The 64,771-nt window shown below is 38.1% G+C and overlaps 1 non-coding gene across 1 annotated transcript; it reads right to left on the reverse strand.

Annotated features, from left to right (window-relative positions):
• Positions 1-42,706: 42,706 nt before the first annotated feature.
• Positions 42,707-42,813, reverse strand: LOC136221048 (small nucleolar RNA R71). The gene has a single exon (XR_010684839.1). It is a non-coding gene; the product is annotated as a small nucleolar RNA R71 (small nucleolar RNA).
• Between the last annotated feature and the right edge of the window lie 21,958 nt (positions 42,814-64,771).

Consider the following 64,771-nt stretch of genomic DNA (forward strand, 5'->3'; position numbering starts at 1 on the left):
TGTATATCAACTACCTTTTCCTCAAAAGTTAGAAAAGTTTGGATTTACTCCTTGTTCAGAAGTTTTCATTCTCTTCGACCTACCAAGAGAATCCAAAAGGGAGCAAACCAAACGTTTTCATAATCTGTTTAAATTTGGCCTCTTGTTTTTATTTAACTCATTTGAGGCTCCTAATCCGTTTTGTAGGTACGGATTATTTGTTAAGGAATTCGAGTTCCTAACGCGGATAGAAGCTTATACTTAGGAAGGAACTCTATGTCGAGCTAACCGACTATAAAAGTAGCGCTTCTTGGGAGGCAACCCAAGTTTGAATACAACTTTTCAGGTTTTTTTTTTTTACTTTTTAATAAATTTTATAGATATACTTTTAGGTTGGTTTAGTTCTTTTAGGTTTTTATTTTCAGTGCTCGGGTTAAATTAAAATTAAAAAAAAAGGGCGTAATTTTGCCCCAGGCGGCCCAGCTCAGCGAGCTGGGCACCCCAGCTCGGGCGAGCTGGGCACTGCCGCCTAGCTCGGTAAGCTGGGCATCCCAGCTCGGGCGAGCTGGGCACTGCCGCGCAGCCCGCCAGGCACCCCAACTCGGGCGACATAAGCAACAGTTCGGGATTTTTTTTTCCGAACGGAGGTGAAAAAAAAATAAATAGATAAATAAATAAAAAAAAATGGCACCGCAAATCGTCAAGTTTTTGGCGATTGCGATAAAATCAGTAAGTTGTCTTCTCCACCCTAACTTCTTGCACATGTGTTTTATGGTTTTAGATGCAATGTTGGAACTTATTGCATATTTTAAGTGTGAGGAGGAGGGGTAGACAAACTTAAAAAAATTTGTATAATTTTTAAATTTTTGTTGCGTCGTGTCTAGCTTAGTTAAACGCTTTCGGGTTTTATTTATGTTTCTGCATGCTTAGAACCTAAAACCGTGAACCTCCTTCGAATCTAAACTTCGTTATTTGTCCTTGAGGGCTGAGAACCGAATCTAAGATTGCATGACAACTAGTTTAGGTGTAGGACACAATCCTTGTATCTGTAAAAGCATGAGCTAAAGTTTGCATTTAGACCCTACTTTTGAAGAAATGCTAAAATCATTACTTAGGTAGATAACTTAAGAATTGAAGGCATGTGATATTAAACTTGAGTTTGGGGAAAACTAGTAAGCACAAATTTGAAACCCAAGAACTGTGAGTTGAATTTGAGCCTAAGAGCGAACATCAAAAAGCTCTTTTTCTTGACATTTTTGTGTGAACGCTTTGACTTGTGGAAGATTACAGATTTTGCACCTAATACTGAATTGAACCTACATGCAATGATTTGAGATGGTAAACGATGAATCAGCCTCACTAGAATTAACCCTTTTCTTTACCTTATTTTCTCTTTTTCATCCACTCTAGGAAGCCCCTTTGAGCCTGTATTTTTGTAGTTTGTAGATTTTTCTTTCGTTCTAACCCAATTTTTACAAACCATCACTTGGTTTGTTATCTAACCCGAGTTTTTGCAAAGCTCACATTGAGCCTTTGCTTTCTTCTAGCGCTTTATCTTTGTTTATGGAATTATAGTAGCAAGCCAAAAGGCTAAGAAGTGAATGAGCATTACTATCCAAAAAGAAAAAAAAAAGAGAAAAAGAAAAGAAAAAGAGACGAACAAAAAAGGGGAGAACTCTATTCCCCAATTCTAAAATTAGAACGTCTCAGAAAAAAAAAAGAAATATATGTGAATAAAAAGCTCAATCACTTCGCAATTTGCTAAAGCCATTTTTAACTTTGTTTTTCTAGCGCTAGAACTCCTAACCTTTGTTGTACCTTTAACCCTCTAACCACATTACTGTTGGTCCCTTATAACGTAACAAGTTAGTTCCAAGGGGGGGGGGGGGATAGGAACTATTTTAAATTTTAGTACGTTAAGGCTGACTTCTTTTTCTTTGAAGAAGGATTACACAGCGCGCTGAGTAAATTAAGACACTAGCTTAGTCAACTAGTGACTAAGTCAGCTTCTTTCTTTGAGTCAGGAGATAGCACTTGAGTCTATTCCTGAACTCAGATACTCAATACACACAACTCAGCGTGACCTCTTTACTTGGTCAGTTTTGTTTAAGCAAGCAATATATATATATATATATATATATATATATATATATATATATATATATATATATATTAAGGAGTTTAAGGTTAGAAAGATATTACTCAGCAGATTTATCCAGGTTCGGCCTCTAAGCCTACGTCATGTCCCCGGAACACGTTCCGAGCTTTCGAATTCTCTACTGAGCTCTTTAACGGTAGAGCATCAAACCTTTTACAGCTTAGAAGCTGAGTATAATGATAGGGGTCAAAAACCCCTATCTTTGGGTACGGTTTTAGGACGGGTTTTAGAGTTATTTGGTTAATAAGCGAGCAATTCTCGCATTTAAATGCTTTTGTGTGAGTTAGTTAGGAATTGGAAACGTTCTATTTACTTTTCATCGTTTAGGCTCGTTTTATGATCAATTTAGGCAAATACAGCCGAAATAGCATGCATAGTAGAATTCCGTTATCTTTTGAAGCTAATTGGTCCGTCAAAAGTCGCACCAAATGAAGCGTTTGCTCAAAATAGGCGATTGACGGATCAATTTGGCTTTTGGACTAATGTTTTCTGGAGTTTTTATGCGTATGCAGGTGTAAGTTCGGACGAAAAAGGGCATAGAAGTCACTCGGCATGAATCGAGCACGCTTTGGGCGAAAACGCTCGGCGAGCAGGGCCCTACGGGCCATTTCTGCTCGCCGAGCAGGCCCCTGGAGGCCTGCTCGCCGAGCAGGCCGCCAGAGGCCTGCTCGCCGAGCAGGCCACCAGGCGCCTGCTCGCCGAGCAGGGGGCTACTCGGCGCGAGCAGCCCTGCTCGCCGAGCAGCCCTGCGGGAATTGGTCAAAAAGACCAATTCCGCCCCCACGAAGCCACGTTCGGCCCCACGTCTTCCTACACCAACTAGGACACGAAAATAGGTCAAAACGAGGCCCGAGATGCGTCTATAAATAGGATTTTTCCATTGTAATTAGATATCTTTCGTTTTTGTAAATTATTTTAGCTTTCCCCTTGTAATTCCTCTCCATCTTCTCCATCTTCCTCAACCTCCATTGAAGCTCCTTCAAAGCTTTTTCTCGAGGAATTATCAAGGTCCGTCCTTAAGATCAAGTCGCCGGCTGCAGAGTAAACAGGTTCCCTGAAAGGGATTTTTGTATCTCCTTTTATCTTTCCATGTTTGTACTCTTTGATACAGTTGCCGAACTTGACTTATTGTATCTTGTGACAATTATCTTCGCCTTTAATAATAATTTAGCTCTTGTTTTGTTCTATGATTATTTGTCTAATCTCTGTCTTACGCTTTATTCAATTGGTTTAACTCATTCAAAAGCCCCAAAATCTAGTAGGCATATATTGCGAGCTGAATCTGACCTAGTCAGAGCCTAGGAGATTGACGACCTCTTAGTTGATTAAGCACCAATTTACTGAGCCTTAGACCTAGTTTCGGCCTTAGGGAATCACGCGCTAGGAACCTCAGGAGGGTAAGTAGGGTTAATCGCCTTGAATACAAGTGAATCAGATTAGGTTTTTATTCAATAGACTTGATAATCTATCTTTATTATTATCGTTCATACCATGTTCCTTCGAATAGTTTCATTAATGAAAGATCAATTAGGGGTAGAGTAACTTAGTTAGGCATAGAATAACTTAGTTAGAATTAGATTAATTAGCTAGGATTAGCATAATTCAACCTAGGAGTAGATTAATTAAAACAAACAAACTCAAAACCCCCTAAGCCTAGATAACATCCGAGATCGAGTAGCTCGGTACTTGCAGAAATAAATCCTGTGGACGATAACCTGGACTTAGACCAGAAATTTATTACTTGATAACGACGGGGTACACTTATCCCTTAGTGAGTTCTCATCTCGAGTTAGGTGAGGGCACATCAAGTTTTTGGCGCCGTTGCCGGGGATTTATTTCTTCTGCAATATCGAACCAAAGGTCGACTTGTTAGTTTAGGCATTCATTGTGAATATCCTTTGTTAATATCATATATACTTGTTTATAATCATGATTCTTTTTATTACGTATCTATACCGTTTATACTTGTTTATATACACATATTTATATATACTCATTTATGATAACCATCCTTGTTAATACTTACGCTTGTTTATATTCGTTTGTACGAACATATAGTTATTAATTTCATCTATACATGTCTGTATGTGTTTATTTATACTGTTCTTATACTTGTACAAAACTGTATGATTTGTATGATTTCCCTTCAGCTTTCATTTATTTCTGTATTTATCTTTTCTCAGCGTATGCCTACGAGATCAGCGAAAATACCGGTTGTCCCTCTTAACCCTGAACTTGAACGTACTCTTCGCAGGAGCAAACAGATCGGAAAGCTAAAGCAAGACGAGATCATCGAGCCTATCAAGCCTATCAAGATGACTGATAATGAACGGAACAATGAGCGGAACCCTGAGAACACCGGACCAGAAAACGACACTCGTCTGATGAGTGAGATCCTGGCACCGCACCGACATCAGCATCTGTCAGGCATTGCTGCTCCAAACATTCCGGTAAACACATACGAAATCAAGTCTGGTATAATTCACTTGATCCAACAGACCAGACTGTTTGGAGGAGAAGCACACGAGAGCCCGAATGATCATCTGGATCGCTTCCTAATGTGCGCAGACACTGCAAGGACCAATGGGGTCCCCCAAGATGCTGCTAGACTGAAACTGTTCCCGTTCTCTCTGACGGGGCAAGCTTTGGAATGGCTGAGAACACTGGAGCCCGGTTCAATCACGACATGGGCAGGGTTGGAGAAGGAATTCTTGTCCTACTACTTTCCTCCCTCGAAGACAGCAATGCTCAGGGGTGAGATCACATCCTTCCACCAACCCGAGCATGAGGCGCTCCACACATCTTGGACTCGATTCAGGAAAATGCTGCGCATGTGCCCTCATCATGACATACCCAAGCATCAGTTAGTGAGCGTCTTCTATCACGGACTAACACCCACCAACAGAGCCATTGTGGACTCCGCAGCGGGTGGAGATTTGTTTAGAAAGACAGCAACAGAGGCATATGACATGATTAACGAGCTGGCCAGGAAGAGTGTGCAGTGGCAAGAACAGAAGCTCGCCGGCCCCACAAGGTAGCGGGTATTTGCTGTGGAAGAACAGGAACAGAATCCGGTTGTTGCGGATTTGAGTAGGAAAATGGACGTACTGTTGGCTACGCTCAGCCGACCTCCCACCTGCGTGCACTGTGGCGGCGACCACAATGGAAAGGATTGTCAAGCAGGTAGCCCTTTCGCTGGAGATGGGGGTGGAGATGGTCAACTATGTTGGGGGGCAGCCAAGATACAATCAGAACTATAACAACTCCAACCCCAACAACTACAACTCCTACAACAACAACAACAATGGCAACTACAGGAGGCCTCAGCACCCGAACCTCTCTTACGGGAATTCAAATCAAAATGTGCTCCGACCTCCTAGCGGATTTGTTCAAGAGCATAGAGATCAGGGGCTTGGCATGCCCCCATACTAACAGTAAAATCAAGGGCCAGTGCAACACCCTAAGGAATCTGACGAAGTGATCACTCTTTTGAAGGAGATCTCGGCTAGGCTTGCCAACAACGAAGCCTTCTGCAAGGATTTGAGCAATCAGGTAGCTCAGATTAATAGGGACATGCAGGAAAGGCCACAGGGTTCTCTCCCGAGCACAACGGAGAAGAATCCAAAGATCCTGAGAAAGGATTGAGTACGGGGGAGAAATCGGGTTCTCCTCGGTTTTTAATTCAAAGTTTGAACAATTCCATTATGCATTCCCTTTTCTTTTTGTTTTTATTTTCCTTTATTGATTATTGAATTTTAATCTCGTTGTTTATTTGCACTGTCAAACTTTGTTCCCCCGCACTCTAAAAAAAAAAAAAAAAAATCGCCCAACTCGAGCGAGTTAGGCACTGCCCAGCTCGCCGGGCTGGCCGGCCGACACGGGCTGTTCGGGATTTTGAAATCCCGAACCAAAAAAAAAAGAGAAAAAGAAAGGAAGAAGAAATATAAAATAAAAGAAAAAAGGAAGAAAGAATAAGAAAAAGGGGGGGTGACTCATCATCCCCTTCCCCACCTTCTTCTTCCCTTCTCTCTTCTTTCTTTTATTCTATTCTTTTCTTCTTCCCTTCTTCTTCTCCTTTTGCTTCTCCAAAACCTAACCCCCCAAATCCACCATTCTAACCCGAATTCAAGATTTAAGGTATGAATCTTTACCTATTTTTGATTTCTAACATGTTTCTAGGCTTAGATTTTAGCTTAGGGTGATAATTTTTGAGTTTTAAGAAAAACCTAAGTTTTAGGTTTCTCTCTCTTTTCTTAAATTAATCTCTTGTTTGCTTTTAAATTCTTGATTTCCTTGCAATTTGTGTTGACATGATGATTAATTTATAGTTTGGGTGTGATTTCCATTCTCAATTTGTGGATATTTGGAGAAATTGCTCAATTTGGGTAAAATCCCCATTTTAGCTCAAAGTTCAACTATTCAAATTATAGTTAGAAACGTATCAATGGAGTTGTGAATTGCATTGTTTCTATGTTTTAGTCATTGGGTATCTCCAATTTTGCATGAATTTGTGAATTTCGGGTGAAACACTTAGGGACCAAATACTTATGGTTTAGTCCCTAAGTTCCTAAAGCTATGATTTTTACCTATGAATGGTTGTTTGGGGGTTTATGTTGAAACTTGTAAATATGTTTGATAACATTAGGATATTATCATGAGGACCAAAAGAGATAATTACCTTAAGATATGCCACGTAGCAAAGGAAGCCGTCTGGCGGATCACCCTAGATCAGCTCTAAGAGATCCGCTGGCGGATCTCTTAGGCGAATCTCTCCATTTACCTAGATAACGGCTGGCCGCCGTCTCGACCATAAATGATTATTAAATGAATCATTAATAATCTCAAACCGCCAAATTAAGAGTAACTTGTAACCGCCATTAAATGAGCATTAATGGAGGCTTTCTAGTTACCTAGGGGTTACGAATTCCTCAACTATATATAGCCTACCTTTCTAGGCTATCAAGGTACACTTACTTTTACATTCACTAAGCTTTGTCAATACGATTTACTCTCCATATATTCTACTGACTTTGGCATCGGAGTGTCCCCAGCCGATCCCAGCGGCGCCTCACAGGGACGGGATCCGATCAAGAAGTTTCTCCAGTGTTATCAATGTTCTAAGTCTTCCATTTTTGGTCCATTCCTCAGGAACTATGGGACGGAAAGGCAAAGCTAAGGTCGTCGTCGAGAATGAAGCCGAATCTGAGGTCGAGTTCGACGAAAGCCTCCAAGCTAAGTATGATCCACCCTTTGGTCTTATTGATGAACGTGAGGGAATATTGTATGATAGGTTTTCCAAGCAAGACCTTGCCACACACATAGTTGTTGATCAAACTTATTTATCGAGTATAGGTTTAAAGAAGGATTTCAATGAAATCCTCAAATTCCACGGCTGGTATAGACTAGCCACCAAACAGACTCCAGTTTATCACAACTTTACCATGGAATTCTTGACCACTTGGAAAAAAGAACTACCCTTGGGCGGTGGGAAACACTCTTTTAGACTAAACGGTAAACCCTACCGTCTCGATGGCACCACACTAGCAGCCCTAATGGGAGTTTATAACGACCTAGAGGCAATCTCAGACTTTGAGAAGCCTATAACAAAAGATATAGCTTGGGAACAACTCACAAGCATATCAGACTTTAACTCCCAGACTGCTAGCCCAGTCGCTCTCCTAGACCCACTTCTCAATCTTGTTCACAAATTTGTGGCCCATAACTTATTGGGCAAAAACGAGAGCAATAAAGTCTCAAAGACGGAATTGCTCATACTATGGTGCGTGGCCAACCACAAACACGTGGACAATATCAAGACCATATTTGAAGGCTTCTCAAGCCAAACAAGTAGAAAACGCGGTTCCCTAGGCCTTGGGCACTTAGTTACCAACCTACTTGAGAGCCAATTCAAAAATTTGGACAATCCCGAAATTGCTATTTACCCCACTTTGCTCAACTCCAAGTTTTTAGGGAAATCTACTTTTCAAGAAGTCTTAAACAGGAACCCAACCGGAGGAGCAAGCTCTAACGCAGGGGGAAGAAAAAGAGCACGAGTTCCACAACAGCAAAGGGACGAAGAACCTGAGGAAGAAGAACCTGCGACAGCAGGAGACCAAAGGGAACACCAAGCGTCGGGGACGGAGGCCCAGTTCCAAGCCATCAACACTATGATGGCAGAAATGCGAGATCTTAATCTACGGACCTTTAACACTGTTCAGCAGATGGACCAACGGTTCACCAACTTTGAGCAGAACATGGACCGAAGGCTTTCGGGTCTTGAATACGTAGTAGCAGACTACTGCGAGCGCTACAACATGCCTTGGCCATACCCCCCGGCCGATCAGTAAGTTGTCTTCTCCACCCTAACTCTTTACACTCGTACTTCATGATTTGTGATGCAATGTTGGAACTTATTGCATGTTTTAGTGTGAGGAGGAGGGGTAGACAAACTTACAAAAATTGTATAAATTTTAAATTTTTATTGCGTCGTGTCTAGTTTAGTTTAGCGTTTTTTAGGTTTTGTTTATGTTTTTGCATGTTTAGGACCTAAAACCGTGAACCTCCTTCGAATCTAAACTTCGTTATTTGTCTTTGAGGGCTGAGAACCGAATCTAAAATTGCATGACAACTAGTTTAGGCGTAGGACACAACTCTTGTATCTGTAAAAGCATGAGCTACTGTTGCATTTAGACCCTACTTTTGAAGAAATGCTAAAATCATTACTTAGGTAGATAACTTAAGAATTGAAGGCATGTAATATTAAACTTGAGTTTGGGGAAAACTAGTAAACACAAAATTGAAACCCAAAGAACTGTGAGCTGAATTTGAGCCTAAGAGTGAACATCAAAAAGCTCTTTTTCTTGACATTTTTGTGTGAATGCTTTGACTTGTGGAAGATTACAGATTTTGCACCTAATACTGTGTTGAACCTATATGCAATGATTTGAGATGATAAACGATGAATCAGCCTCATTAGAATTAACCCTTTTTCTTTACCTTATTTTTTTTCTTTTTCATCCACTCTAGGAAGCCCCTTTGAGCCGACATTTTTGTAGTTGTAGATTTTTCTTTCGTTCTAACCTGTTTTTGCAAACCACAACTTGGTTCGCTATTTAACCTTTGTTTTTGCAAAGCTCGAATTGAGCCTTTGTTTTCTTCTAGCGCTCTATCTTTGTTTATGGCATTACAGTAGCAAGCCAAAAGGCTAAGAAGTGAATGAGCATCACTATCTCAAAAAAAAAAAAGAGAAAAAGAAAAGAGACGAACAAAAGGGAAAAACTTCATTCCCCAGTTCCTAAAAATCAAAAACGTCTCAAGAAAACATCCCAAAAGAAAAAATAAGGGATGAATAAAAAGCTCAGTCACTTCGTATTTGCTAAAGCCATTTTAACTTTGTTTTTGTAGCGCTAGAACTTTTAACCCTTGTTGTACCTTTAACCCTCTAACCACATTACAACCCCAATTAGAGGCTATTTTTGATATCATCGGAGTCATATAGAATAGTAGAGGAACTCAGATGAACGTGCAAAATCAACGTAATCCTAAGCAAGAACATAAGCCGAGAGTAAACACTTTAGCCACCAAAATTGTGTGAATGAGTGAACTACCTATGGTGAGGTGTTTTACTTAGCGATCCCCTTAAACTCGTTTAATTGAACATGTGTCCATTTGCTTAAAACTATGACCCATGATAATTGAAATACGGCTTTTGGATATCGTGTCTCTACTTTGTATTTCCGAATGCATGTAATTACAGATGCTCGAAGTTGTGTCAAGCACCTAGTCAAACCGGGAGGTTTTCTAGCTTGCTTGTGATGGCGGGTTTAGTTTTTAGTTTACTTGGGGACAAGTAAAGTTTTAAGCACGAGGAGGTGTGATAGGGGTCAAAAACCCCTATCTTTGGGTACGGTTTTAGGACGGGTTTTAGAGTTATTTGGTTAATAAGCGAGCAATTCTCGCATTTAAATGCTTTTGTGTGAGTTAGTTAGGAATTGGAAACGTTCTATTTACTTTTCGTCGTTTAGGCTCGTTTTATGATCAATTTAGGCAAATACGGCCGAAATAGCATGCATAGTAGAATTCCGTTATCTTTTGAAGCTAATTGGTCCGTCAAAAGTCGCACCAAACGAAGCGTTTGCGCAAAATAGGCGATTGACGGATCAATTTGGCTTTTGGACTAATGTTTTCTGGAGTTTTTATGCGTATGCAGGTGTAAGTTCGGACGAAAAAGGGCATAGAAGTCACTCGGCATGAATCGAGCACGCTTTGGGCGAAAACGCTCGGTGAGCAGGGCCCCACGGGCCATTTCTGCTCGCCGAGCAGGCCCCTGGAGGCCTGCTCGGCGAGCAGGCCACCAGGCGCCTGCTCGGCGAGCAGCCCTGCGGGAATTGGTCAAAAAGACCAATTCCGCCCCCACGAAGCCACGTTCGGTCCCACGTCTTCCTACACCAACTAGGACACGAAAATAGGTCAAAACGAGGCCCAAGACGCGTCTATAAATAGGATTTTTCCATTGTAATTAGATATCTTTCGTTTTTGTAAATTATTTTAGCTTTCCCCTTATAATTCCTCTCCATCTTCTCCATCTTCCTCAACCTCCATTGAAGCTCCTTCAAAGCTTTTTCTCAAGGAATTATCAAGGTCCGTCCTTAAGATCAAGTCGCCGGCTGCAGAGTAAACAGGTTCCCTGAAAGGGATTTTTGTATCTCCTTTTATCTTTCCATGTTTGTACTCTTTGATACAGTTGCCGAACTTGACTTATTGTATCTTGTGACAATTATCTTCGCCTTTAATAATAATTTAGCTCTTGTTTTGTTCTATGATTATTTGTCTAATCTCTGTCTTACGCTTTATTCAATTGGTTTAACTCATTCAAAAGCCCCAAAATCTAGTAGGCACATATTGCGAGCTGAATCTGACCTAGTCAGAGCCTAGGAGATTGACGACCTCTTAGTTGATTAAGCGCCAATTTACTGAGCCTTAGACCTAGTTTCGGCCTTAGGGAATCATGCGCTAGGAACCTCAGGAGGGTAAGTAGGGTTAATCGCCTTGAATACAAGTGACTCAGATTAGGTTTTTATTCAATAGACTTGATAATCTATCTTTATTATTATCGTTCATACCATGTTCCTTCGAATAGTTTCATTAATGAAAGATCAATTAGGGGTAGAGTAACTTAGTTAGGCGTAGAATAACTTAGTTAGAATTAGATAACTTAGCTAGGATTAGCATAATTCAACCTAGGAGTAGATTAATTAAAACAAACAAACTCAAAACCCCCTAAGCCTAGATAACATCCGAGATCGAGTAGCTCGGTACTTGCAGAAATAAATCCTGTGGACGATAACCTGGACTTAGACCAGAAATTTATTACTTGATAACGACGGGGTACACTTATCCCTTAGTGAGTTCTCATCTCGAGTTAGGTGAGGGCGCATCATATAACAAGAGTGCCTTCCTCTATTCCTCTACTCACTCCTAATCTCTCGCTGAGTACTATAACCAAGTACTCAGCCTCTCCTTTCTAATCTCTAGAAATGATAAAGATTTGTCCTAAACAACAATTGCTAAGACACCTTAGATGATTGAATAATCACTCTAGACTTTTACACGAAAGATATACAATTTGGTGTAAGTATTTGCTTTGCTTTGCTTTTTCTCACAGAACTTTGAGTAGAATTTTGGTCAGCGTAATGGCTTGATAAAGTTCTGTGTTAAATGAAGCAACTGAAAGGCCCTATTTATAGAGACGTCTGAGGCATCAGTCATTTCGAATTTCGAAATAACCATTGGAGGGAAACGGCTTCCTGTCGTTGTCACTCAGTCCTGCTCAGTGCTCTTGGCCAATCAGATTCAAATATCTTCTGTCTTCGATCAGAGCTGAGCAGCTTTTAGTCAGTCCGTCAGAATGTCTCTCCATTTATGGTAAGGTCAACTAGACAGCTTTCTGTGTCTTTTGAACTTTACCCAAAGTAGAAATACTTTGTCTGGAAGTTGTTCTTGCTCAGCTGTTGTCTTGTACTCTTTATCGATACAACTCAGCAGCTTCATTCCGAAGTTGTTCAACGAAGGTCTTCTCGAACCTTCTCTCGCTGAGCTGCGTTTTATACACAACGGCAGCGTTTTGCACACGCGGGCCGAGTGATCTTGATCTGTTTGACTTGGGCTTTGACTTCCGTATTGGGCTTTAAGCCTTTTAGTCTTTATGTCTTATAAACAATTTAACTCAACATTGAACAAACACATTAGTATAATAAATCAAAGCATTTAAACTTAGTGTGTTTAGAATATATTTAATTTTACTTAAATAATTTTGTCAAATCAAAATCATGTGGAAAGGTGTTTCAACAAACTCCCCCATTTTGATGTTGGCAAAACTATTCAGCGAGGAACCCAGTGTTGAGCTCCCCCATGATAGTTGACCTAATATTACTTAGCAGACTCCCCCGTAAGGGTTGAGCTACTGACTAAACATTTTAGAGTTTAATCGAGTAAGTCTAAGGTCAGTTTTCAGACACAGGTCAGCTCATGGAATATATTCTATTTTACTCAGTGTTAAGCGGAAGATTTAACATTCAGAGAGTGCTGAGTAATTTATTGTTCAATGGGTTTTATGAGACAGTGTTTAATAAGCATACAAGATGATGTCAAACATTTTATCAACATAGCATACAATCAACAAGTATTATAAACAGTAAACACAGTTGATGTATTTGAAGATACATAATAACATAATACTCAGCATCATATAAAATGACTCAAGTTTGGATAAAAGATGCAAGTATGGTATTGAAATAAAGTAGTCAGCATATACAGCAAAAAGAAACATAGAAACTAAAAAGTAAAAAGCACGACTGAGTTAGCCTATTTCTATTTCTTCTTCTTTTGCTTAGACTGACTACTTCTAGCAGCCTCCTGCTGAGTTCTAGCCTAAGTTCTAGCTTGTTCTTTCTCCCCCATTTTGTCAGCATCGGAAGGAGGAGGAATTCTCAAGGATTCGGTTAAGACCGCGTTGGTCAGTGTGCCGGACAACTCATTAAGCTTGTCGGCGCTTTCATTGATGCCGTCGAAGACAACAACGCCTTCATCCAAGACCTCTTGAGGTATACCGAGTTCAGCTGCGCTGAGCATGCTCAGCATGTAGGCTTGAGACTTACTGATAGGGGTCAAAACCCCCTATCTTTAGGTACGGTTTTAGGACGGGTTTTAGCATTATTTAGTTAATAAGCGAGCATTTCTCGCATTTAATTGCTTTTGTGTGAGTTAGTTAGGAATTGGAAACGTTTTATTTATTTTTCGTTGTTTAGGCTTGTTTTATGACCAATTTAGGCAATTACGGCCAAAATAGCATGCATAGTATAATTCCGTTATCTTTTGAAGCTAATTGGTCCGTCAAAAGTCGCACCAAACGAAGCATTTGCTCCAAATAAGCGATTGGCGGGTCAATTTAGCCTTTGGACTAATGTTATCTGGAGTTTCTGTACATGCGCAGGTATAAGTTCGGACGAAAAAGGCATCGACGGTAGTCGGCAAGCACACGAGGGCATACCGGGCAAGAATGCTCGACGAGCGGGCCTCCGTAGGCCATGCCTGCTCGCCGAGCAGGCCCCTGGAGGCCTGCTCGGGCGAGCAGGATGCCTGCTCGCCGAGCAGGCCGCCAGAGGCCTGCTCACCGAGCAGGGCGCTGCTCGTCGCGAGTAGCGCCTGCTCGCCGAGCAGCTCGCCCTGCTCGGCGAGCAGACCTACGGGAATTGGTCAAAAAGACCAATTCCGCCCCCACGATGCCACGACAGACCCCACGACTTCCTACCTGCATAAGGACACGAAAATAGGTCAAAAAGAGGGCCGAGCCATGCCTATAAATAGAGTTTTTCCAATGTAAATTAGTATCTTTCATTTTTATTTGTAAATTATCTTAGCTTTCCCCTTGTAATTCCTCTTCATCCCCTCCATCTTCTTCAAACCTCCATTGAAGCTCCTTCAAAGCTTTTCTCGAGGAATTATCAAGGTTCGTCCTTAAGATTAGGTCGCCGGCTGCAGAGTAAACAGGTTCCCTGAAAGGGATTTTTGTATCTCCTTTTATCTTTCCTTATTTCTACTCTTTGATACAGTTGCCGAACTTAGCTTATTGTATCTTGTGACATTTATCTTCGCCTTTAATAATAATTTAGCTCTTGTTTTGTTCTATGATTATTTGTCTAATCTCTGTCTTACGCTTTATTCAATTGGTTTAACTCATTCAAAAGCCCCAAAATCTAGTAGGCACATATTGCGAGCTGAATCTGACCTAGTCAGAGCCTAGGAGATTGACGACCTCTTAGTTGATTAAGCGCCAATTTACTGAGCCTTAGACCTAGTTTCGGCCTTAGGGAATCACGCGCTAGGAACCTCAGGAGGGTAAGTAGGGTTAATCGCCTTGAATACAAGTGACTCAGATTAGGTGCTTATTCAATAGACCTAATAATCTATCTTCATTATTATCGTTCATACCATGTTCCTTCGGATAATTGCATTAGTGAAAGATCAATTAGGAGTAGTTTAACTTAATTAGGGGTAGAGTAACTTAATTAGGCATAGAATAACTTAGTTAGAATCAGATAACTTAGTTAGGATTAGTATAATTCAACCTAGGAGTAGATTAACTTAACCAAAACCAATTCAAACCCCACAAAGCCTAGATAACACTTGAGACCTAGTAATTCGATACTTGTGGTAAATAAGTCCTGTGGATTCGATACCTAGACTTTCCAGATTTATTACTTGATAACGACGGGGTACACTTATCCCTTAGTGAGTCTTCTTCACCGAAGGCACATTTCTTACCCACCCAAGTAATTGTATCTGACAGTGTAGCAAAAACTTGATGAAATATCTTCAGCAAGGTTGAGTCATAATATTGACGCTGGATATTGTAGTGACGCACATGGGTGAAGGTCTTTTGGGTAGTGACCAGTATCTCATTTTGCTTCATCTGGTCAGTGTCCATCTCTTGCTTATTCAAGTTCAGCAAACGAACGGCTTCACTAATTTGCTCCACCGAGCATTGAGAGTAAGAAGCCAGCTGATCATTGGTCTTGTTTTGCTCAGTGTGAAGCTGGGCAAATAGCATCTTAACTTCAGCAAAAGTGGCATATTGAGTGTTCGACATTGACAAGGTCTGGAATTGCTCTTGAAGAGTGTTGAGATGTTGAGCCATTATCAGTTGGATCTCAGCCAGCTTCGTGATTGAGTCCTGCTTGGGCTGTTGTGTTTGGATGGAGATCATAACACTTAGCAGATCCTTCAGTCCTTTTACTTCATTTAAAAGCTGGGTGACTTGGGACACCTGAGTTGACTCAGTGTTGGTAGACCTAGCAGTAGGTTCAGCATGTTAATGAAGATCCTTGATTAATGACTGCACCGAGTTGATGAGTTGACTACCACACTCGGTGGCATGCAGATAGCTGAGTGATCCTTCATCAGTTTGCCGAGTTTCCTCAGTTTGACTAGTTAATGGAGGAGTAGGATTTTTCTCAGGGACAACATGGTCAGTGACTGGAAGGGGGTTGTCAATCTGCATTTGGTTCTCTTGTAGCGATGATGGATCAGCAGGAATGATTGTTGTGGCAGAAGTAGGCTGAATGGGTTCAGTGGTGACAGGGGCAGGAATTTCCTTAGCCAGCACAGTGCTAGGAGCATCAGCATTAGCGAGAACTTGCTCGGTTTGGCTTGAAGGGTTGGTAGAAGCATTCAAGTCGGTTTGTTCCTATTGTGAAGAAACAGAGGCTTGCTTTTCAAGAGAAACTGGTGTAGACGCAGAAGGTTGTTTCCTGAAAAACTTTAACTTAAGCGTAGAAGGGTCTTTGGTCAGCTTCTGGACAGGAAGGTCAATGACAGTTGTCTGACTTGCCTTTACTAGTCTTCTTCTTCGAGGAGGTGTAGTGTCAGCTGGGATAGACTCTACTGAGTGAGGAGGATTAATTTCTTCTTGATCAGCATTGAGCTGGTCAGTTTGTTCTTGTTCTTGTTCTTCAGCTGCAGCCAACTCAGTATTAGTTGGGTCAGCAGCTTCCTCTTCACTGACTGTCTCCTCGGTGTCATCCTGACCACTGTCTTCTCTTTCTTCTGCTTCTTCATCATCCTGATCTTCGTTATCTAATTCTTCTTCCACCTGAGTGATGAAGTGATCATCTAGTTGCACATCGTCTTCTTGATGCTCAGCTTCAGTTCCCTGACATTGTGTGAAGTGAGAATCACCAGGAACAATGATGTCAGTGGGGATAACATCAATAGGGTTCAGCTCTGAAGACTTCTTCTTCTTTTGAGGTTGCTCATCAGCATCCATTCTTTCTTCTGTATCAGGCTCATCTTGCATGCTTCTCTTCTCAGCTGACTTAGGTCTCTCCTGACCTTTTTGAGCAGCTGACTTCAGCTTCTTGGCCGGAGACTCAGCATCTTTTGAAGGTGTCCCAACAGCTTTCCTTTTGCGGGCAGTTGGAGCCTTTGTTCTTATGTCCTTCTTTGGGACAGTCTCCTCAGCAGGCTGATCACCACCTTTGGCTTTCTTAATTGGTTGGTTAAACTTCAAGGCACACAGCGCAGCAGCTGTTATCTCAGAGCCTTGGGCCTGAGTTTTCTCGAATAGGTCAATCTGATGGTCTATGAGGATTCTGGTTATGAGTGAGCCCAACCTTAAAGTTCCAGTGCTCCTTTGGAAGCCGACAATTAAGAAGACTGGCATATTGATGGGCTTGTAGGTCAGCATATGCCATATGAAGCATTGCTCGAAGTTTGTTGCTGAGCTGGTGCAATTAATCTTAGGGTAGATGTAATTGGTCAGCAGGTACTGGGCCATCTTTTGGTGCTGGCCCATTGAGGAACTGGAGATTTCTCCAGAATGGCCAGCGGGCTTGCAAAAGGTTGCAGAGTACCCAGTACCTTCATGATCACCAGTTCTCCTCAGTTTTGTTCCTTCATTCTTCAGTTTCAATAAGTTGGCAAGATAGGTAGGGTTGACAAAAATTGTTTTCTCTCTTTTACCACAGTTACTAGGTAGTCCTGGTTATCGTCAGCAACCCATAGATTATGGTAGAATTCCCTTACTAAGTCAGGATAAGTTGGATCTCTGATTGAGAACAGCTCCGTCCATCCATTCTTCGATATCCATTCACAGAATGGTTGCTCGGTTTCTACGAAAGCCTCAGAGAACCATCTTGAGAAGTCTATCTTCCACTCTCTTGTCACGACCCAAACCAGGCCATGACCGGCGCATAAATTAAATTAACTTTAATCTATGCTAGCCTAAATTCTGAACTAATAGAAATTCCAAAATTTACTAACAGAATATCAAACTCGTCTCAATTACATGAATAAACCTTAAAAGAATCAAATGTGCAAGTCTAAACCTCAAAAATCAAAATTCTCTAAAGATAATATAAAGCTAATTTATTAGGCAATCTCCTTCAACATCAATCCAAGGGTTACCTCACGAACATGGACCTTAATCTGAAAAAGAAAGATTCAACGTGGTATGAGATTTTCGTCTATACGAGCGAAAACCTCAGTGAGTAGTAGCTACAGCACACAACAGAAAGGGAACAGGCAGGCAAGTTGACACTTCTAAATCATGACAAATATAGTTCAAAATATAGTATTTCAAAATCAGTTAAACTAAAGGGGCAATATAAGATAATCAATTCCAAAATGCTGACAATCAATTGTCAAACATAACACTGAAACCTTTCAAAATATCAAATATTAGTATAATCAGAAAATAAGACAAAAGCTTTAAAACACATGGTACAGTGTAACAGAGTGGTGATACTGCACACCACCAGGGCCAGATAAATGGTAAGCGCTACCAATAACAGATACAGATAACAGATAATTGCCTTCACCGATCTTATGCATGATTCTAATGTTGACACGACTGACGACAAAACTGACAACTGACATCATGACTCGAAGACAAATTCAAAATCCTAATGTTATGAAGATCGATGAGAGGCCAGATAACAGATACAGATATACTGAGCACTTGTACCAGTTTGAAAACATATAGTATACCTATATAAATCAGAAAATCATAACTGATTGAAGAAATTATCAGGTTTCAAAAATAAAAGTAATAACTGCGATGAATCGCGTATCAGAAAGTACAGATCATATCAAATCAAATTTTAATAACTTCTTTGGAACTGAGAGTAAAACAAATCAACTATAAAGGCCTGTTCCCAGAATATACGCTCTAATACTAAGGATATTTAGTAAACATAAAGGTTCAAATACACGCTTTTATAAAGGAAAACATACGATCAAATGCCAATTTTTGATAAACGGTTTCCATTCTGATATCTCAATCAAATCGTGTCATGTACTGTAATTACCACTCACCTGGAACTTAAGCAGAAATCCAACCCCGGCAACTCGTCTCTCAATCAACGGGAGGAATATCAGAATTTCCTATTGGTTCAGTAACAATTGAGAATGAGTAAACTAATCTTAATCATGTCTAAACTAACGGGGACAATTATCGCTTTAGGGGATGAATAATAGACATTCAAAATTCTACAAAAAAATTCAAGTAATCTGGAAACTTGACTAAAGACTATAAAATATTATATGTTGAGAAACCAATTTGATCGGAATTAATTTGGAAGAAAAATTACCAATGGAATAATCACTCATTTAAATATGTAAGGCATAGCATTTGTAAAATATGGAAGGCTTTAAAAAGGAAGTTAATCATTTGTAGGTAATAGGATAATTGATACAAACAATACCAACTCCCCTAATTTAAGATTAATTTATAAAAAAAGAAATTGCGCAGGGAAGTAACCAAACCCAGCAAAACAAACAATTACATGAACCAAACTACTATATATAATAAATAAAAAATGGATGGGTTCAAAGACATTTACAATTTTATATATTTTTTTTAAAATAACATAATGAATTACTAAGCACAAACCTAGAGAAGGTGGGTCTACGGGAAAAGATAGGGTTGAAGCTAGTAAATTTAATAGTTCCATAAAGAAGAAAAGAAATAAAAAAAAAATCAATTTGGGTACAGTTTTCAAAATCTTAGAGTTTTTAGAAAAGACATGTCTCTGAAAAGATGGGATTTGAGGAACAATTTACAAAGAAAAAGACCTTGAATACATATAATATTGTAGAGAATAATTAGACTTACACCTATATAGATTTTGATAGCCTTGGCTTAGCACATAGAAGGTCCAAAAAAAATGCAGCAGAACTTGAGGTTTTAGTTTTTCCTTCAAAAAAAACGTAAAGGGGAACAAGAGAGTGGCGGCAGCTTTCTTGAAAGAGAAAGAGGAAACAGTTTTTTTTTTCTTTTTGACACAGGCTAGGTTTTCAAAAGTAGTGGTTAAAGTTTAGGAATAAGATAAAATTTTAAATAATAATATATTATATCCAATTAATAATTTTTTTGAAATCTAATTTTATTTTACTCATAATACTATTATTTTATATATACATACCCAAAATTAAGGTTATTACATTCTTCCCCCCTAAAGAAAATTTGGTCCCCGAATTTAAATTATAAAGAGACTAACCTGACGCATCGAATAAATGAGGGTATCTAATTCGCATTTCAGATTCAGGCTCCCAAGTGGCTTCACTACTAGAATGGTTTTGCCAAAGAACTTTAACTAAAGGAATTTCTTTTGAACGCAGCTTCCGAACTTGATTGTCTAATATCTTTATAGGCTGCTCCTCATATGATAGATCATCTCTAACTTGTATAGTTTGAGGTTTCAAAACATGGGAAGTATCTGGAATATATTTCTTAAGCATCGATATATGAAATACCGGGTGAACCTTAGAGAAATCAGGTGGAAGAGCTAAACGGTATGCAACTGCACCAATCCTTTCAATAATCTCAAACGGGCCTACATAACGTGGACTCAATTTTCCTTTCTTGCCAAAACGCATGATTCCTTTCATCGGAGAGACCTTCAGAAATACATGATCACCGACCTGAAATTCCACATTCTTGCGCCTCGGATCAACATAACTCTTTTGCCTACTCTGAGCTGTTAAGAGTCTATCACGGATAACACGAACTTTATCTGAAGTCAACTGTATCAATTCAGGTCTAGTGAGTCTCCTTTCTCCAACCTCATCCCAACAAATTGGCGACCGACACTTACGACCATACAAGGCTTCGTAAGGTGCCATCTCAATGCTAGCTTGATAGCTATTGTTATAAGCAAACTCTACCAAAGGCAAATGATGATCCCAATTTTGGCCAAAATCAAAGATACAAGCTCGAAGCATATCCTCTAAAGTCTGAATAGTCCTCTCTGACTGACCGTCGGTCTGAGGATGAAACGCAGTGCTAAATTGGAGTCTTGTACCTAACGCTTCTTGAAATTTCTTCCAAAATCGAGAAGTAAATTGAGCACCACGATCTGACACGATAGAGACTGGAACTCCATGAAGTCTAACAATCTCATCAATGTATAACTGAGCAAGCTTAGAAAAATCATAAGTTATCTTCACATGAAGAAAATGAGCAGAATTAGTTAAACGGTCGACTATCACCCAAATGGAATCATACCCTCCCCTAGTACGAGGCAATCCTACCACGAAGTCCATAGCAATGTTCTCCCACTTCCACTCAGGAATAGGTAATGGTTGGAGCAACCCAGACGGTTTCTGATGTTCTGCCTTGACTTGCTGGCAAGTAAGGCATCTAGCAACAAAGTCTGCAACATCTCTTTTTATTCCACTCCACCAGTATAACTCTCTTAAATCTCTATACATCTTAGTGGAACCAGGATGAACTGTATAAGCCGAACAGTGTGCTTCCTCCAAAATTTCCCTTTTTAAATCATCAACACTAGGAACACACAGTCTAGTCCCATAACGAAGAACTCCATCATCACCAATCATGAAGTCTTGAACCTTACCCTGACAAACATCATCCTTAACTTTACACAATTGAGGATCTTCTTATTGCGCTGCTTTGATTCTATCTAATAGAATAGGTCTAACACGAAAATGAGCTACCAACGCTTCAGATGTTGCCTCAAATTCTACTCCTTGATCAATCAATTCATGAATATCACCAATCAAAGGTCTCCTCACTATGGAAAGATGAGCTAAGCTACCCAGAGATTTCCTACTTAAAGCATCTGCTACAACATTTGCTTTTCCTGGATGGTACTGAATTGTGCAATCATAATCCTTGAGAAACTCCACCCATCTTCTCTGCCTCAAATTTAAATCACGCTGATCAAAGATGTATTTGAGACTTTTATGGTCAGTGAAAATTTCACATGTCTCCCCATACAAGTAATGTCTCCATATCTTCAGGGCAAAGATCACTGCTGCCATTTCCAAATCATGAGTTGGATAATTCTGTTCATGTTGCTTTAATTGGCGAGAAGCATACGCAATCACATGACCATGTTGCATCAATACACAACCCAGACCAACCCTTGAAGCATCATAAAACACTGTGTAGCCCCCCGATCCAGATGGAAGAGCTAACACTGGTGCTGAAGTCAAACGAACTTTCAATTCTTCAAAGATTTTCTCACACGCTTCTGACCACTGAAACTTCACATTCTTCTGGGTTAACTTGGTTAAAGGAGAAGCTATTCGAGAAAAGTCTTGCACAAAACGTCGATAATAACCCGCTAACCCAAGAAAACTTCGAATCTCCGACACTGAACTAGGCCTTGGCCAATGAAGAACGGCATCAACCTTCTTCGGATCAACGCTCACCCCATCTTTGGATACTACGTGCCCTAAGAATGCGACACTATCCAACCAGAATTCACATTTTGAGAACTTAGCATACAACTGGTTCTCTCTTAGGGTCTGAAGAACAAGCCTCAAATGCTGCTCATGTTCTTCTTTACTTTTAGAATACACCAGAATGTCATCTATGAACACTATCACAAAACGATCAAGGAAGGGCTTAAACACCCTATTCATTAGATCCATAAAAGCTGCAGGAGCATTAGTGAGACCAAAAGGCATCACCAGAAATTCATAGTGACCATACCTAGTCCTGAAAGCTGTCTTAGGTATGTCGACATTTTTAACCCTCAACTGATGATAACCGGACCTCAGATCGATCTTAGAAAAGTACTTTCACCCTGGAGCTGATCAAATAGATCATCAATTTGAGGAAGAGGGTATTTGTTACGTATTGTGACCTTGTTCAACTGTCGATAATCAATGCACAATCTCATTGATCCATCCTTCTTCTTCACAAACAACACAGGAGCACCCCAAGGAGAGACACTAGGGCGAATGAACCCTTTGTCAAGCAAGTCTTGCACTTGTTCCTTTAACTCCTTGAGTTCAGCAGGAGCCATTCGGTAAGGAGGCATAGATATGGGTCTTGTTTCGGGTGCTAAGTCAACACAGAAATCGATTACTCTTTCAGGTGGCAAACCTGCCAAATCTTCAGGAAAGACATCAGCAAACTCATTCACCACATCAACATTCTCCAACTCGACACCCTCTACTTGAGTATCCTTAACATAAGCTAAAAACCCTTCACAGTTCTTATACAACAATCTTCTTGCAGCAATAGCAGAAATAAGACTATGAGGAGCCATGCTACGATCTCCTTGAAATTGAAATTCTATCTCCCCAGGAATTTTGAAAGTTACTAACTTGCTATAACAGTTTAAAGAGGCATGATATGAGGCTAACCAATCCATTCCCAAAAGCACATCAAAATCTAACATTTCAAGTAATACAAGATCAGCTAAGAGTTCCCTTTCCCCTACTTTTACTAAGCAATTCTTAAAAGCTAAATTTATGTCAAGGACATCTCCTATAGGTGTTGCCACAGATAACGGACAATCTAACATAGTGGGTGGTACACCAAATTTCATAGAAAAACAAGGAGAAACAAAGGAATGTGTAGCACCAGGATCAATCAAAACTCTAGCATCAAATGAACATACAGAAATGGTACCTGTCACCACTGCATTAGATGCCTGAGCATCCTGCTGTGTCAGAGCAAAGGCTCTAGACTGACCTCGACCTGTTGTTGCATGATTAGGAGCTGGATTGGGACCTCGACCACCCTGACCTCGACCTCCTGAACTCTGGCCTCTACCACCATACTGAGAAGATGGCTGAGTAACAAAAGGAGCAGAACCTATGTCCTGACTCACAGCTAGTGTTGTGTTACTGCTTGGGCAATCCTTTCTTCTATGTCCCACCTGACCACAACCAAAACAAGCCCCAGTTGCTCGATGGCATGGAGAGTTACCATGGAATTTACCGCAAAGCTGACAAGTAGGGAATGATGATCTAGAGGAACTTTGACTATTCTGAGTACCAGTGGACTGAGCTCTCTGACCATGTCTCTGATTATTCTTGGAGTATTGCCCTCCTTGACCAGGTAAGGAATGAGACCCATGAGATACTGAATAGTTACTTCCCCTACTATGCTGACCAATCTGGTTGTCATATCGAGCACGTTTATTCTGATCACGAGCCCTACGCTGATCATCAAACATCTCCATCTGCCTGGACCGATCCACCACCTCCTCAAAGCTAGACAATCGTAGAGGAGCAATTCGATCTAACAGTCTGTCTCGAAGTCCCCTTTCAAACCTCCTTGCCTTCCTCTCCTCAGTTGGAATAAGATGCTCTCCAAAACGAGCAAGTCGAGTGAATTTCATTTCATATTCACTCACAGACATACCACCCTGCTTCAGCACTTCAAACTCTAAAGCTTTAGCTTCCTTAACACTAGGAGGAAGGAACCTCTCTAAGAAGGAATCACGGAACTGTGGCCAAAGGAAAGCATTATCAAGTCCATTCCCTCTTTTGGAAAGATACCAGCTACGTGCCACTCCTTGTAACTGATTCCCTGCTAACAATACCATCCTAGCACTGGTGCATCCCAAAACCTCATAACATCTGTCCATAGCATCTAGAAAATCCATAGGATCGGTTACTGAATCCTCACCCGAAAACTTTGGAGGTAGTAACCTCAAGAAGTCACTGAGATCCTGTAATTGTGCTCTATCATTAGGCATAGCAGATCTTGTAGTTCTTGGTTGTATGTTCTCACCTACCACATTTGTTAGCCTTTCAACTGCTTGAAAGACTCCTTGCAATCCAGCAGCTAAATCAGTGTTAGATATTTGAGCAGGCTGAGAGGTTGAAGCTCTACGAGTGGGCTCAAATGACCCTCCAGCTGGTTGCAATATTGGTTCAGATGCTGGAGCTGCTCCTCCAATAGGGTGTGAAGCTCCCCCATCAAGCTGAGATGAATTCTCAACGGTCACCCTACTCCTAGTACTAACATTAACCGTATTCTTGCCTCTTTTTCTTCCTTTAGGAGGCATGATTACCTATCCATGCAGCAGAGTTAGACACTTTAGCAAATGAGGTATTGAAAATGAGTAAATAGGAAGACCCAGATAGATATGCAAGATAAGGGGTACGAACAGAACACGTGAATCCTATACAGTAAGTTTATAAGAACCCAAACCTTGCTCTGATACCACCTTTGTCACGACCCAAACCAGGCCATGACCGGCGCATAAATTAAATTAACTTTAATCTATGCTAGCCTAGATTCTGAACTAAGAGAAATTCCAAAATTTACTAACAGAATATCAAACTCGTCTCAATTACATGAATAAACCTTAAAAGAATCAAATGTGCAAGTCTAAACCTCAAAAATCAAAATTCTCTAAAGATAATATAAAGCTAATTTATTAGGCAATCTCCTTCAACATCAATCCAAGGGTTACCTCACGAACATGGACCTTAATCTGAAAAAGAAAGATTCAACGTGGTATGAGATTTTCGTCTATACGAGCGAAAACCTCAGTGAGTAGTAGCTACAGCACACAACAGAAAGGGAACAGGCAGGCAAGTTGACACTTCTAAATCATGACAAATATAGTTCAAAATATAGTATTTCAAAATCAGTTAAACTAAAGGGGCAATATAAGATAATCAATTCCAAAATGCTGACAATCAATTGTCAAACATAACACTGAAACCTTTCAAAATATCAAATATTAGTATAATCAGAAAATAAGACAAAAGCTTTAAAACACATGGTACAGTGTAACAGAGTGGTGATACTGCACACCACCAGGGCCAGATAAATGGTAAGCGCTACCAATAACAGATACAGATAACAGATAATTGCCTTCACCGATCTTATGCATGATTCTAATGTTGACACGACTGACGACAAAACTGACAACTGACATCATGACTCGAAGACAAATTCAAAATCCTAATGTTATGAAGATCGGTGAGAGGCCAGATAACAGATACAGATATACTGAGCACTTGTACCAGTTTGAAAACATATAGTATACCTATATAAATCAGAAAATCATAACTGATTGAAGAAATTATCAAGTTTCAAAAATAAAAGTAATAACTGCGATGAATCGCGTATCAGAAAGTACAGATCATATCAAATCAAATTTTAATAACTTCTTTGGAACTGAGAGTAAAACAAATCAACTATAAAGGCCTGTTCCCAGAATATACGCTCTAATACTAAGGATATTTAGTAAACATAAAGGTTCAAATACACGCTTTTATAAAGGAAAACATACGATCAAATGCCAATTTTTGATAAACGGTTTCCATTCTGATATCTCAATCAAATCGTGTCATGTACTGTAATTACCACTCACCTGGAACTTAAGCAGAAATCCAACCCCGACAACTCGTCTCTCAATCAACGGGAGGAATATCAGAATTTCCTATTGGTTCAGTAACAATTGAGAATGAGTAAACTAATCTTAATCATGTCTAAACTAACGGGGACAATTATCGCTTTAGGGGATGAATAATAGACATTCAAAATTCTACAAAAAAATTCAAGTAATCTGGAAACTTGACTAAAGACTATAAAATATTATATGTTGAGAAACCAATTTGATCGGAATTAATTTGGAAGAAAAATTACCAATGGAATAATCATTCATTTAAATATGTAAGGCATAGCATTTGTAAAATATGGAAGGCTTTAAAAAGGAAGTTAATCATTTGTAGGTAATAGGATAATTGATACAAACAATACCAACTCCCCTAATTTAAGATTAATTTATAAAAAAAGAAATTGTGCAGGGAAGTAACCAAACCCAGCAAAACAAACAATTACATGAACCAAACTACTATATATAATAAATAAAAAATGGATGGGTTCAAAGACATTTACAATTTTATATTTTTTTTTTAAAAATAACATAATGAATTACTAAGCACAAACCTAGAGAAGGTGGGTCTACGGGAAAAGATAGGGTTGAAGCTAGTAAATTTAATAGTTCCATAAAGAAGAAAAGAAATAAAAAAAAAATCAATTTGGGTACAGTTTTCAAAATCTTAGAGTTTTTAGAAAAGACATGTCTCTGAAAAGATGGGATTTGAGGAACAATTTACAAAGAAAAAGACAACCTTGAATACATATAATATTGTAGAGAATAATTAGACTTACCTATATAGATTTTGATAGCCTTGGCTTAGCACATAGAAGGTCCAAAAAAAATGCAGCAGAACTTGAGGTTTTAGTTTTTCCTTCAAAAAAAACGTAAAGGGGAACAAGAGAGTGGTGGCAGCTTTCTTGAAAGAGAAAGAGGAAACAGTTTTTTTTTTCTTTTTGACACAGGCTAGGTTTTCAAAAGTAGTGGTTAAAGTTTAGGAATAAGATAAAATTTTAAATAATAATATATTATATCCAATTAATAATTTTTTTGAAATCTAATTTTATTTTACTCATAATACTATTATTTTATATATACATACCCAAAATTAAGGTTATTACATCTCTAACGTCTTCGAAGACCTTAGAATAGGTTCTGACTTTGGTCGGCTTTCCTTTGGAGGAAGTGGCTTGGCCAGCTTTGCCTTTGCTCGGTGTAGTGGCCTTAGTCGTTTCAGGCAGAGTAGTATGCTTGGAAGGTTCATCGGAACTGGTCTTAGGGTGGCCGGCACCGGAGATGTTCACTGAAATCTTAGTCATAGTTTCAGAGAGGGGTTTGGAGGTTTTGAGAGTTTTTAGAGAGAAGGTGCTTATGCCAGAGAATTCGGTAAGTGTAAAGAGATAAAAATGGGGATTTGCCCATTATTTATAGCGGTGTGAGGTGGATCTTATCGAATCCATGTGTCAGTTTTGCCTTGGGATTATCAACCGACAATGATCCAGGCTTTTATGACACATTCGGTGCATACGTCATCCTAGGTGGCTATTCGCGTGCTTTAGCATTTAATGCAACGGATCTTATACTCAACGTTTAGAATTCTAAACCATTTATATTCTGAGTGGTCAGTTTTTCACAAACGGATGGTTTAATTGGTTGGTTGCTCAGTTTGAGATAACTACTCAATGCGCATATTTGCTCAGTATGTGATATTCATTCATTTAGCATTGAACACTCAGCATACATCTATTCACTCAGCAAATAATAGCATAGATCACTCAGCATGTTAATTCACTCAGCATGAATATATATTAAGAGCTGGAATTTACTGAAGAGGATTAAACATACCAATGGCTTCTCTCAGTGTGCTGAACTGCTCACGAGCCAGTGGCTTCGTAAAGATATCCGCAAGCTGCTCATCCGTTGGGACATAGGTCAGCTTTATCTCACCCTTGAGTACATGGTCTCTAATGAAGTGATGTCTGATGCTGACATGCTTCATCCTGCTGTGCTGAATTGGGTTCTTTGATAGATCAATTGCACTTTTGTTGTCACATTTGACCTCAATTGTCTTTGTTTGAACACCATAGTCTTCAAGTTGTTGCTTAATCCATAGGACTTGAGCAACACAGTGTCCAGCAGCAATGTACTCAGCTTCAGTGGTAGACAAGGCTACTAACGCCTGCTTCTTGCTGAACCAGGATACAAGACAGCTTCCTAAGAAGTGACATCCTTCAGAGGTGCTTTTTCGTTCAAGCTTGTCTCGTCCATAGTCAGCGTTAGTGTATCCAACGAGTGTGAAACCTTGAGTGTTGGGATACCATAAACCTGCGTTCACTGAGCTTTGCAAATATCTAAGGATTCTTTTTACAGCTATGTAATGAGATTCCTTAGGGTTAGATTGATATCTAGCACAGTAGCATACTGAGAACTGAATGTCCGGTCTACTCGCTGTTAAGTAAAGTAGAGAGCCTATCATACCTCGATACAATTTGCTGTCTACCGACTTACCATTCTCGTCAGCACAAAGGACAGTGTCAGTGCCCATAGGAGTAGATATTGGCTTGCAATTTTCAAGATCATATTTCTTCAATATCTCCTTGGCATATTTAGCTTGACTGATGAAGATGCCATTTTTCCCTTGTTTGATTTGAAGTCCAAGGAAGAAGTTGAGCTCTCCCATCATTGACATTTCAAACTCAGTCTGCATTTGCTTGCTAAATTCCTTGCACATTGACTCATTAGTAGCACCGAAAATAATATCATCAACATATATTTGAGCCAGCAGGGTGTCTTTACCCTTTCTCTTAATGAATAAGGTTGTATCAGCTTTGCCTCTGACATAATTTCTAGTCAGCAGGAAACTGGTCAGCCTCTCATACCAAGCACGTGGTGCTTGCTTGAGGCCATACAGAGCCTTTTTGAGTTTATAAACGTGGTTTGGGAATTTAGGATCCTCAAACCCTGGAGGTTGATTAACATAAACTTCCTCGTTTATAACTCCATTAAGGAATGCACTCTTAACATCCATTTGAAACAGTTTAAAGTTCATATAACTTGCATAAGCGCATAAAATTCTAATAGCCTCTAGCCTTGCCACTGGGGCAAAGGTCTCACCGTAGTCAATACCTTCTTGCTGACTGTAGCCCTGAGCTACAAGCCTTGCTTTGTTCCTGACTACATTTCCTTGCTCATCCAGCTTGTTGTGGAAGACCCATCTTGTTCCAATGGTCTTCTGACTCCTTGGATGTGGCACTAACTCCCATACATCGTTTCTTCTGAATTGGTCAAGTTCCGCTTGCATTGCGCTCATCCAGAATTCATCTTCCTCAGCATCAGCGAAGTTCTTTGGTTCCTGAACTGAGACGAAGGCTACGTTGCTGAGGTATCTCCTGAGTTGGTTTCTTGTCATCAGGGTATTCTCAGCGGCATCAAGAATAGCACTCTCTGAGTGTCCTCTTGGTATCCTTATCTCCTTTGGTAGATTGATGTCTTGTGCTGTCTGTGTTTCAACAATCTCTGCAGGTGTAGATTGGTCAGTGAAAACAATTTGAGGTTCACTTTTACCTTTGGTCAGCCCTTGAGGGAATGACTCAGCGGCTGGATCTTGATCAGCGGATACTGAGTGTGGATCATCCTCGGTCAGCGGGAGATATCTTCCTGCAGGGTTAGTTTCGTCGAACTCAACATGTACTGACTCTTCTAAAACCTGAGTTCGTTTATTGAAAACTCTGTATGCTTTGCTGTTTGTTGAGTAGCCTAAAAAGATAGCCTCATCAGCTTTTGAGTCAAACTTAGCTAAGCTATCTTTGGTGTTTAAAATAAAACATTTACAGCCAAAGGCTCGAAAGTATCCAATGTTGGGCTTTCATCCTTTCCAAAGTTCGTAGGGGGTTTTCTTTAGTATAGGTCTAACAAGAGCCCTATTAAGAATATAGCACGCTGTGTTAACAGCTTCTCCCCAAAAGTACTTTGGAAGCCTATGCTCACTCAGCATTGTCCTGGCTATTTCAACCAAGGTTCTGTTTTTCCTTTCAACAACCCCATTTTGTTGAGGTGTCCTAGGAGCAGAAAAATTATGGTCAATGCCGCTGGCTTCACAGAATTCAATAAACTGTTGGTTTTTGAATTCTCCACCATTATGACTTCGGATGTGAGCCAATTTTAGGTCTTTATCATTTTCAAGTTTTCTAACCAAATTTGAAAATGTCTCAAAGGTCTCATCCTTGCTACTCAGCAAGATGATCCAAGTGTACCGAGAAAAGTCATCTACAATGACCAAGGAAAATCTTCTTCCACCCAGGAGGTCCATGCTTACATGACCAAGTCTCCTGTGCCATAGCCAGTAATTTTCTTCCTTTGATACTAAGCATGCAGTTTTTGAAAACTTTTTCTCTAAGTTCAGCATGAAGACATTATCAATGCGAGGGGCAGTTAAAATTAACTCATTAGTTTTACCCTCGTATATTTTACATCCAGTGTCATCAAATATAACTTTTCTCCCATTGTCACATAGTTGAGCTACGCTGAGTAAGTTATATTTGAGTCTGCTGACTAGGGAGACTGACTCAATAGTAGGATTACCTCCAATGGTTCCTGAACCTACTATCTTACCCTTTTTGTTGTCTCCAAAACTTACGCTTCCTCCTCGTTTACACTCGAATGTGATGAATTGAGTTTCATCACCAGTCATATGCCTTGAGCATGCGCTGTCAATATACCACATCTTTGACTTCTCAGCACATCCCAGGCTTACCTGCAATGTAACTAGTTACTTTTAGGTACCCAATTCTTTTTGGGTCCTTGCTTGTTAGGTTCTACAGGTAAAGCATCATATTTAATTTTATGGCGGCATACTTGGACAGTATGGCCATTCTTTCCACAGAAGTCACAGCTGACCTTCCGTTTAGGATGTCTCACTGACTGGTCAGCACCCCAGTGCTGAGTGTGCCATCACACCTTTGTAGTGTGTCCTTTCTTCCCGCAGAAGTCACACTGGACATTCCGCTGAGGATTCCATCTCTACTGACCAGTACTTCGGTACTGAGTATTCAGAGGAATATTTCTTTTGTTTGGAACCTTTAGTTGGTTCTGGATAGTTGTGACGTCCTTTCTCAGTTTCTTAGAATCTGATTGGACTTCAGAGATAAACTTATGTATGATCTCCATGTTATCATGCAAAGTTGAGTTGTCCTGAAGAAGGAATCTGAGGCCACTCAGCTTGACCTCTTCAACCTCATCACAACACCTGCTGAGTGCTCTAACTTTCTTATTACACTTTTTGACAAGTGTGTAGAGGTCACTCAGGGCATTAACCATTTCATCTCTGAGCTAGGGTAGTGATATTACCTTATTTGGTTGCTCCTCATCGTCAGATGCAATGGAGGGGTCAGCATGCTCTGAGACGCATGGCTCAGCAAGTTCGTCAGCCATAAAACAGATCTTTGCTGACTCAGTGGCATCAGCTTCTGATGATGAAGACTCATCACTGTCGCTCCATGTTGCCACCATTGCCTTTTTGCCGTTCTTCCTTTCTTTCCTCAGTGTGGGGCAGCTTGACTTGATATGGCCAGTTTGATGACATTCAAAGCATGTAATGGGCTTTGAGTTGTCCTTCTTGTATTTGCTGTCGCTGGACTCAGCTTTATACTTATCAAACTTTTTGTAAGGCTTCTTAGAATATTTGTCATTCTTTCTGAACAGCCTTTTCATCTTCCTGGTGAACATGGCCATCTCCTCATCATCTGTTGAGCTCCCATCAGTGGAGTCAGCTTTCATGACAAGAGATTTTTGCTTCTTGTCTTCAGACTTTTCCTTCACATCGAAATTCTTCATTGAGATCTCATGGGTCAGCAGTGAGCCGATGAGTTCATCATATTTGTAGGTGGTTAAGTCTTGAGCTTCCTCAACAACAGTCTTCTTTGCTTGCCAGTTTTTAGGAAGACTCCTAAGAATCTTCTTGACTTGTTCTTCCTCAGTGAAGATCTTCCCAAGTCTCTTGAGCTCGTTGATGATGTTTGTAAACCTTGTATTCATGTCAGAGATTCCCTCATCATCGTTCATTTCGAACAGCTCGTATAGTCTCATCTGCTGGTTCACCTTGGACTCCTTTACTTTGTTGGTTCCTTCGTAGGTGACCTCCAGCTTCTTCCAGATCTCTTGCGCTGACTCACAACCTTATATCTTGTTATATTCTGCAGCATCCAGCGCACAGTGAAGCATGTTTATAGCCGAAGCGTGATTTTGTAGCTTCTTGAGATCATCCTCTGTCCATTTGGCCTCATCTTTAACAACTGTTTGGCCAGCCACAACTTCAACAGGAAAAAATGGGCCTTGTACTATTGAAAGCCATGCACTCATATTTGTTGCCTGAATAAAGTTTTTCATCCTATTCTTCCAGAAGGTGTAGTTAGACCCGAAGAATAGGGGAGGCCGAGTAATGGACAGCCCCTCAGGTAAGATCTGAGTTGTCTGGTTTCCTGGGAGAAACCGAGTGCTGTTTTCAGCCATAGTGGGGATCAGCTCAAGGTAGTTAAACCTTTCACAGTGAGCTTTTAAGCTCTGATACCACTTGTTGGTCCCTTATAACGTAACAAGTTAGTTCCAAGGGGGGGGGATAGGAACTATTTTAAATTTTAGTACGTTAAGGCTGACTTCTTTTTCTTTGAAGAAGGATTACACAGTGCGCTGAGTAAATTAAGACATTAGCTTAGTCAACTGGTGACTAAGTCAGCTTCTTTCTTTGAGTCAGGAGATAGCACTTGAGTCTATTCCTGAACTCAGATACTCAATACACACAACTCAGCGTGACCTCTTTACTTGGCCAATTTTGTTTAAGCAAGCAATATATATATATTAAGGAGTTTAAGGTTAGAAAGATATTACTCAGCAGATTTATCTAGGTTCGGCCTCTAAGCCTACGTCCTGTCCCCGGAACACGTTCCGAGCTTTCGAATTCTCTACTGAGCTCTTTAACGGTAGAGCATCAAACCTTTTACAACTTAGAATCTGAGTATAACAAGAGTACCTTCCTCTATGCCTCTACTCACTCCTAATCTCTCACTGAGTACTATAACCGAGTACTCAGCCTCTCCTTTCTAATCTCTAGAAATGATAAAGATTTGTCCTAAACAACAATTGCTAAGACACCTTAGATGATTGAATAATCACTCTAGACTTTTACACGAAAGATATACAATTTGGTGTAAGTATTTGCTTTGCTTTGCTTTTTCTCACAGAACTTTGAGTAGAATTTTGGTTAGCGTAATGGCTTGATAAAGTTTTGTGTTAAATGAAGCAACTGAAAGGCCCTATTTATAGAGACGTCTGAGGCATCAGTCATTTCGAATTTCGAAATAACCGTTGGAGGGAAATGGCTTCCTGTCGTTGTCACTCAGTCCTGCTCAGTGCTCTTGGCCAATCAGATTCAAGTATCTTCTGTCTTCGATCAGAGCTGAGCAGCTTTTAGTCAGTCCATCAAAATGTCTCTCCATTTATGGTAAGGTCAACTAGACAGCTTTTTGTGTCTTCTGAACTTTACCTAAAGTAGAAATACTTTGTCTGGAAGTTGTTCTTGCTCAGCTGCTGTCTTGTACTCTTTGTCGATACAACTCAGCAGCTTCGTTCCGAAGTTGTTCAACGAAGATCTTCTCGAACCTTCTCTCGCTGAGCTGCGTTTTATACACAACGACAGTGTTTTGCACACGCGGGCCGAGTGATCTTGATCTGTTTGACTTGGGCTTTGACTTCCGTATTGGGCTTTAAGCCTTTTAGTCTTTATGTCTTATAAACAATTTAACTCAACATTAAACAAACACATTAGTATAATAAATCAAAGCATTTAAACTTAGTGTGTTTAGAATATATTTAATTTTACTTAAATAATTTTGTCAAATCAAAATCATGTGGAAAGGTGTTTCAACAATTACAACCCTAATTCGAGGCTGTTTTTTATATCATCGGAGTCATGTAGCATAGTAGAGGAACTCGGATGAACGTGCAAAATCAACGTAATCCTAAGCAAGAACATAAGCCGAGAGTAAACACTTTAGCCACCAAAATTGTGTGAAATGAGTGAACTACCTATGGTGAGGTGTTTTACTTAGGGATCCCCTTAAGCTCGTTTAATTGAACATGTGTCCTTTTTCTTAAAACATATGACCTATGATAATTGAAATGCGGCTTTTGGATATCGTATCTCTACTTTGTATTTCCGAATGCATGTAATTACAGATGCTCGAAATTGTGTCAAGCACCTAGTCAAACCAGGAGGTTTTCTAGCTTGCTTTTGATTGCGGGTTTAGTTTTTTAGTTTACTTGGGGACAAGTAAAGTTTTAAGTGCGAGGAGGTTTGATAGGGGTCAAAAACCCCTATCTTTGGGTACGGTTTTAGGACGGTTTTTAGCATTATTTCATGAATAAGCGAGCAATTCTCGCATTTATATGCTTTTGTGTGAGTTAGTTAGAAATTGGAAATGTTTTATTTACTTTTCGTTGTTTAGGCTCGTTTTCTGGTTATTGATCCGCCAATCGCTCATTTTGAGTAGACACTCCGTTTGGTGCGACTTTTGGTGGATCAATTATGCTATAGACAATTGTTGCAGGATACAAACTTAATGTAAATGAATTGTTCTTTATATCATTTGTTTTAATGAGATATATGTTTTATAACTATATAAAGGCAATCCCTTTTAAGCACTAAATAAAGTCTAATAAAAGGAAATCTGTAAGTTTGTTTAAAGTGATTATAAAGTGTTCATACAAGCATGAAGTGAGACAAAACTTTATAATAAACTAATAAACTTAAAACCACCCCAAGTCAAGTGATATGTTTAGGATTGATATATCACTGTTGAGACTTGTATGTAACAATGTCTTCTGTCCGACAGAAAGCTGATCTCACAAGCTTCATATATATAGATATCTGGACAGTTACATAGATCCGATGAAACGTCGTTCATTAGGATTGGGGATCCGATTTGAGATAACAGGATGGGTAGATTCATCCTTGTCACCTGTTCATCTCATTGGTATTAATAGGTATAAGTAATCCTCAGACTCAAAGGAATGTTAATTGGTCATCCTGAATTACTGAATGTGAGACTTTGATTCTGTGGTCCCACGATCCTTAACAGAGATGACTCTGGGGTGTGAACTGCAAAGGTTGGGTGTCACAGGAAGTAATGTCAGGGTAGTTATACATTGGATTGAGCATTTGTCACTCCCGATTAATGGGAGATATATCCAAGGATCGCTTGTGGAAGACTCGACTCTAAATCCTTGCAAGGTGATAGCTTAAGACTTGAAATACAGATTTCACTTAACCTATCTATTTGAGTTGACTCGGCCTGAACAAGTAAAATGAACGTCTCGCTATATGTGACTTGACATCACCCATAGTCATAAGATTCAGTTCAAGGATATAGTTGATAAAGAATCGAATTATACTGTAACTAATACGGAAGGGTTAACGACAAAATCAACCTATCTTCTTAACGGACTCTGGGGGAATGATTACAGACTTGCCAATAACATACTCAGTACATCATTCCGTTATGCAAGGATTAAATATAATTCTTGAAGAAATTAATTTAATAGTTGCATACGGCCAGAAGTAGTAAGAACCTAATGGATCACACATAAGACTTGGAACCAAAAGAGAGATGGATGTCATTAATAGATGGAAGCCCAAATGAGCCCAGTAAAGCCCATTTAATTAGGGGGGCCGAAATTTGTATATAATAAGTTAGGAATTATTTTAATTCCCTTAATCCTAATTTGATTAGGTTTGTGAATTAAATTAATTAAGAGAGATAATTAAATTAGGAGTTTTAATTAGATTAATATACTCCTATTATTATCCAATTAGGTTATTTATTATTATCCCAAATATATTAGATATATTATAAGATAATAATTAGGAATCCTATTCCGAATTGAATTCCTATTAAGTAACCTATTCCTATCTAACTAGGGTTTAGATACAAGTTATTATATATACCCCCCTAATGTGTGAATTTCGACTAAGCCATACTACTCCCCTCTATGTGATTTTCGAAACCTACATTAAGAGAGAGAAAGTGAATTCGCATCCCCAAGTTCGTGGACAAGAATTCATACGGCTTCCGTCAATTGATTAATTTCATTCATCTCCTTTTCTCTTTGATCTTGTGTTGGTTAATTAGAGGCAATCTATTTTGGTTGCATCTCATAAGGGTTGATTCCATCTTAACCTCACCGTGTTATACTTCGTGGTTGGAATCTCGGAGAAGAATTGTGGGCGCTTCTTTAACAACGGTAGATTGTTCATCAAAAGGTATTCCTTCTTATCCATCTTTATATGAAATAACGATTAACGGATCCTATGGTTAAAAGGAAGTAGGCTAAATTTTTTTTATATTTCCGCTGCTATACCTTAGCCTAATTTCCAACAGTGGTATCAGAGCCATCGTTAAATCCGTTATTTCATATATGAAAATTTAGAAGTTTTTCAATAGGATTGAATAAATATTTATGGTTAGGATTAATTAACAAATTGTTTGATTAATTAATTCTAAAGATAAATAAATTTCAGTTAATTGTTAATTAAAATTGATTATGCGTATGTTCCTAATTATTTCGGTTGATAATCATTGTAACAAAATCTATTTGTTTTATAGTTAGGTTAATAAAATTAGTTTTATTAATTCTAAAAGATAAAACGGAAATCTATTGTAGTTGTAGTTTTTTCTATTTCTAAAAATCGTTTTTAAAATCGTTTTAAATCTGATATATATATATTTATATTTTAAAAAAAATAAAATAAAATAAAATACGACAGCGGCTCGGGTCGCGCCTCACGGCGCGACCAGCCGCGTGCGCAGCCGCGGGGCTGCTGCCAAACGGCAGCAGCCCAGTTTCTGGCCCCGGCCCGAATCCCACATGATTTTAATTGTTAAAATCGGCTTGTAAATAATATATATATATATATATATGTTTCGGAAATCAATAGTTTCTGTTTTGATTATCGAATGAAAAATTCGTTTAAAAGTTTGTTTTTACCAAGTTGTAAATCAAAATGTTAAATGAATTGAAATCAAAATAATTGGAACATGCATAATCGACGTTTTATATGGTTATATTAATCTAAGGATTAATATAAAGATACGAAACGATAAGATGTAAAATTGGATGAAAGTTAATTTGACGAGTTAATGTGATTAACCTAAATATTACATAAAACGGTTATGTAATCAACCAATTAAATTTATTTAATTGAGTCTTTGCATGTTTGGAGTTATGGACATATTTGGACCCTCTTTTAGTCTTTTGGTATTTTTGAAATAGGGCATGCGCGTCCTGCCTTTCTACTATCTATTGTAATTTCTCCTCTCATCTAATTCCCTTCAATTCAGTTGAAGTTTTCTTATAGTAGTATAGAAATTAATATGTAATTTCAAGGCGCCATGGAGAAGACGGAGGACCTAAAGAGAAATATGTAATAGTTAGTATTTCCTTAGGTTTGGCCTTTTATTCCGTCTCTGGCTCGACGGAATAATTTAGATGATATGTCCATAACGCCAATGTATGTATGTGTGTGTGTCTGATGTATGCTAAAGCAAATCAAGACTAAGTTAGATTATGAGACCTAAATAAAAATCCCTCATTAAAAAGTTAAGTAAATAAGCAAGTTATTAAAATCGGTTGCCCCTCCCTAATATTATAATTCAGCCGGCAGTACTGGGGGCCTTTGGGTTGTTGGGTAAACTCAAGCTCGGGGTCTTATGGTAACACCTGGATTATCGAAAATCGTTCTTTCATGAATATGGGGTAATACTTAAATTAGAGTATGATAATTGGATGGGCAAACTCATGTTGTCATAAACTAATGGGCAAGATGGTTGGGATTAATATGAATGACATATTAGTTACTAATGTGGTTAGTAACCCAATAACCTAGGAATCACATTCGAGATGTGATTGATTGCATGAATCTACCTAACAAATGGGACTAGCTTGTTGGCTAAAGTCAAGGCGAAATCTCAGGAGTTAGGATCCTAGCTCACTAAAGGATTTGTGAAATTCTTCGAATTAATATGGAGGGTTATTAATTTGGCAAAATAGTGGGACCAATCTGAAATAAATTAAAAGGCCTATAATTTTAGATTGTTATACTTTAAAGCAAATGAATGACATACGTTTACTCTTTCTCACTCTCAGGTTTTGTTTAAACACACACTCTTAAAATCATGACTAAAATCAATCTGCAAAACATTCTTACCGATAACAAACTGAATGGTTCAAACTTCACCGACTGGTTTCGCAACCTCAAAATTGTTTTGAAGTTCGAGAAAATTGGGTATGTACTTGATACATCGATACCCCCTATCCCTGAAGATGATGCTCCCATCGAGGAAATTGATGCTTATCAGAAGCACAAGGCTGATGACGATCATGCCGGATGCATCATACTTGCATCGATGACATCGGAATTACAAAGGCAACATGAAGAGATGAATGCCTATTCCATCATCATGCACCTAAAGGAATTGTTTGGGAAACAAACCAGGTGCGAACGAGATATCCAAGCTGTTATATCTTTGCAGGATGCAAGAGGGCACATCAGTCATGACACATTGTGTCAAGATGATTGGCTACATTACCAAACTTTTTAGTATTGGATTTGCGATGGATAACGAATTAAGTGTTGACTTAATTCTTCAATCCCTCCTAGAAAGTTATTCACAGTTCATTATGAACTATCAGATGAATGACTTGCAAACCTCTCTTGAAGAGCTTGCAAACATGCTCAAGTCAGTTGAGCCCAATATGAAGAAAGACAAGACCATACCGGCTCTTGTAATTGAGGGATCGAAGAAAAGGAAAGGGAATTTTCCCAATCCTAAACATCCCAAGAAAGGTAAGAAAGCTGTGTCCAAGGGAAAGGAAGTGAAGAAGCCCAAAGGAGAATGCCACTTCTGTGGTAAAGACGGGCATTGGAAGAGAAACTGCAAGGAGTATCTAGCCACCCTCAAGAAGGGAAAAGGCGGTGCTTCTACATCTGGTATGTTTTATATTGAAATAAATACAGTTTCACTGTCTGAATCTTGGGTACTTGATACCGGATGTGGATCTCATATTTGTACAAATATGCAGGAGCTAAAACAGACTAAGGAACTTAAGAAAGGAAGCATAAACTTGCGAGTTGGAAATGGAGCAAGAGTTGCCGCCCTCGCAATTGGAGATTATGTTTTACCTTTGCCCTCTGGGCTTGTAATAGAATTAAGGAATTGTTTATACGTTCCTGAGATGTCTCGTAACATTATTTCTATTAGCCATCTTGTTGACGAAGGTTTTCATATTTCAATAAAGAACAATAGTTGCAATTTTTATAAAGATTCGATCTTTTATTTTTCAGGAATATCACAAAATGGGATTTATGTGTTAGATGATAAAACTCCTGTTTTTGCAATTGATACCAAAAGACATAAGATAGATAATTCAACTTACTTGTGGCATTGTCGTTTAGGCCATATAAACAAGAGACGTATGCTAAAGCTACATTCAGATGGGCTTATAGATCCAATCGATTCCGAATCATTGGAAACATGCGAATCATGTTTAAAAGGTAAAATGACAAAGACACCCTTTAGCAATAAAGGTGAGCGTGTATCAGACACTCTAGGACTCATTCATTCAGATGTATGCGGTCCTATGTCGGTCCAAGCAAGAGGAGGATTCAGATACTTCATAAGCTTCATAGATGACCATACTCGATATGGTTACATCTACTTGATGAGGCACAAATCAGAAGCTTTTGACAAGTTCAAATGCTTCAAGAATGAAGTGGAAAATCAATTAGGAAAGAAAATAAAGACGCTTCAATCCGATCGAGGTGGCGAATATCTTTCAGATGATTTTCTGAATTATCTAACTGAATGTGGGATATGCTCATAATGGACACCTCCCTATACACCACAACACAATGGTGTATCCGAGAGGAGAAACTGTACCCTAGTAGATATGGTACGATCTATGATGAGCATGGCCTTACTTCCAAAGTCGTTCTGGGGCTATGCCTTAGAAACTGCCCTCTTCACCCTAAACCGAGTACCAACTAAATCCGCTAGTTCCACACCATATGAATTGTTCGTTGGTAGGAAACCTGTGTTCTCATTTATGAGAGTATGGGGTTGTTCAGCGTATGTCAAACGCATAGCGTCCGACAAATTAGATTTTAAATCTGATAAATGTTTCTTCATTGGATATCCCAAAGAAACCATGGGGTATTACTTCTATCATCCAGATGATTAGAAAGTAATAGTATCCAGATACGCAACCTTCTTAGAGAAAGAGTTTCTCGAAGAAACACAAAAGGGAAGCATGATTGAACTCGACGAAGTTCAAGAGGAAGAAACACCGACTGAAACAACAGAAGCGGTTGAGGTACCCGAAGAAGTCCCATTAGATGAGACTCCAGTGGCACCTATTCGTAGATCACGAAGAGTTCGTGAACTCCCAGTTAGATATGGTTTTCTAATGGGAGATGATAACGAGGTTCCCGTGTCAGACGACGAACCCGAAAACTACGAAGAGGCTCTTACTAGTCCAGATTCTAAAGCATGGCTTGAAGCCATGGATTCTGAAATGGATTCCATGTATACTAACCAAGTTTGGACTTTGGTTAATCCACCCGAAGGGATAATTCCCATTGGGTGCAGGTGGATGTTAAGCCCAAAATATACCTAAAATATCATATATAAATACGTTAAATTTACATTAAAATCATGCTAATTATATTCATTTGGAATACTTTTACGTCTTTATTTACTTCTTTGATGCAAGGTACCTAAATATTTGGTAAAATCCAAATAGGAGCAAAAACGGAGCTAAAATGGACGAAAAACCTTAAAAACGTACCAAGAATGCATATCAGTCAGAAGAACGCTCGAGGAGGACGAAAAACAGTCGAACGCTAGGGAGAACATCTCTCTGTCGCGACTGAGATTCTCAAAATCTCAGTCCCGACTTACGGAGGCCAGACTGGGGGAAAACAACGTATTCAAGCTCGCCCCTATACCCCCTGTCGCGACTGAGATTTTCAGAATCTCAGTCGCGACAGCAAGTCTTCCTGCACACAAAACACATGTTTAATTCGTAAAAACGCGTCTGTTCGTTCGGATAAAAGCAACCCTTCACCAGCAGACACGACCCGTCATTTACAACCCTTCAACAACTATAAATAAGTGATCCATTTCAGAAATCAAGGTTGGTTAAGTTGGAAAAGTTAGAGAAATTAGAGAAGAAAGTTGTTATGTTGAGTTTCTGATTCAGAAAAGAATCAGAAAGTTAGATTTCATTTCTGTAAGCAATCGTGTTGTACACGAATTGTATTTAGATTAGTTATAAACACAGTATTAGTTTAGTTTTCATTCTGATAGTGGACGGGACCAGTCTCTATTCCAAAGATCCAGCGAGAAGAATTGACGGCTGAAGCGCATATGGTTTGACGAGCCTACGAAGTTTGAGAGAAAGATTGACGACCCGGATCTCAAAGTCTTCGTTACAATGCTATCCAAGTTTCTACTTCTCTGTTAACTTGTGAAAATTCACATTTCAATTAATGATATACTTATTTATTCAATATATTCTTACTGTTGTTATTTTGATATTGTTCTGACAAAATGATTTTCAAAATGATATATTGGTGTTTTTATTAAAACGTTCTATTCCATCTTATTCTTATAAGAACTTTGTTGAACACTTAACAAATTTAGTTTTTATGGATGACATGATCGCTGATCGCGGCTTATCAGAAGTAAAACACTAGTTTGATTAAGGTAGGAATCGTCTCTACGCTAGAGGGATTTCTATGGTTCGAAGCCATTTAATTGAGTAAATTATTATATTGTTACATGTCCATAATCTCACAAAGTTAAAGTTGTTTACTTTGCTTTATGAAAATAAGATCTATTTCATTCCGATTACGGAAGTATCTGTTTTGTAATCAAAATTCCAAACGGAATTGTTCTCTAAACTCGATATAATCTTTCTATCTAATCCTAATTTACCAAAACCTATTCCATCAACTAAACGTATTTCTTTTATTAAACCTAAACACGTGATTAAACCGAATTAAATAAAGTTTTAGTTAAAAAGCGTTCCCTGTGGGTTCGATATCTTTTATTACTACAAGCGTATACCGTGCACTTGCGGAAATCGCTTAACAAGTTTTTGGCGCCGTTGCCGGGGAACGCCAAAATTTTTGACAAAATTTTAAATTTTTCGTGTTTTATTTCGAATCTAGGTTTAAACATATTTATTCTAACTTTTATAATTTAAAAGTTTTCATATACTAATTTATTTATTTTTCAAAATTCTGTTTTGTAGGTAGTTTCGGTTCGTGCAAGATTTCAGGTTCATGCACAGTTCTCGAAGTTCAGGCATTGCACCAGACCCTATAGACCTAGAAATTGAGAAAACCATTAGGAAGAACAAGAAAAATAAGAAAAACAAAAATAAGACCCCAGTAAAAACACATACCGAGCCAGAAAAAATGGCAGACCCACCAATACTTATGGAATACGCTAGGCCAGGTGTGGCCGGTGTAACCAATAGTATCGTTAGACCCAGAATCACCGCAAATCAATTTGAAATTAAGCCAGCTTTGCTTAATATGTTGCAAAATAATGTAACATTTTACGAGTTACCTAACGAAAATCCTAACACCCATATAACAAATTTCCTAGAAATTTGTGACACATTTAAAATTCCAGATGTGACTGCAGAAGCAATCAAACTTCGCCTCTTTCCTTTCACTTTGAAGGATCGAGCCAAAGAATGGTTAACTTCTATGCCAGCCGCAACTTTTGCCACTTGGGAACAATTAGCCCAAGCGTTTTTATCTAAATATTTTCCTTTAGCAAAAACCGCAAGAGTCATAAAGGAGTTAACATCTTTTTCTCAAAATGATAATGAGACCCTTTATGAAACTTGGGAACGTTTTAAAGAACTTCAACGTTTATGCCCACACCACCAATTACCCGCTGAACTTTTAATGCAAACATTTTACAATGGACTGAATCCTACAACTAGGAGTTCATTAGATGCTATATCGGGAGGGCTATTTATGAAGAAAACATCAGCCCAAGCGAGAGAACTTTTGGAGGAAATGGCAATCAACAACAGTATGTGGCCCGCGGAACGTGGACATATGCCGGTGGCAAAACCATCATCCTCAACGACACCGTCAGTTAAAGGTATAGTTGAACTTGATCCAGTCGCAATGCTACAAGCCCAATTTTCTGCTTTATCGCACAAAATTGACAAGTTTATGGCACCGCGCGATACCAATGGTAATCCAATCCAAACGGATATGGATTACAAAAATATGAGTGAGATTGAACAGGTAAATTTTGTCCAAGGGCAAAACCAAACTAATAATCCTTATTCTAATACTTATAATTCTGGATGGAGGAATCATCCTAACTTTAATTGGAAAGATAACAGTAACAATAATATTAGTGCTAATCAAAATCGTACCACTAATTATCAAAATCAGTCAAGAGATACGATTAGCACTTTATCTTCTAAAATCGACAAGTTTATAGATGCTATCAGTGGAAAAATAAGTAATCACGACGATGGTTTTAAACGGATCGAAAATAAATTCGATCAGCTTATTAAAAACCACTCATCTAGCATCCATAATTTGGAGGTTCAAATTGGTCAACTTGCTAAATCAATTCCATCCCGAAAAGAGGGAAGTCTTCCCAGCCATACGGAAGAAAATCCGAAAGAGCAGGTGAAGGCTATTACTCTTCGTTCAGGAAAAAATTATCAAGGGCCTGAAATGCCTAAAGATGTAACATTACCGGGAACTGATTTACCAAAGTCCAAAGAAGATATCTTAAACACAAATATTTCACCATTTGACACAGGTACTAAAACTTTTGTACCCAAACCACCTTTTCCACACAAAGTCCGAAATAAGGACTATGATAAACAACTTCTAACGTTTTTGGATAAACTTAAAAATTTGCATATCAATTTGACGTTTATGGATGCAATAACACAAATTCCTAACTATGGTAAGTTTTTAAAGGATTTGATTTCAAAGAAAATCAGTTGGGAAGGAATTTCATCAATTTCGTTAACTGAAGACTGTAGTTCAATAGTATCAAGTAATTTGCCCACTAAACTCAAGGATCCCGGATGTTTTACTATTCCGTGTAAGTTGGGAGATATTGAATTCCCAAGTTGTCTTTGTGATTTAGGAGCAAGTATAAACTTAATGCCATTGTCTATTTTTAACAAGTTAGGTTTAGAAGAAGATATCAAACGTACTAATATGGTTTTGCAATTAGCGGATCAAACCACTAAAAGGCCGTATGGTATAATTGAAGATGTTTTAGTCAAAGTCGATAAATTTATTTTTCCTACCGATTTTGTTATCTTAGACTTTGCATATGATGTAAATTGCCCTTTAATTTTTGGCAGACCGTTTATGAACACGGGACGCGCTCTAGTAGATGTGTCGGAAGGGAAGGTAGTTTTAAGGATAGGAGAAGATAAGGTCGAGTTTAACATGAACAAAGCAATGAAATACCCTATGGAGGAATTCGCTTGTATGAAACTTGATTTAGTCGAGGAATGTGTCAATGATGTAATTCAAAGTGAAGAAATAATTGAACCTATAGTAGACGAGGAATTAGATGATAAGGACCCAGAGCCTTTGATTAGAGAAGATGGACCAGTTCCGCCTTCGATTGTAACACCCCCTAAATTAGAACTTAAAGAGTTACCCAGTCATTTGAGGTACGCTTTCTTAGGCGAAGGCGATTCTCTACCTATAATTATTTCTAACAAATTAACAAGCGATCAAGAAGAAAAATTGAAAGATGTTGTTAGAAATAGGATAGGAAGTATGGGATGGCAAATTTCAGACCTAAAAGGAATTAATCCTAGTATAGTAATGCATAGAATTCACTTAGAAGAGGATAAGCCACCTAAAGCGGATAGGCAAAGACGCTTAAATTCGAACATGAAGGAAGTAGTCAAAAATGAGATTACTAAACTTTTAGAAAATGGAATCATTTATCCGATCTCGGATAGTGAATGGGTTAGTCCAATCCATTGTGTACCTAAAAATGGAGGCATAACTGTTGTAAGAAATGATGAAGGTGAACTTATACCTACACGAACCACCACCGGTTGGAGGGTTTGTATAGACTATAGGAACCTAAACAAAGCAACCAGGAAAGATCATTTTCCTCTACCTTTCATTGATCAAATGATCGAAAGGATAGCCGGTCATGCATTTTACTGTTTTCTAGACGGTTATTCCGGATTCTTTCAAATTTACATTTACCCGGATGACCAAGACAAAACAACCTTCACATGTCCTTATGGAACATTTTCATATAGGAGAATGCCTTTTGGTCTATGTAATGCACCAGCAACTTTTCAACGATGTATGACAACAATATTTAATGACTTCATTGAAGACATAATGGAAGTTTTCATGGATGATTTTTCAGTTTATGGAGATTCTTTCAATGCATGTTTACAGAACTTAGATAAAGTATTGTCTAGATGTGAGGAAACGAATTTAGTTTTAAATTGGGAAAAATGTCATTTCATGGTAGATGAAGGAATTGTTTTAGGTCATAAAATTTCTGAAAAAGGTTTAGAAGTGGACAGAGCAAAGACTTCAGTTATAGAAAAATTACCCCCACCAACCACTGGTAAGGGAGTAAGATCATTTTTAGGTCATGCAGGTTTTTACAGACGGTTTATAAAGAACTTTTCTGTAATTTCCAAACCACTTACTAATTTGCTTATGAAGGATTCAACTTTTGATTTTAATAAAGATTGTTTACAAGCTTTCAATACTTTGAAAACGGCTTTAGTCAGTACACCAATAATATCAAAACCCGATTGGAATCTACCTTTCGATATTATGTGTGATGCGAGTGACTTAGTTGTAGGATGTGTATTAGGTCAAAGGAAGGATAAGAAACTTCATGTTATATATTATGCGAGTCACACATTGTCCGGTGCACAACTAAATTACACCACAACTGAAAAAGAAATGTTAGCAGTAGTTTTTGCATGTGATAAGTTCCGATCTTATTTGTTAGGATCTAAAGTTATTATTTATACTGATCATGCAGCTTTACGATATTTATTTGCTAAGAAAGATGCAAAACCACGTCCTATTAGATGGGTTTTACTATTGCAAGAATTTGACATTGAGATTAAAGACAAAAAGGGAGTTGAAAACCTGGTCGCCGATCATCTGTCAAGACTTGAGGATGAAAACGGTCCCATCAGTGAAACATCAGGCATTCGAGATGATTTCCCCGATGAACATCTCATGCAATTACAAAGTGTCATAACTCCATGGTATGCGGATATAGCCAATTACTTAGCTGCACATGTTGTGCCAGATGGATTGACTTACCAGCAAAAGAAGAAATTCTTTTCAGAAGTTAAGAAATATTTTTGGGAAGATCCATTCTTGTTCAAAACATGCGGCGATGGAATATTTAGGAGATGTGTTAGTGAGTTTGAACATGAATCTATAATGATAGAATGTCATGCTAGCGCTTACGGAGGTCATAATAGCGTAAGCAAAACAGCAGCTAGAATACTTGAATGCGGATTCTTTTGGCCTACTCTGTTTAAAGATGTCCGTTCATTTATTCTCCGCTATGATAAATGTCAAAGAACGGGGAATATAGGAAGGAGAGATGAGATGCCTCTTAAGAACATATTGGAAGTTGTAATCTTCGACGTATGGGGAATTGATTTCATGGGTCCTTTTCCTCTTTCTTTTGGCAACAATTATATATTAGTAGCCGTAGATTATGTTTCAAAGTGGGTTGAAGCAATTGCAACCCCGACAAATGATTCTAAAGTAGTTGTTAAGTTTTTAAATTCAATATTTTGTCGATTTGGAGTTCCTAGAGTTATGGTAAGCGACGGTGGTACCCATTTCGTAAATAGAGCTTTTGAGTCACTTATGAAAAAATATAGAGTACACCATCGTATCTCTACACCGTACCATCCTCAAACGAATGGTCAAGCAGAAATTTCAAATAGAAAACTCAAATGGATACTTGAGAAAACAGTTTCGTCTTCTAGAAGAGACTGGGCACATAAACTTGACGATGCACTATGGGCATACCGTACTGCATTTAAAACACCTATCGGGATGACACCTTATAGATTAGTCTATGGAAAAGCTTGTCATTTGCCGGTTGAATTAGAACATAAAGCATATTGGGCTATAAAAACCCTTAATTATGATTTGCAGAGCGCATGGAAAAAGCGTTTATTTGACTTAAACGAGTTGGATGAATTACGCTATTTGTCCTACGAAAATGCGAGCATTTATAAGGAGAAAATTAAAAAGTGGCATGATGCCAAAATAAAAATTAAAAACTTTAATGTTGGAGATAAGGTCTTGCTTTTTAATTCTAGATTAAAATTATTTCCAGGTAAGCTAAAATCTAGATGGGCTGGACCATTTTTGGTTGTTCAAACATTTGATTACGGAACATTGGAGCTAGAAAAGTCTAATGGTGACCGATTTAAGGTCAATGGTAATCGTTGCAAAATTTATTTCGACGGAGCTCCTATTCAAGCAATTGAATCCGTGGATAAATTTTATCAAAATTAATTTCTTTGATTTTTATGTTTTTTTTTTTTTTTGGTAGAAAAGAAAAAGAAAAACGAAAAACAACAAACTACCCAGGAATTAGCCTAGGGAAGCTAACCCCAATCCTATCTTCTAAGAGAAGATGAGAGATGAAACTAGGGGAAACAGGAAGGGTAGTAACGCCTAACGTCCCTTCATGGCCCGCCGCCGCCAAGCGATCAGCAACACGATTCTGCTCTCTAAAAATGTGTCTGAACTCTACGAACTCAAAGGAGGAGCAAAGCCTTATAATAGCTTTGATGAGGTTGCGACTGTTAAGACCCATAGAATGATTCTCAGAAATCATTTTGATTGCTTCCAAATTATCAGACTCCACAGAGAGCCTCTTAACACCCAGCCTTTTAGCAAGATTGATTCCAGTAAGAATAGCCCAGAGCTCCGCAGAAAAGGAAGAACCCAACCCTAAATTCTGGGAGAACCCAGAAAGCCAGACGCCCCCTACATCTCTAAGTACACCTCCAGCCGCAATCTTACCGTTACTGAGGCAGGAACCATCAGTATTCAGCTTCACAACCCCCTCTCTTGGCCTGCTCCATCCCACGAGATGGACATCACAACACTGAGAGGCTCTGGCAAGGGACTCTCCTTTGAAACTATCGATAATAGAGAAAAGTTTTTTCGAGAAGAAATCAGCTAAGTTTGTCATAAAAACAGTTTTATCTCCAAAAATCTCCTCGTTTCTCCATTTCCAAACTTGGTGACAGATAATAGCAAAGAAAATGTCACCATGCTCCATGTATGGAAGCAACTTTCCTCTAACACCATCAGAGAACCAGTCGACCTCAGAATGTGCCATGAAGGAAGAGAAAATATGGTGTGGGTTTTATGTTTTTAATTTATAGCTTTTCTTATTTTCATTCTTTTTCTTTTTAATTTATTTGTTTTCTTTTTAATTTATTTATTTTTAATTTATTTTAATTTTTATTTATTTTTATATATTTATCATTAAGTACAAATGAGTTTTGTTCACATTAAAATTTTAATTTAGTCATGTTATGAAATTTTCATTAAGTGTTAAGTGTTATTTAGAAATTATATATGCAGAAATCTCAGTTGAGATTTTCTATATTCCAGGATTTGGAAATCTCAGTTGAGATTCCGAAAATCTCAGTTGAGAAATTTTCTATCTTTTTACATTTGAAATAACTGTAAGTGATTACAGTCTTCTTTCTTTAAAATTTTCTGTCAGTTGAATCGAAGAGGTATCACTTTGACACCTATTTCTTTCTAACAGACATAACCTTTCACTTATAGTTCTTATATATTCCTGTAGGATCAGACTTCTTCCATTTCACTTCATCTTTCTAAATTTCTTTCTCAAGTTCTCAAATCCTACAGGCTTCATTTTTCTTTTCTATCACAAACATGACTAAGTCTTTGAAGAACATTCAAAAACAAAATTCTTCTCGAAAAGAGAAAGTTGATATCTCTGATAGATATGGAGCATGGTTTCCCATTTATAACCATGACGAGGGGAAACGTTTTATGCAATTCAGATATGCTCAGTTCTTTGGCATGATGTATCTGGACGAGTTTCTGAACGAGGAACTCGGGATAAGCGAAGACATTGATCGCTATCTGACTAATTTAAGTTGGTCAAAATTTGTTCATACGAAATTTCCTATTATTGGAAATTGGGTTCTGGAATTTTTCTCCACAGTTCGGTTCGTCAACAAGAGACGTGTTCGTCTCAGTTTTCGTTGTGAGGGGATGGTATTTACTTTTGGCTATCCAGAACTTCACAATTGGTTTGGATTTCCACCCCGAGACACAATTCAACACCATCCTGGAAGGGATATGACTTCTAGAGACATATGGAGGATGCTAACAGGATTTAGGCGATTCAATCCACGTCTTGCCTTCAACAAATCCATTAATTCTAATTCCATGTTGTATCTGCACAAATTCCTCTGTCACAGCCTTTTTGGTCGAGTCAGTAGCAATATTGTGAAAGATACTGATCTTTATGTGTTGGGCGACATTTTTCAAGGCAACTCAGTTAACTCCTCAAAGATTTTGATGGAGGGGTTAGTTGCTGCTTCCCGTTCAAAGAAACGGAAGATTGGGTTCGCCAACATCATATGTGGAATAATTTTAGGAGCCAAGGGAACCATTTATGTTCCTTGGATTGATACAGAACCATATCCGATTTTAGACTACGAGTTCTTGGAGAACGAGGGACTTGTCAAACGAGTTTTCTGTTCTGGTCCAACATTCCTTTCTGCACCAGAGAGGCAAGTCTTCGTTCAAACGAAGATTAAAAGGGCCAATGCACGTCGTCTGTCATTTAGTTAGGGATATATATATTTTATGTGTTTCTGTTTGTTGTTTTTAATATATATATATATGAGTGCTTGATTGTAAATTATGTTTTTATAATGTTTCTATGTAGATGTATATTATGGTATTGTTTACAAATGATAAATAAAAGTGCATTAATTCTTTAGTTTATTTTTTTTTTCTTAAGGAACAACCTTTGGGTTTCCTTTAATTTAATGTTTTAGTTTTGTTTATCTCAGTTTCAGGGATTAATATTTACATTAATGTCACTTACTTCACGGAGGAATTGGTTTTGAAGTGTTAAAATCATCAAAAACAGTCCCACTTTTACCCAGATTTTTCAAAATCTCAGTTGAGATTTCGAATTCTCAGTTGAGACAGCAGAGGAAAATTTTTTCAGCAAAAATTCGCCCCTTCCCTACTTGCTGTCGCGACTGAGATTTTGAAAATCTCAGTCGCGACCTGCGACATGTAGGTGCGGGATTGGGCGAAATTTTCACCATCTTTTCCTATTCCTACTCTATTTACTACCCTATTCAACTATCCTAATCAATACCTATTACTTACACCTATATATATCACCTATTTTTACACCAATCAATCATCTTTTCTCTTCCCAATAACAAGATTCACTCATCTTCCCCATAAATTTTTACCCTATTCATCTTCTTCCCCAATTCACCACCATTCTCTTTCATTCTAACTTTCATCCTTTCATATTATTTTCACCCAAATTTCATCTATTTTCACCCAAATTTCACAAACCAAAACAATATGCCTAGACAAAAGACCGTTGCAAACAAAGCCAAGGCCACCGAGATCAATAGATTACGGGTTCAATATGACGCACCGTTCGATATCACGTCGGAAGCCGAAGGACGCAAATTTCGCCGATTTTCTAATGTCCTCGTAGAGTTCGTGGATATGCCTTTTCTTGACACCGATACGGTAAATACTCTTTCTTTTACCGAGCGTATTGATGAATTTTTTACCGTTCTTGGTTGGAAACGATTTGCTAGTATGCATTTTCCTAGTCTTAAAACGCATATTATTGAGTTTTTGGTTACTCTAACCTATGACAAGAAGAAAAGAGTTATCTCTTTTCGGAGTGATGGAGTTCGTTATGATGTTAATTATGCGGCCATGAACCGTTGGTTTGGTTTTCCTACTCGAAATTTTTATTCAAAGCCAAAGCCTTTTGATTCACACACGGTTTGGAATTCTTTAACCAGTTTAGATGTTTTTAGTCCAAAGAATACATCTAGTAAGCTAATTAAGGATGATTGTGTATTCTTCTTTCACAAGTTTTTATCATTCTCCTTATTTGGTCGGGTTGAAAGTTAAAAAGTGCAAGTTCGTGATTTGGTTGTGTTTGATGCTATTTTTAAGGGTTTGACTATTGATAGTATTGAGATGATATTTACTAATTTAGTTCGAGCTTCCAAGTCCCGCAATAAGCAAGTGCCTATGGGTAATTTGATTACCGGCATTGTTTTGCGCGCTCGAGGTGAATTAGCGGATTATCAAAATATGTCTCATGTTGGTTTACCATCATTGGATCTCACGGCACTTCAAAGGGCCAATTTATTGAAGAAGTTGGGACCACCCGCTTTTATATCTGATGCGGATGGCACGAGACATGTTTTTTCTACGATGAGTAGTGAAGCCTCGGGTTCTCAAGGTTTAGGTGCCCAAGATGATAATGAGGAGGATGAAGAGGAATTTGATGACGAAGAAGAAGAAGAGGAGAATGTTGATGTTAATGCCACCGAGCAAGCAAATATGGAACCAAATGAAGAAGAACAAGTTGGATGGCAACGTGTTTTGACACAAATGAACGAGCATAACCGTCACATGAATTTGCGGTTAGATGCAGTCGTTGCCAATAATGCCGAAATGAGTTCAAGGATCACTACGTTGAGTCGTGAGCACAAGTCTACTCGTCGCCGGATGCTCTCTTTCTTCCGACGCCAAGGAGTTGAGACTACGCCTTCTCCACCACCATCACCTTGATAGGTTTTATCATTTCTCTCTTTAACTCATTTTCGTTATTATTATTGTGTTTTATTCGGTTTGGTACAATATTTTTACTTATGTTTGGTACAATTATCTTTATTATTAATGTTTGAATGTTATGGTATTCTATTTTTCATTTCTACTTCGTATGGTTTATTTCGTACTATTTTTCGTGTTTTATCGCTTTTTGCACCAATGAGGACATGGTCCAAATTAAGTGTGGGAGGAGGTATTTCATATCCATTTTATTTTTAAGTACGAATGAATGCAACGAATGAGAATGAATGCTATTTATTTTTAAATGCATGTTGTTATTCAATTTTAAGTAAAGTATAATATGCCTTGTGAAGCTCTTAGCCTAGTGGTTGAGAGCTTACCTATGCCTTGGGAGGTCATGGGTTCGAATCACATCCAGGTCTGGTGGGGTTTTTCTTTCTTCTTAATATGTAAGCGCATTGCGCAAATTTTTTAAAAAAGTAAAGTATAATATGCAACAATTTTTCAAAAACAAATGCAACATTTTTTTTTGCAACAATTTTTCACTTGCAACCCTTTTTCACAAATAATAGCAATTTTTCATAAAGGATAAATTTTTGTTAAAAAAATATTTCATATGTTTTCAAACACTTTAACTTTCAAAAGAATGTTAAGCATATTTTAAGGTTATCATTATTGATAGAAATAATATTTCTATACGGGCTATATTTTTACAAATATTTTTACAAATCTCCGATACGATTTTATCGAAAACGTTTCGAGTAAATGTATATAAGTAAAATTTCTTTAGTTTCAAATCTCTATTTTATATCATGAATTCATGATAAATATAAATCTTATTTTCAATTTTCAATTAGGTTTATAGGCATAAATCGAACTAATAACTTTAGCTTTTTAGCTCGATATTATTTTTCGTCTTACATTAAAAACCAATTGAAGTTTTTAAGGAAACTTTAGCCATAATACATGTTGAATTTCAAGTCAATATAGGATGAATGTGCTATTTTTCTTTCCCAATTTTATTTTCATATTAAATCAAGTAGTCGTATTCTTAACTTTTGGCCACGATTGAGACCAACCTTATCACAATCGAGGTATGAAAGGGAAGAAAATTAAGTATCGTTTACTTTTGGCCACGATTGCGACCACCCTTATCACGGTCGAGGTATGAAAGGAACGTTAAAAAATTAAAGCAAAATTAAACGTGTTTAAAGTTTTAAGTAACGATTGCGTCCACCCATGGCATGGTCGGTACCTCTTAAACGAACACGAAAGCAAATAAAATGCGTATAAAGTTACGATCGAGACCACCCTTATCTTGGGCGTAACTAAGCAAATATATTAAACCTAAGTCCTTAAATCCATATTTGTAATAGTTTAGGTTTGGGAAAGGAAATTTTGTGCTTAGAAATGCCTTGAGACGAAAGATTCAAAAACATGCGTGCTTACACCGTCCCGAATACTTCAATATAAAAATTGAAATACAAGACGAGTAATATATCTATTTTATACTAGCTAGTTTGATACTTTGCGTATAAATTTACCATGAAAAGTTTATCTTTCGGTTTAACTAATTCAAAGAGGAATATATGGGTATATATTCTATTTATAAAGAGATTGATTAAAGAATAAATTCAGTGAAATTTTGCTCGGGACTAGCAAAAGCTTAAGTGTGGGAGTTTGTTAAGCCCAAAATATACCTAAAATATCATATATAAATACGTTAAATTTACATTAAAATCATGCTAATTATATTCATTTGGAATACTTTTACGTCTTTATTTACTTATTTGATGCAAGGTACCTAAATATTTGGTAAAATCCAAATAGGAGCAAAAACGGAGCTAAAATGGACAAAAAACCTTAAAAACGTACCAAGAATGCATATCAGTCAGAAGAACGCTCGAGGAGGACGAAAAACAGTCGAACGCCAGGGAGAACATCTCTCTGTCGCGACTGAGATTATCAAAATCTCAGTCGCGACTTACGGAGGCCAGACCGGGGGAAAACAACGTATTCAAGCTCGCCCCTATACCCCCTATCGCGACTGAGATTTTCAAAATCTCAGTCGCGACAGCAAGTCTTCCTGCACACAAAACACATGTTTAATTCGTAAAAACGCGTATGTTCGTTCGGATAAAAGCAACCCTTCACCAGCAGACATGACCCATCATTTACAACCCTTCAACAACTATAAATAAGTGATCCATTTCAGAAATCAAGGTTGGTTAAGTTGGAAAAGTTAGAGAAATTAGAGAAGAAAGTTGTTATGTTGAGTTTCTGATTCAGAAAAGAATCAGAAAGTTAGATTTCATTTCTGTAAGCAATCGTGTTGTACACGAATTGTATTTAGATTAGTTATAAACATAGTATTAGTTTAGTTTTCATTCTGATAGTGGACGGGACCAGTCTCTATTCCAAAGATCCAGCGAGAAGAATTGACGGCTGAAGCGCATATGGTTTGACGAGCCTACGAAGTTTGAGAGAAAGATTGACGACCCGGATCTCAAAGTCTTCGTTACAATGCTATCCAAGTTTCTACTTCTCTGTTAACTTGTGAAAATTCACATTTCAATTAATGATATACTTATTTATTCAATATATTCTTACTGTTGTTATTTTGATATTGTTCTGACAAAATGATTTTCAAAATGATATATTGGTGTTTTTATTAAAACGTTCTATTCCATCTTATTCTTATAAGAACTTTGTTGAACACTTAACAAATTTAGTTTTTATGGATGACATGATCGCTGATCGCGGCTTATCAGAAGTAAAACACTAGTTTGATTAAGGTAGGAATCGTCTCTACGCTAGAGGGATTTCTATGGTTCGAAGCCATTTAATTGAGTAAATTATTATATTGTTACATGTCCATAATCTCACAAAGTTAAAGTTGTTTACTTTGCTTTATGAAAATAAGATCTATTTCATTCTGATTACGGAAGTATCTGTTTTGTAATCAAAATTCCAAACGGAATTGTTCTCTAAACTCGATATAATCTTCTATCTAATCCTAATTTACCAAAACCTATTCCATCAACTAAACGTATTTCTTTTATTAAACCTAAACACGTGATTAAACCGAATTAAATAAAGTTTTAGTTAAAAAGCATTCCCTGTGGGTTCGATATCTTTTATTACTACAAGCGTATACCGTGCACTTGCAGAAATCGCTTAACAGTGGATCTTCAAAAAGAAGACTGACATGGATGGAAAGGTTAGCACCTATAAGGCTAGGTTGGTAGCGAAAGGATATCGTCAGAAACAAGGTGTTGATTATGACGAAACCTTCTCTCCTGTTGCTATGTCCAAATCAATCAGAATCATGCTTGCAATTGCCGCTCATTTTGATTATGAGATTTGGGAAATGGATGTGAAAACAGCTTTCCTAAATGGAAACCTGCTTGAGGATGTATACATGATGCAGCCTGAAGGTTTCATATCGAAGGATGCAAACAAAGTTTGCAAACTTCAGAGATCCATTTATGGACTCAAGCAAGCATCGAAAAGCTAGAATAAGCGTTTTGACGAAACCATAAAACAATTTGGTTTCGAACAAAATTGCGAAGAAGCTTGCATTTACAAGAAAGCAAGTGGGAGCTCTATAGCATTTCTCATACTATATGTGGACGATATACTGTTAATGGGAAATGCCATTGCTCTATTACAGTCGGTGAAAGTATGGTTATCCGGTAACTTCTCAATGAAAGACCTTGGTGAAGCAGCTTATATACTTGGTATAAAGAACTATAGAGATAGATCGCGAAGACTACTTGGTCTTTCACAGGCTACATACATTGAAAAGGTGCTAAATCGGTTTAGCATGCTTGAATCGAAACGAGGTAACTTACCCATGGTACATGGAGTAAAGTTAAACAATCATCAATGTCCTAAAACTGATGATGACAAACGACGCATGGCTGTAGTCCCGTACGCCAGCGCGATCGGTTCGATTATGTATGCTATGCTATGCATTAGACCTGACGTAGCGTTCGCGTTATCTGTAACGAGTCGTTGCCAAGGGAATCTGGGAGACGAGCATTGGATTACCGTCAAGAACATTCTTAAGTACTTGAGAAGGACTAAAGATATGTTCCTAGTGTACGGAGAAGGAGATCTGAAAATTGAAGGGTTTTCAGACGTTAGTCATCTCAAAGATGAGAATGATTTTAAATCCCAATCAGGATACCTGTTTATCTTGAATGGGGGCGCGGTCAGTTGGAAAAGTTCCAAGCAGGGAAGCGTAGCTTTCTCTACGACCGAGTCAGAGTACATCGTTGCTGCGGAAGCAGCAAAGGAAGCAGTTTGGATTAGAAAGTTCATTACAGAACTAGGTGTGGTGCCTGACATTGTCAATCCCATTACTCTGTACTGTGATAACAATGGAGCCATTGCGCAAGCAAAAGAACCACGGTCTCATAATGCATCCAAGCACTACCTAAAGCGATACCACATCATTAGAGAGATTGTGGCTAGAGGAGATGTGGGAATAGAAAGAGTACCTACAGAGGACAACGTTGCAGATCCGTTGACAAAGCCTTTAACCCAGAAAGTACATGATCGTCATTTAACTTCTACTGGGATAAGTTTTAGAAACAATTGGCTTTAGTCCAAGTGGGAGTATGTTGGGGTTTAGTGTCCTATAGACAATTGTTGCAGGATACAAACTTAATGTAAATGAATTGTTCTTTATATCATTTGTTTTAATGAGATATATGTTTTATAACTATATAAAGGCAATCCCTTTTAAGCACTAAATAAAGTCTAATAAAAGGAAATCCGTAAGTTTGTTTATAGTGATTATAAAGTGTTCATACAAGCATGAAGTGAGACAAAACTTTATAATAAACTAATAAACTTAAAACCACCCCAAGTCAAGTGATATGTTTAGGATTGATATATCACTGTTGAGACTTGTATGTAACAATGTCTTCTGTCCGACAGAAAGCTGATCTCGCAAGCTTCATATATATAGATATCTGGACAGTTACATAGATCCGATGAAACGTCATTCATTAGGATTGGGGATCCGATTTGAGATAACAGGATGGGTAGATTCATCCTTGTCACCTATTCATCTCATTGGTATTAATAGGTATAAGTAATCCTCAGACTCAAAGGAATGTTAATTGGTCATCCTGAATTACTGAATGTGAGACTTTGATCCTGTGGTCCCACGATCCTTAACAGAGATGACTCTGGGGTGTGAACTGCAAAGGTTAGGTGTCACAGGAAGTAATGTCAGGGTAGTTATACATTAGATTGAGCATTTGTCACTCCCGATTAATGGGAGATATATCCAAGGATCGCTTGTGGAAGACTCGACTCTAAATCCTTGCAAGGTGATAGCTTAAGACTTGAAATACAGATTTCACTTAACCTATCTATTTGAGTTGACTCGGCCTGAACAAGTAAAATGAACGTCTCGCTATATGTGACTTGACATCACCCATAGTCATAAGATTCAGTTCAAGGATATAGTTGATAAAGGATCGAATTATACTGTAACTAATACGGAAGGGTTAACGACAGAATCAACCTGTCTTCTTAACGGACTCTGGGGGAATGATTACAGACTTGCCAATAACATACTCAGTACATCATTCCGTTATGCAAGGATTAAATATAATTCTTGAAGAAATTAATTTAATAGTTGCATACGGCCAGAAGTAGTAAGAACCTAATGGATCACACATAAGACTTGGAACCAAAAGAGAGATGGATGTCATTAATAGATGGAAGCCCAAATGAGCCCAGTAAAGCCCATTTAATTAGGGGGGCCGAAATTTGTATATAATAAGTTAGGAATTATTTTAATTCCCTTAATCCTAATTTGATTAGGTTTGTGAATTAAATTAATTAAGAGAGATAATTAAATTAGGAGTTTTAATTAGATTAATATACTCCTATTATTATCCAATTAGGTTATTTATTATTATCCCAAATATATTAGATATATTATAAGATAATAATTAGGAATCCTATTCCGAATTGAATTCCTATTAAGTAACCTATTCCTATCTAACTAGGGTTTAGATACAAGTTATTATATATACCCCCCTAATGTGTGAATTTTGACTAAGCCATACTACTCCCCTCTATGTGATTTTCGAAACCTACAGAGAGAAAGTGAATTCGCATCCCCAAGTTCGTGGACAAGAATTCATACGGCTTCCGTCAATTGATTAATTTCATTCATCTCCTTTTCTCTTTGATCTTGTGTTGGTTAATTAGAGGCAATGTATTTTGGTTGCATCTCATAAGGGTTGATTCCATCTTAACCTCACCGTGTTATACTTCGTGGTTGGAATCTCGGAGAAGAATTGTGGGCGCTTCTTTAACAACGGTAGATTGTTCATCAAAAGGTATTCCTTCTTATCCCTCTTTATATGAAATAACGATTAACGGATCCTATGGTTCAAAGGAAGTAGGCTAAATTTTTTTTTATATTTTCGCTGCTATACCTTAGCCTAATTTCCAACAATAAATAGAACTTTTCCATTGTAAATTAGATATCTTTCATTATTGTAATTTACTTTAGCTTTCCCCTTGAAGTTCCTCTCCATCTCCTCCATCTTCTTCAACCTCCATTGAAGCTCCTTCAAAGCTGTTCACCGAGGAATATTCAAGGTCCGTCCTTAAGACCTAGGAAGCCGACTGCAGAGTAGACAGGTTCCCTGAAAGGGATTTTCGTATCACCTTTTATCTTTCCTTGTTTGTACTCTTTGATACAGTCTATGAATCCTAGGCTAATTGTATCCTGTGACATTGTTCTTCGTCTTTAATAATATGTTAGCTCTTATTATGTTCTATGATTAATTGTTTAATCTTTGTCTTACGCTTTATTCAATTGGTTTAACTCATTCAAAAGCCCCAAAATCTAGTAGGCACATATTGCGAGTTGAATCTGACCTAGTCAGAGCCTAGGAGATTGACGACCTCTTAGTTGATTAAGCCCAAATTGCTGAGCCTTAGACCTAGTTTCGGCCTTACAAGGGAATCACGCACTAGGAACTTCAGGAGGGTAAGTAGGGTTAATCGCCTTGAATACAAGTGACTTAGATTAGGTTTTTAATCAATAGACCTAATAACCTAACTTCATTATTATCGTTCATATCATGTTCCTTCGAGTAATTGCATTAGTGAAAGATCACCTAGGAGTAGTTTAACTTAATTAGGCGTAGAATAACTTAGCTAGAATTAGTATAACTTAGCTAGGAGTAGCGTAATTCAACCTAGGAGTAGATTAACTTAAACAAACAAACTCAAAACCCACAAAGCCTAGATAACACCTGAGACCAAGTAGCTCGATACTTGTGGTAAATAAGTCATGTGGATTCGATACCTGGACTTTCCAGATTTATTACTTGATAACGACGGGGTACACTTATCCATTAGTGAGCCTTGCGGTACCGAACGCCGTGAGGCGCATCAGTCGCTATCAAGGGAATCCAGGATTTGATCACTGGATTGCTGTCAAGGATATTCTTAAGTACTTGAGAAGAACTAAAGACATGTTCCTCGTATATGGAAACGGAAAATTGAAAATCGAAGGATTTTCAGATACTAGTCATCTAACTGATGAAAATGATTATACATCCCAGTCAGGATACCAGTTTATCCTAAATGGGGGTTCAGTCAGTTGGAAGAGTTCCAAGCTAGGAAGCGTTGCTTTCTCATCAACTGAATCAAAGTACATCGCAAATGCAGAAGCGGTAAAGGAGGCAGTTTGGATTAGGAAGTTCATAACAGAACTAGGAGTGGTGCCTGATGATGGGCGTGGCGCCTAGTGTAGAGCTTTTCCAATAACGACTAAATGTGTATTGCGGTGAATGTGCTATGAATATGGATGTGATCTTTTAAATGTTCTAACTCCACTAGACACTACGACTACTTAGGGGCAAGTGTACCCCGTCGTATCAAGTAATAATCCGGTTAAGACTGGGTATCGAATCCACAGGATTTATAATTACAAGTATTAGACGACTCGGTTTCGTATGTTATTTAAGCGGTGATTGCTTTGGGGTAAAGCAAGACGCAACTACACACTATCCCTAACTATTGGTGACACAGATTTATGTAGCTAAAACCCTATGAAGTAGGATGAATAGCGATAAGTTATAACCACGATAAATAACGACTCTAAATGTATACGGATAATAATTTACTCTTGTAAAGATGACTAAGTGTAGTAGGACCGATCCGTGAAGCACTTAGACTACGTGATTCCTAGTCAAGGCGTGTCTAATGCGGGGGAATTAGAAACTAGGACTCGTAAGTTCCGTGGCTTGTCAATTCCTACGGTTTCCGGTTTGTCACTTCCGGTAAGGCAACACCTATATAACTCCCTAAGGATAGCCCGAATGGCGGCGGAAATCGCGTTCTCCTACACAACAATCAATTACGAATATCAAAACAAGTAATAAACATTAACACGTAAAGGGAAATAGAGATTATGAATCATAAATTATAAATATGGAAAGTGAATAGATGAAATACAACCAAGCCTAGTACATAGGAAGAGTACAAGCTAATTAGCAGATAAAAAGGGAGAATCCACCCTTGGAACTAGCTAACCGGACTCAAGGCCGTCTCCTAGGTCGTGGAGGTGGAACTCTCGAGCTTGGTGACGAGTGGTGGAACGAAACTTCGATGGAACGCCAGAAAAACCGAACAAGCTCTCGAGGGGGGAGAGTTTAACTACAAAATCTGAATCTAAATTACAATAATCAAAAAGAGTATAGTTTTGCTCTCTAGTGTGTAATTGGTATCAAATGAGGTTCAAGAGCTTCCTATTTATAAACATCAAGCAAGGGCAATGTTGTAACTTCTCAAAGCACAAGTATGGAGCAACATTATTTGGTGCAGAAATCCCATGATACGCCCCGCGTAAGGTGGTCTACGCCCCGCGTAAGTGCCCATTCCGTCAGAAATCTCCTGCATGTGGACCAATTCCATGTCTTGTTGTCTCAAGCACGCCCTGCGTAGCTAAAGTACGCCCTGCGTGTTTGAGTCTCTGAAGTTTTATTGCTTAAATTGGAGCTTTTACGCCGTGCGTAGCTGAAGCACGCCCCGCGTAAATGAGTCTCTGAGTTTTTATCATTGAGGAATTGCCTGGCACGCCCCACGTGTATGGTGATATGCCTCGCGTACAAAGAGTTGACTCAAGGAGACAGTGCAGTCTGACTTTCAGGATTAGGCCAATTATTTCCGACATGTGTCATACGCCCCGCGTATGCTGAGTCAATTCCACATGGCGTCTGCGGATAAGGCAATAATTGCTGACACTATGTTTCACGCCCCGCATAAAGGCTGATACGCCCCGCGTATTGATGTAGATTTTTGCTCCTTGCTCGTACCTGAAATACAAATCTTGCGAGCCGAGTTAGCTTGACGTTTTTATTTCCTAAACTAATCAAAAACACAGAAAATTAACTGAAAGTACGAAATTTATTTTCATTTCTTTATTTTATTAAAACACTCTATTTTTGTAATTAAACTTATTTATTTCATCCAAAATTAACCCGTAAATCACGCTAAAAGATAGGGGTAAAATACCCCTATCACCTGACATTGTACTGTGATAATAATAGAGCCATTGCATAAGCAAAGGAACCATGGTCTCATAATGCATCCAAGCATTACCTCAAGCGATACCATCTCATTAGGGAGATAATAGCCAGGGGAGATGTGAGAATAGAAAGAGTGCCTACTGAGGACAATGTTGCAGATCCGTTGACCTAGCCATTACCACAAAGAGCTCATAATCGCCATCTTAGTTCTTCTGGTATTAGTTTCAGAAACAATTGGCTTTAGTACAAGTGGGAGAATGTTGGATTTTAATGTCCTAAAGACAATTGTTTTAGGATATGAATATTAATGAATAAATTGTTTATTTAATCATTTGTTTAATCAGATATAGCATAACTAAAACTATATATAAAAGGAATTAGGGGGTGTTTGGTTCACAAGAGGTAAGGGAAAGGGAATGAAGAAAGAGAAACTAAAGGAAAGGAAAGGAATAAGCATTGATTCCCCTAGGTGTTTGGTTATGTTTAGGAAAGGGAATGCAATTCCACCCCATTCCCTTTGTGGATGTTTGGTTCAAATAGGGAATCAAAACTATTGTTTTTTTTTGAATCAAAAACTATTGTTTTTAACTTCGTATATAATCAAAAAAAAATCAACTCTTTTACTATAGTTTCCATAAAACGTAAAATAATTTCATATATAATCCCAAACAATCCAAAACGCCACTCACTTGCTACCCTTATTGATAATAACATAAAGTTCATAAAAGTTAAATTTTAAACTTAACAAAGTTCATACAAATTAAAAAAAAAACAAAAACAAAAGCCAATAGTCTTCTAAGCATAATACTTCATCACCGGAAAGAGTTTAAGCATCTTCATTGTCCTTTTCACCAAGAAAATCCTTGACAAACATGACTTTCAAAGCATCGGGACAATTAGAAAAAAGCAGGAGCTTGTTCGGATCTGCAGTTAGAATTTGAGCTACTTTCAAAGCTTGTTTTTTAGTTATACCTTCCAAAACAAGCAGCTCATCCAACACCTTTTTCCCTTTTTGAATTACATATTGCTCACGTTTATGAGCATATTGCTCATGTTCATCAGTACGGGTCATTACATTAGCCATGGTTGAAAGATGTGCATTCATATCTTTCATAAAACTTTGTAAGCTTGGTAATTCAAAATTACCAGCACTAACTTTCTTCTTACCTCCCTTATGCTTTGAAGTGTCCTCTCTTTTCATTTTCTTTAACGGAGGGGCAGATTCCGCCATTTCACCAACATTATCACTAGCATTAGTATCTTCCTCATCACTTGAATCAAGCACAACTTGATTGGGTATAGCAATTTTTTCCATATTGCCAACCGCATCAACAAAACCCTCAGCTGATTTGCCAGTGGCATAATCTTTACCATAAATCTCCATCAAAATGTTCAAGTGAGGAAAAGCTTTTCCATACAAATTCTTACAAGTAGGATGACCCTAACAAATTAATAAATGTCAATTCAAATAATTAATCGCTTATAAAGAAACATTTGTCAACAAATACTTATAATGTTAATTAAAAAAATATAACTAATATAAAATAATCATACCTTGCAATACTCATCGTATACGTTCCTCTCTACAGAAATAGTGTGCTTTTCATCATCCCACTTGAAACCACTTGTATTTAGCATTTGAGCCATAGATCTAAATTTGGTAACAAGTGTTTTGATCCTTGAGTCAATATGTGGTGAAGCTTTCAAACCACAATTAGGAAGGGTCTTTCCAATCATCTCTTCCAAGCGAATCATATATCCATTTCTGAACCCATTATCACACTTCCAGTGTGGATCAGTAGACAATTCAGACAAAGCAGCTACAAGTGCATTATCTTCATCAGAACTCCAAAAACGTTTGTTCTTGCCTCTCCCACCTCCACTTGACATACTTTCATCCATCTAATTAAAATATACAAAATTAAATTAACACACTAGTTCAAGTCCAAGTAAACACACTAGTTCAAGTCCAAGTATAACTAATACAGTTCAAGTTAAAGAAAACATACTAATACAAGTCCAAATAAAAGAACAAATATAGATAAAACAAGACAATAGAAGTTCAAATATAATAGGATTATCACACGTTCGACTTAATGATTTCTAGCTCTCCAGTTGTTGAACATGTTTTGAGCTAATGTATTTCTGAAAGTTGTCCATGGATCAGATACATCAATGGAGGTTATGTATTCCTCCTCATCGTCTTCATCACTGTCATCACCATCACTAACAACCTCTTCAAACATTTCATTGTCATCAAATGAAGGCATATATCTCTTGACCAAGTTATGTAGTAAAGCACATGCAAGTACAATGCGACCATGTGTTTCTAAACTAAACCAAGAAGGCCTTCTAAGTATTCCCCATCTGCCCTTGAGTAACCCGAAGCATCGTTCAATCACGTTTCTAGCTGATGCATGCCTTAAGTTGTAATACTCCTCAGCGCTTTGAGGTTGACACGGACCACTGAAGGAAAATAGGCTAACGTATAGCAGCGGAAATATAAAATTTTTAACCTATTTCCATTAACCCCAAGATCCGTTAACCGTTATTTCATACAAAGAGGGATAAGAAGAAATATCTTTTAGATGTTCTATCTACCGTTGCAAACGAAGTGCCCACAACTCTTACTTCGAGTTCTCGAGCACAAAACAAAACAACAGAAGATCAAGTTAGAATCAACCGTTTATTAACAACCAAAGTAGATTGTCTCTAATTAATCAACACAAGATCAAGGATAAAGAGAAAGAGATGAAAATCAATTGAACGGAAGGAAGCGGTGGAAAATCTCGTCCTCGAGCTAGGGGTCGAAATTCTCTCTCTTAATGCTAGGGTAGAATTCGAAATTCTCTAGCTTAATTGCCTAGGGTTGAATTCGAAATTCACATAGGGGGTATTTATAAACTCTCTTGTATCTAATCCTTAGTTAGATAGAATTAGGTTATTGAATAAGAATTTAATTCGGAATAGAATTCTTTAATTATTATCCATTAATAAAAAGTATAATATCAATAACCTTATTGGATAATAATAAGAGTAATATAATCTAATTAAAACTCCTAACTTATTTATCCTTTAATTAATTTAATTCATAATCCTAATCTAATTAGGATTTGATAAAATCAAATTAATTATTTATGTATTTAACATACATAAAATCGCCCCCCCCCCCCTTTAGCAATGGGTCTTATTGGGCTCAGTTGGGCTTCCATCAATTAATTAGCATCTGTCTCTCTTTTGGGTTCCAAGTCTTATGTGTGACCCATTAGGTTCTTATTGCTACTAGCCGTATGCAACTTATTAAATTAATTTTCAAAGAATTATATTTAATCTTTGCATAACGTAATGATGTACAAAGTATGTGATTAGCAAGTCCGTAATCATTCCCCTAGAGCTATAAGAAGAC

This window comes from Euphorbia lathyris, chromosome 2 (assembly GCF_963576675.1).
Source record: "Euphorbia lathyris chromosome 2, ddEupLath1.1, whole genome shotgun sequence".
NCBI lineage: Eukaryota > Viridiplantae > Streptophyta > Magnoliopsida > Malpighiales > Euphorbiaceae > Euphorbia > Euphorbia lathyris.